Here is a 72089-nt window from a genome sequence, read left to right as displayed (position 1 = left end):
GTGCTATTCTACATTGGAAAGACATACATTTTGACCAAAATACATCGGGGCGCATGTACAGTCAAAATGCTCCTAAGACACTTCTCTCTCTCTGAGAAAATTATTTTCCAGGCATGGAAACACAGAATGTGAAAATGTGAATAAAAGCATTTCTAACACAAGAATACATGTTCTAATGATGGGTCCTATAATGGTGCGTGCTCTTCTACATGATAGGGTCATTAATCCTGTTCCAAAACGCTCAGGACGCATGTACAGTCAGAATGTTCCTAAGACACTTCTCTCTCTCTGAGAAAAGCGTTCTCCAGGCATGGAACGACAAGTTGTGAAAAGGTGAATGAAAGCATCTCTACCACGAGAATACATGTTCTAATGAGGACTTCTATAATAGCGCGTGCTATTCTACATTGGAAAGACATACATTTTGACCAAAATACATCGGGGCGCATGTACAGTCAAAATGCTCCTAAGACACTTCTCTCTCTCTGAGAAAATTATTTTCCAGGCATGGAAACACAGAATGTGAAAATGTGAATAAAAGCATTTCTAACACAAGAATACATGTTCTAATGATGGGTCCTATAATGGTGCGTGCTCTTCTACATGATAGGGTCATTAATCCTGTTCCAAAACGCTCAGGACGCATGTACAGTCAGAATGTTCCTAAGACACTTCTCTCTCTCTGAGAAAAGCGTTCTCCAGGCATGGAACGACAAGTTGTGAAAAGGTGAATGAAAGCATCTCTACCACGAGAATACATGTTCTAATGAGGACTTCTATAATAGCGCGTGCTATTCTACATTGGAAAGACATACATTTTGACCAAAATACATCGGGGCGCATGTACAGTCAAAATGCTCCTAAGACACTTCTCTCTCTCTGAGAAAATTATTTTCCAGGCATGGAAACACAGAATGTGAAAATGTGAATAAAAGCATTTCTAACACAAGAATACATGTTCTAATGATGGGTCCTATAATGGTGCGTGCTCTTCTACATGATAGGGTCATTAATCCTGTTCCAAAACGCTCAGGACGCATGTACAGTCAGAATGTTCCTAAGACACTTCTCTCTCTCTGAGAAAAGCGTTCTCCAGGCATGGAACGACAAGTTGTGAAAAGGTGAATGAAAGCATCTCTACCACGAGAATACATGTTCTAATGAGGACTTCTATAATAGCGCGTGCTATTCTACATTGGAAAGACATACATTTTGACCAAAATACATCGGGGCGCATGTACAGTCAAAATGCTCCTAAGACACTTCTCTCTCTCTGAGAAAATTATTTTCCAGGCATGGAAACACAGAATGTGAAAATGTGAATAAAAGCATTTCTAACACAAGAATACATGTTCTAATGATGGGTCCTAAAATGGTGCGTGCTCTTCTACATGATAGGGTCATTAATCCTGTTCCAAAACGCTCAGGACGCATGTACAGTCAGAATGTTCCTAAGACACTTCTCTCTCTCTGAGAAAAGCGTTCTCCAGGCATGGAACGACAAGTTGTGAAAAGGTGAATGAAAGCATCTCTACCACGAGAATACATGTTCTAATGAGGACTTCTATAATAGCGCGTGCTATTCTACATTGGAAAGACATACATTTTGACCAAAATACATCGGGGCGCATGTACAGTCAAAATGCTCCTAAGACACTTCTCTCTCTCTGAGAAAATTATTTTCCAGGCATGGAAACACAGAATGTGAAAATGTGAATAAAAGCATTTCTAACACAAGAATACATGTTCTAATAATGGGTCCTATAATGGTGCGTGCTCTTCTACATGATAGGGTCATTAATCCTGTTCCAAAACGCTCAGGACGCATGTACAGTCAGAATGTTCCTAAGACACTTCTCTCTCTCTGAGAAAAGCGTTCTCCAGGCATGGAACGACAAGTTGTGAAAAGGTGAATGAAAGCATCTCTACCACGAGAATACATGTTCTAATGAGGACTTCTATAATAGCGCGTGCTATTCTACATTGGAAAGACATACATTTTGACCAAAATACATCGGGGCGCATGTACAGTCAAAATGCTCCTAAGACACTTCTCTCTCTCTGAGAAAATTATTTTCCAGGCATGGAAACACAGAATGTGAAAAATGTGAATAAAAGCATTTCTAACACAAGAATACATGTTCTAATGATGGGTCCTATAATGGTGCGTGCTCTTCTACATGATAGGGTCATTAATCCTGTTCCAAAACGCTCAGGACGCATGTACAGTCAGAATGTTCCTAAGACACTTCTCTCTCTCTGAGAAAAGCGTTCTCCAGGCATGGAACGACAAGTTGTGAAAAGGTGAATGAAAGCATCTCTACCACGAGAATACATGTTCTAATGAGGACTTCTATAATAGCGCGTGCTATTCTACATTGGAAAGACATACATTTTGACCAAAATACATCGGGGCGCATGTACAGTCAAAATGCTCCTAAGACACTTCTCTCTCTCTGAGAAAATTATTTTCCAGGCATGGAAACACAGAATGTGAAAAATGTGAATAAAAGCATTTCTAACACAAGAATACATGTTCTAATGATGGGTCCTATAATGGTGCGTGCTCTTCTACATGATAGGGTCATTAATCCTGTTCCAAAACGCTCAGGACGCATGTACAGTCAGAATGTTCCTAAGACACTTCTCTCTCTCTGAGAAAAGCGTTCTCCAGGCATGGAACGACAAGTTGTGAAAAGGTGAATGAAAGCATCTCTACCACGAGAATACATGTTCTAATGAGGACTTCTATAATAGCGCGTGCTATTCTACATTGGAAAGACATACATTTTGACCAAAATACATCGGGGCGCATGTACAGTCAAAATGCTCCTAAGACACTTCTCTCTCTCTGAGAAAATTATTTTCCAGGCATGGAAACACAGAATGTGAAAAATGTGAATAAAAGCATTTCTAACACAAGAATACATGTTCTAATGATGGGTCCTATAATGGTGCGTGCTCTTCTACATGATAGGGTCATTAATCCTGTTCCAAAACGCTCAGGACGCATGTACAGTCAGAATGTTCCTAAGACACTTCTCTCTCTCTGAGAAAAGCGTTCTCCAGGCATGGAACGACAAGTTGTGAAAAGGTGAATGAAAGCATCTCTACCACGAGAATACATGTTCTAATGAGGACTTCTATAATAGCGCGTGCTATTCTACATTGGAAAGACATACATTTTGACCAAAATACATCGGGGCGCATGTACAGTCAAAATGCTCCTAAGACACTTCTCTCTCTCTGAGAAAATTATTTTCCAGGCATGGAAACACAGAATGTGAAAATGTGAATAAAAGCATTTCTAACACAAGAATACATGTTCTAATGATGGGTCCTATAATGGTGCGTGCTCTTCTACATGATAGGGTCATTAATCCTGTTCCAAAACGCTCAGGACGCATGTACAGTCAGAATGTTCCTAAGACACTTCTCTCTCTCTGAGAAAAGCGTTCTCCAGGCATGGAACGACAAGTTGTGAAAAGGTGAATGAAAGCATCTCTACCACGAGAATACATGTTCTAATGAGGACTTCTATAATAGCGCGTGCTATTCTACATTGGAAAGACATACATTTTGACCAAAATACATCGGGGCGCATGTACAGTCAAAATGCTCCTAAGACACTTCTCTCTCTCTGAGAAAATTATTTTCCAGGCATGGAAACACAGAATGTGAAAATGTGAATAAAAGCATTTCTAACACAAGAATACATGTTCTAATGATGGGTCCTATAATGGTGCGTGCTCTTCTACATGATAGGGTCATTAATCCTGTTCCAAAACGCTCAGGACGCATGTACAGTCAGAATGTTCCTAAGACACTTCTCTCTCTCTGAGAAAAGCGTTCTCCAGGCATGGAACGACAAGTTGTGAAAAGGTGAATGAAAGCATCTCTACCACGAGAATACATGTTCTAATGAGGACTTCTATAATAGCGCGTGCTATTCTACATTGGAAAGACATACATTTTGACCAAAATACATCGGGGCGCATGTACAGTCAAAATGCTCCTAAGACACTTCTCTCTCTCTGAGAAAATTATTTTCCAGGCATGGAAACACAGAATGTGAAAATGTGAATAAAAGCATTTCTAACACAAGAATACATGTTCTAATGATGGGTCCTAAAATGGTGCGTGCTCTTCTACATGATAGGGTCATTAATCCTGTTCCAAAACGCTCAGGACGCATGTACAGTCAGAATGTTCCTAAGACACTTCTCTCTCTCTGAGAAAAGCGTTCTCCAGGCATGGAACGACAAGTTGTGAAAAGGTGAATGAAAGCATCTCTACCACGAGAATACATGTTCTAATGAGGACTTCTATAATAGCGCGTGCTATTCTACATTGGAAAGACATACATTTTGACCAAAATACATCGGGGCGCATGTACAGTCAAAATGCTCCTAAGACACTTCTCTCTCTCTGAGAAAATTATTTTCCAGGCATGGAAACACAGAATGTGAAAATGTGAATAAAAGCATTTCTAACACAAGAATACATGTTCTAATAATGGGTCCTATAATGGTGCGTGCTCTTCTACATGATAGGGTCATTAATCCTGTTCCAAAACGCTCAGGACGCATGTACAGTCAGAATGTTCCTAAGACACTTCTCTCTCTCTGAGAAAAGCGTTCTCCAGGCATGGAACGACAAGTTGTGAAAAGGTGAATGAAAGCATCTCTACCACGAGAATACATGTTCTAATGAGGACTTCTATAATAGCGCGTGCTATTCTACATTGGAAAGACATACATTTTGACCAAAATACATCGGGGCGCATGTACAGTCAAAATGCTCCTAAGACACTTCTCTCTCTCTGAGAAAATTATTTTCCAGGCATGGAAACACAGAATGTGAAAAATGTGAATAAAAGCATTTCTAACACAAGAATACATGTTCTAATGATGGGTCCTATAATGGTGCGTGCTCTTCTACATGATAGGGTCATTAATCCTGTTCCAAAACGCTCAGGACGCATGTACAGTCAGAATGTTCCTAAGACACTTCTCTCTCTCTGAGAAAAGCGTTCTCCAGGCATGGAACGACAAGTTGTGAAAAGGTGAATGAAAGCATCTCTACCACGAGAATACATGTTCTAATGAGGACTTCTATAATAGCGCGTGCTATTCTACATTGGAAAGACATACATTTTGACCAAAATACATCGGGGCGCATGTACAGTCAAAATGCTCCTAAGACACTTCTCTCTCTCTGAGAAAATTATTTTCCAGGCATGGAAACACAGAATGTGAAAAATGTGAATAAAAGCATTTCTAACACAAGAATACATGTTCTAATGATGGGTCCTATAATGGTGCGTGCTCTTCTACATGATAGGGTCATTAATCCTGTTCCAAAACGCTCAGGACGCATGTACAGTCAGAATGTTCCTAAGACACTTCTCTCTCTCTGAGAAAAGCGTTCTCCAGGCATGGAACGACAAGTTGTGAAAAGGTGAATGAAAGCATCTCTACCACGAGAATACATGTTCTAATGAGGACTTCTATAATAGCGCGTGCTATTCTACATTGGAAAGACATACATTTTGACCAAAATACATCGGGGCGCATGTACAGTCAAAATGCTCCTAAGACACTTCTCTCTCTCTGAGAAAATTATTTTCCAGGCATGGAAACACAGAATGTGAAAATGTGAATAAAAGCATTTCTAACACAAGAATACATGTTCTAATGATGGGTCCTATAATGGTGCGTGCTCTTCTACATGATAGGGTCATTAATCCTGTTCCAAAACGCTCAGGACGCATGTACAGTCAGAATGTTCCTAAGACACTTCTCTCTCTCTGAGAAAAGCGTTCTCCAGGCATGGAACGACAAGTTGTGAAAAGGTGAATGAAAGCATCTCTACCACGAGAATACATGTTCTAATGAGGACTTCTATAATAGCGCGTGCTATTCTACATTGGAAAGACATACATTTTGACCAAAATACATCGGGGCGCATGTACAGTCAAAATGCTCCTAAGACACTTCTCTCTCTCTGAGAAAATTATTTTCCAGGCATGGAAACACAGAATGTGAAAATGTGAATAAAAGCATTTCTAACACAAGAATACATGTTCTAATGATGGGTCCTATAATGGTGCGTGCTCTTCTACATGATAGGGTCATTAATCCTGTTCCAAAACGCTCAGGACGCATGTACAGTCAGAATGTTCCTAAGACACTTCTCTCTCTCTGAGAAAAGCGTTCTCCAGGCATGGAACGACAAGTTGTGAAAAGGTGAATGAAAGCATCTCTACCACGAGAATACATGTTCTAATGAGGACTTCTATAATAGCGCGTGCTATTCTACATTGGAAAGACATACATTTTGACCAAAATACATCGGGGCGCATGTACAGTCAAAATGCTCCTAAGACACTTCTCTCTCTCTGAGAAAATTATTTTCCAGGCATGGAAACACAGAATGTGAAAATGTGAATAAAAGCATTTCTAACACAAGAATACATGTTCTAATGATGGGTCCTATAATGGTGCGTGCTCTTCTACATGATAGGGTCATTAATCCTGTTCCAAAACGCTCAGGACGCATGTACAGTCAGAATGTTCCTAAGACACTTCTCTCTCTCTGAGAAAAGCGTTCTCCAGGCATGGAACGACAAGTTGTGAAAAGGTGAATGAAAGCATCTCTACCACGAGAATACATGTTCTAATGAGGACTTCTATAATAGCGCGTGCTATTCTACATTGGAAAGACATACATTTTGACCAAAATACATCGGGGCGCATGTACAGTCAAAATGCTCCTAAGACACTTCTCTCTCTCTGAGAAAATTATTTTCCAGGCATGGAAACACAGAATGTGAAAATGTGAATAAAAGCATTTCTAACACAAGAATACATGTTCTAATGATGGGTCCTATAATGGTGCGTGCTCTTCTACATGATAGGGTCATTAATCCTGTTCCAAAACGCTCAGGACGCATGTACAGTCAGAATGTTCCTAAGACACTTCTCTCTCTCTGAGAAAAGCGTTCTCCAGGCATGGAACGACAAGTTGTGAAAAGGTGAATGAAAGCATCTCTACCACGAGAATACATGTTCTAATGAGGACTTCTATAATAGCGCGTGCTATTCTACATTGGAAAGACATACATTTTGACCAAAATACATCGGGGCGCATGTACAGTCAAAATGCTCCTAAGACACTTCTCTCTCTCTGAGAAAATTATTTTCCAGGCATGGAAACACAGAATGTGAAAATGTGAATAAAAGCATTTCTAACACAAGAATACATGTTCTAATGATGGGTCCTATAATGGTGCGTGCTCTTCTACATGATAGGGTCATTAATCCTGTTCCAAAACGCTCAGGACGCATGTACAGTCAGAATGTTCCTAAGACACTTCTCTCTCTCTGAGAAAAGCGTTCTCCAGGCATGGAACGACAAGTTGTGAAAAGGTGAATGAAAGCATCTCTACCACGAGAATACATGTTCTAATGAGGACTTCTATAATAGCGCGTGCTATTCTACATTGGAAAGACATACATTTTGACCAAAATACATCGGGGCGCATGTACAGTCAAAATGCTCCTAAGACACTTCTCTCTCTCTGAGAAAATTATTTTCCAGGCATGGAAACACAGAATGTGAAAATGTGAATAAAAGCATTTCTAACACAAGAATACATGTTCTAATGATGGGTCCTATAATGGTGCGTGCTCTTCTACATGATAGGGTCATTAATCCTGTTCCAAAACGCTCAGGACGCATGTACAGTCAGAATGTTCCTAAGACACTTCTCTCTCTCTGAGAAAAGCGTTCTCCAGGCATGGAACGACAAGTTGTGAAAAGGTGAATGAAAGCATCTCTACCACGAGAATACATGTTCTAATGAGGACTTCTATAATAGCGCGTGCTATTCTACATTGGAAAGACATACATTTTGACCAAAATACATCGGGGCGCATGTACAGTCAAAATGCTCCTAAGACACTTCTCTCTCTCTGAGAAAATTATTTTCCAGGCATGGAAACACAGAATGTGAAAATGTGAATAAAAGCATTTCTAACACAAGAATACATGTTCTAATGATGGGTCCTATAATGGTGCGTGCTCTTCTACATGATAGGGTCATTAATCCTGTTCCAAAACGCTCAGGACGCATGTACAGTCAGAATGTTCCTAAGACACTTCTCTCTCTCTGAGAAAAGCGTTCTCCAGGCATGGAACGACAAGTTGTGAAAAGGTGAATGAAAGCATCTCTACCACGAGAATACATGTTCTAATGAGGACTTCTATAATAGCGCGTGCTATTCTACATTGGAAAGACATACATTTTGACCAAAATACATCGGGGCGCATGTACAGTCAAAATGCTCCTAAGACACTTCTCTCTCTCTGAGAAAATTATTTTCCAGGCATGGAAACACAGAATGTGAAAATGTGAATAAAAGCATTTCTAACACAAGAATACATGTTCTAATGATGGGTCCTATAATGGTGCGTGCTCTTCTACATGATAGGGTCATTAATCCTGTTCCAAAACGCTCAGGACGCATGTACAGTCAGAATGTTCCTAAGACACTTCTCTCTCTCTGAGAAAAGCGTTCTCCAGGCATGGAACGACAAGTTGTGAAAAGGTGAATGAAAGCATCTCTACCACGAGAATACATGTTCTAATGAGGACTTCTATAATAGCGCGTGCTATTCTACATTGGAAAGACATACATTTTGACCAAAATACATCGGGGCGCATGTACAGTCAAAATGCTCCTAAGACACTTCTCTCTCTCTGAGAAAATTATTTTCCAGGCATGGAAACACAGAATGTGAAAATGTGAATAAAAGCATTTCTAACACAAGAATACATGTTCTAATGATGGGTCCTATAATGGTGCGTGCTCTTCTACATGATAGGGTCATTAATCCTGTTCCAAAACGCTCAGGACGCATGTACAGTCAGAATGTTCCTAAGACACTTCTCTCTCTCTGAGAAAAGCGTTCTCCAGGCATGGAACGACAAGTTGTGAAAAGGTGAATGAAAGCATCTCTACCACGAGAATACATGTTCTAATGAGGACTTCTATAATAGCGCGTGCTATTCTACATTGGAAAGACATACATTTTGACCAAAATACATCGGGGCGCATGTACAGTCAAAATGCTCCTAAGACACTTCTCTCTCTCTGAGAAAATTATTTTCCAGGCATGGAAACACAGAATGTGAAAAATGTGAATAAAAGCATTTCTAACACAAGAATACATGTTCTAATGATGGGTCCTATAATGGTGCGTGCTCTTCTACATGATAGGGTCATTAATCCTGTTCCAAAACGCTCAGGACGCATGTACAGTCAGAATGTTCCTAAGACACTTCTCTCTCTCTGAGAAAAGCGTTCTCCAGGCATGGAACGACAAGTTGTGAAAAGGTGAATGAAAGCATCTCTACCACGAGAATACATGTTCTAATGAGGACTTCTATAATAGCGCGTGCTATTCTACATTGGAAAGACATACATTTTGACCAAAATACATCGGGGCGCATGTACAGTCAAAATGCTCCTAAGACACTTCTCTCTCTCTGAGAAAATTATTTTCCAGGCATGGAAACACAGAATGTGAAAATGTGAATAAAAGCATTTCTAACACAAGAATACATGTTCTAATGATGGGTCCTATAATGGTGCGTGCTCTTCTACATGATAGGGTCATTAATCCTGTTCCAAAACGCTCAGGACGCATGTACAGTCAGAATGTTCCTAAGACACTTCTCTCTCTCTGAGAAAAGCGTTCTCCAGGCATGGAACGACAAGTTGTGAAAAGGTGAATGAAAGCATCTCTACCACGAGAATACATGTTCTAATGAGGACTTCTATAATAGCGCGTGCTATTCTACATTGGAAAGACATACATTTTGACCAAAATACATCGGGGCGCATGTACAGTCAAAATGCTCCTAAGACACTTCTCTCTCTCTGAGAAAATTATTTTCCAGGCATGGAAACACAGAATGTGAAAATGTGAATAAAAGCATTTCTAACACAAGAATACATGTTCTAATGATGGGTCCTATAATGGTGCGTGCTCTTCTACATGATAGGGTCATTAATCCTGTTCCAAAACGCTCAGGACGCATGTACAGTCAGAATGTTCCTAAGACACTTCTCTCTCTCTGAGAAAAGCGTTCTCCAGGCATGGAACGACAAGTTGTGAAAAGGTGAATGAAAGCATCTCTACCACGAGAATACATGTTCTAATGAGGACTTCTATAATAGCGCGTGCTATTCTACATTGGAAAGACATACATTTTGACCAAAATACATCGGGGCGCATGTACAGTCAAAATGCTCCTAAGACACTTCTCTCTCTCTGAGAAAATTATTTTCCAGGCATGGAAACACAGAATGTGAAAAATGTGAATAAAAGCATTTCTAACACAAGAATACATGTTCTAATGATGGGTCCTATAATGGTGCGTGCTCTTCTACATGATAGGGTCATTAATCCTGTTCCAAAACGCTCAGGACGCATGTACAGTCAGAATGTTCCTAAGACACTACTCTCTCTCTGAGAAAAGCGTTCTCCAGGCATGGAACGACAAGTTGTGAAAAGGTGAATGAAAGCATCTCTACCACGAGAATACATGTTCTAATGAGGACTTCTATAATAGCGCGTGCTATTCTACATTGGAAAGACATACATTTTGACCAAAATACATCGGGGCGCATGTACAGTCAAAATGCTCCTAAGACACTTCTCTCTCTCTGAGAAAATTATTTTCCAGGCATGGAAACACAGAATGTGAAAATGTGAATAAAAGCATTTCTAACACAAGAATACATGTTCTAATGATGGGTCCTATAATGGTGCGTGCTCTTCTACATGATAGGGTCATTAATCCTGTTCCAAAACGCTCAGGACGCATGTACAGTCAGAATGTTCCTAAGACACTTCTCTCTCTCTGAGAAAAGCGTTCTCCAGGCATGGAACGACAAGTTGTGAAAAGGTGAATGAAAGCATCTCTACCACGAGAATACATGTTCTAATGAGGACTTCTATAATAGCGCGTGCTATTCTACATTGGAAAGACATACATTTTGACCAAAATACATCGGGGCGCATGTACAGTCAAAATGCTCCTAAGACACTTCTCTCTCTCTGAGAAAATTATTTTCCAGGCATGGAAACACAGAATGTGAAAATGTGAATAAAAGCATTTCTAACACAAGAATACATGTTCTAATGATGGGTCCTATAATGGTGCGTGCTCTTCTACATGATAGGGTCATTAATCCTGTTCCAAAACGCTCAGGACGCATGTACAGTCAGAATGTTCCTAAGACACTTCTCTCTCTCTGAGAAAAGCGTTCTCCAGGCATGGAACGACAAGTTGTGAAAAGGTGAATGAAAGCATCTCTACCACGAGAATACATGTTCTAATGAGGACTTCTATAATAGCGCGTGCTATTCTACATTGGAAAGACATACATTTTGACCAAAATACATCGGGGCGCATGTACAGTCAAAATGCTCCTAAGACACTTCTCTCTCTCTGAGAAAATTATTTTCCAGGCATGGAAACACAGAATGTGAAAATGTGAATAAAAGCATTTCTAACACAAGAATACATGTTCTAATGATGGGTCCTATAATGGTGCGTGCTCTTCTACATGATAGGGTCATTAATCCTGTTCCAAAACGCTCAGGACGCATGTACAGTCAGAATGTTCCTAAGACACTTCTCTCTCTCTGAGAAAAGCGTTCTCCAGGCATGGAACGACAAGTTGTGAAAAGGTGAATGAAAGCATCTCTACCACGAGAATACATGTTCTAATGAGGACTTCTATAATAGCGCGTGCTATTCTACATTGGAAAGACATACATTTTGACCAAAATACATCGGGGCGCATGTACAGTCAAAATGCTCCTAAGACACTTCTCTCTCTCTGAGAAAATTATTTTCCAGGCATGGAAACACAGAATGTGAAAATGTGAATAAAAGCATTTCTAACACAAGAATACATGTTCTAATGATGGGTCCTATAATGGTGCGTGCTCTTCTACATGATAGGGTCATTAATCCTGTTCCAAAACGCTCAGGACGCATGTACAGTCAGAATGTTCCTAAGACACTTCTCTCTCTCTGAGAAAAGCGTTCTCCAGGCATGGAACGACAAGTTGTGAAAAGGTGAATGAAAGCATCTCTACCACGAGAATACATGTTCTAATGAGGACTTCTATAATAGCGCGTGCTATTCTACATTGGAAAGACATACATTTTGACCAAAATACATCGGGGCGCATGTACAGTCAAAATGCTCCTAAGACACTTCTCTCTCTCTGAGAAAATTATTTTCCAGGCATGGAAACACAGAATGTGAAAATGTGAATAAAAGCATTTCTAACACAAGAATACATGTTCTAATGATGGGTCCTATAATGGTGCGTGCTCTTCTACATGATAGGGTCATTAATCCTGTTCCAAAACGCTCAGGACGCATGTACAGTCAGAATGTTCCTAAGACACTTCTCTCTCTCTGAGAAAAGCGTTCTCCAGGCATGGAACGACAAGTTGTGAAAAGGTGAATGAAAGCATCTCTACCACGAGAATACATGTTCTAATGAGGACTTCTATAATAGCGCGTGCTATTCTACATTGGAAAGACATACATTTTGACCAAAATACATCGGGGCGCATGTACAGTCAAAATGCTCCTAAGACACTTCTCTCTCTCTGAGAAAATTATTTTCCAGGCATGGAAACACAGAATGTGAAAATGTGAATAAAAGCATTTCTAACACAAGAATACATGTTCTAATGATGGGTCCTATAATGGTGCGTGCTCTTCTACATGATAGGGTCATTAATCCTGTTCCAAAACGCTCAGGACGCATGTACAGTCAGAATGTTCCTAAGACACTTCTCTCTCTCTGAGAAAAGCGTTCTCCAGGCATGGAACGACAAGTTGTGAAAAGGTGAATGAAAGCATCTCTACCACGAGAATACATGTTCTAATGAGGACTTCTATAATAGCGCGTGCTATTCTACATTGGAAAGACATACATTTTGACCAAAATACATCGGGGCGCATGTACAGTCAAAATGCTCCTAAGACACTTCTCTCTCTCTGAGAAAATTATTTTCCAGGCATGGAAACACAGAATGTGAAAAATGTGAATAAAAGCATTTCTAACACAAGAATACATGTTCTAATGATGGGTCCTATAATGGTGCGTGCTCTTCTACATGATAGGGTCATTAATCCTGTTCCAAAACGCTCAGGACGCATGTACAGTCAGAATGTTCCTAAGACACTTCTCTCTCTCTGAGAAAAGCGTTCTCCAGGCATGGAACGACAAGTTGTGAAAAGGTGAATGAAAGCATCTCTACCACGAGAATACATGTTCTAATGAGGACTTCTATAATAGCGCGTGCTATTCTACATTGGAAAGACATACATTTTGACCAAAATACATCGGGGCGCATGTACAGTCAAAATGCTCCTAAGACACTTCTCTCTCTCTGAGAAAATTATTTTCCAGGCATGGAAACACAGAATGTGAAAATGTGAATAAAAGCATTTCTAACACAAGAATACATGTTCTAATGATGGGTCCTATAATGGTGCGTGCTCTTCTACATGATAGGGTCATTAATCCTGTTCCAAAACGCTCAGGACGCATGTACAGTCAGAATGTTCCTAAGACACTTCTCTCTCTCTGAGAAAAGCGTTCTCCAGGCATGGAACGACAAGTTGTGAAAAGGTGAATGAAAGCATCTCTACCACGAGAATACATGTTCTAATGAGGACTTCTATAATAGCGCGTGCTATTCTACATTGGAAAGACATACATTTTGACCAAAATACATCGGGGCGCATGTACAGTCAAAATGCTCCTAAGACACTTCTCTCTCTCTGAGAAAATTATTTTCCAGGCATGGAAACACAGAATGTGAAAATGTGAATAAAAGCATTTCTAACACAAGAATACATGTTCTAATGATGGGTCCTATAATGGTGCGTGCTCTTCTACATGATAGGGTCATTAATCCTGTTCCAAAACGCTCAGGACGCATGTACAGTCAGAATGTTCCTAAGACACTTCTCTCTCTCTGAGAAAAGCGTTCTCCAGGCATGGAACGACAAGTTGTGAAAAGGTGAATGAAAGCATCTCTACCACGAGAATACATGTTCTAATGAGGACTTCTATAATAGCGCGTGCTATTCTACATTGGAAAGACATACATTTTGACCAAAATACATCGGGGCGCATGTACAGTCAAAATGCTCCTAAGACACTTCTCTCTCTCTGAGAAAATTATTTTCCAGGCATGGAAACACAGAATGTGAAAATGTGAATAAAAGCATTTCTAACACAAGAATACATGTTCTAATGATGGGTCCTATAATGGTGCGTGCTCTTCTACATGATAGGGTCATTAATCCTGTTCCAAAACGCTCAGGACGCATGTACAGTCAGAATGTTCCTAAGACACTTCTCTCTCTCTGAGAAAAGCGTTCTCCAGGCATGGAACGACAAGTTGTGAAAAGGTGAATGAAAGCATCTCTACCACGAGAATACATGTTCTAATGAGGACTTCTATAATAGCGCGTGCTATTCTACATTGGAAAGACATACATTTTGACCAAAATACATCGGGGCGCATGTACAGTCAAAATGCTCCTAAGACACTTCTCTCTCTCTGAGAAAATTATTTTCCAGGCATGGAAACACAGAATGTGAAAATGTGAATAAAAGCATTTCTAACACAAGAATACATGTTCTAATGATGGGTCCTATAATGGTGCGTGCTCTTCTACATGATAGGGTCATTAATCCTGTTCCAAAACGCTCAGGACGCATGTACAGTCAGAATGTTCCTAAGACACTTCTCTCTCTCTGAGAAAAGCGTTCTCCAGGCATGGAACGACAAGTTGTGAAAAGGTGAATGAAAGCATCTCTACCACGAGAATACATGTTCTAATGAGGACTTCTATAATAGCGCGTGCTATTCTACATTGGAAAGACATACATTTTGACCAAAATACATCGGGGCGCATGTACAGTCAAAATGCTCCTAAGACACTTCTCTCTCTCTGAGAAAATTATTTTCCAGGCATGGAAACACAGAATGTGAAAATGTGAATAAAAGCATTTCTAACACAAGAATACATGTTCTAATGATGGGTCCTATAATGGTGCGTGCTCTTCTACATGATAGGGTCATTAATCCTGTTCCAAAACGCTCAGGACGCATGTACAGTCAGAATGTTCCTAAGACACTTCTCTCTCTCTGAGAGTAGGGCCCTGGCGTACACCCGGCAAAGCTTTGCATTGGGGACGAGGGATGTGCTGGGTGTACGGTGTACGTTCCTCCGCCAATTTCCGCAGGAGGGTTCTAAAAATAAGCGGGTGGGCTCAAAACGTCCGGCCCGGCCTCCTGGACACGAGGGCGTCTTCCGCCCGCCGGTCAGGCCAAGGGGCGGGGCATGAAAATTCTGAACGCGCTCTCTCGCTTAACATGGGAGTTAGAATACTAGGGTTTCTTGAAACTAGGGTTTCGTGCAGTACCTTTTTCTTCCACGGGATGGCACAATGAATGGACGCCATTTGCGGATGTACACAAAGTACACCCGACTGTGAGGCGTACAAGTGTACATCCAACACACTCCACCCAACGCAAACTCAAACATGCCTGGGCATGCCTTTCAATGGGAATCGTTCTCGGCTGTACACCATGTACACCATGCATACTTTTCATTGGGAAAACAGCATTTTTGACCATGTGTCCTCCCAGAACGCCGCTTTGGGGTGTGGCCTCGTCGGCTGTACGCCGTATACAGCGCACATTCTTTTCAATGGGAAAATTGCGTTTTTGACCATGTGACCTTCCAGAACGCCGTTTTGTGGCGTGGCCTTGCCGGGTGTACACCATGTACAGCACACATACTTTTCAATGGGAAAACAGCGTTTTTGACCATGTGACCTTTCAGAACGCCGTTTTGGGGCGTGGCCTTTCCGGCTGTACACCATGTACATCACACATACTTTTCAATGTAATAACAGCGTTTTTGACCATGTGACCTTCCAGAACATCATTTTTGGGCATGGCCTCGCTGGCTGTACACTGTGTACAGCGCGCATACTTTTCAATGGGAAAATGGCGTTTTTGACCACGTGACCTTTCTGAGCGCCGTTTTGGGGCATGGCCTCGCCAGCTGTACACGGAATACAGCGCGCATACTTTTCAATGGGAAAAGAGCGTTTTTGACCACATGACCTTTTAGAACGCCGTTTTGGGGCGTGGCCTCGCCAGCTGTACACAGTGTACAGCGCGCATAATTTTTAATGGGAAAAATGCGTTTTTGATGACCATGTGACCCTTGAGAACGCCGTTTTTGGGCGTGGGCTCTCATAATCCGCAAATGGCGCCCCCCGCAGGTGCCTGATGCCTCCCGCTGGTCATCCAGAGCACCAAGTGCATTAAAAATTGTACGTCTCCGATCGGGCTCATATCGGGACACGGTGGTGGTTTGCCTGTGGCTGAATGGCGTGCGGGGGTTTCGGACCAATCAGAACGCTTCATTTTCAATATGCTCCGATCGGCTCGAAACTCAGTGGGGATGTAGAGGGGACTACCTCGAACACAGCCATGTGGTCGGTGAAGGCTGTCCTCGTGGTATTTACATGGTACCAGAAGGTTCTCTTAGTCCCCCAAAGAGCAACCTTCTATCTCTTTCCACTTTGGAGAAACAGCAGTGTACACCCGGCATATGTTGGTGTACACCGCGCATGTTAAACTATGCGCGCTGTACACCAACATATGTGGGGTGTACACTGCTTTTTCTCCTCAAGGATTTGAGATAGGAGGGTGTCATTTTAGTACTTACAGGGTACTATAGTCTTCTCTTAGTCCCCCAAAGGGCAACCTTCTATCTCTTTCCACTTTGGAGACACAGCCGTGTACACCCGGCATATGTTGGTGTACACTGCACATATTAAACTATGCGCGCTGTACACCAAAATATGCGGGGTGTACATCACTGTTTCTCCTCAAGTATTTGAGATAGAAGGCTGTCCTTTTGGTATTTACATGGTACCAGAAGGTTCTCTTAGTCCCCCAAAGGGCAACCTTCTATCTCTTTCCACTTTGGAGAAACAGCAGTGTACACCCGGCATATGTTGGTGTACACCGCACATGTTAAACTATGCGCGCTGTACACCAATATGTGCGGGGTGTACACCACTGTTTCTCCTCAAGGATTTGAGATAGAAGGCTGTCCTTGTGGTATTTACATGGTACCAGAAGTTTCTCTTAGTCCCCCAAAGGGCAACCTTCTATCTCTTTCCACTTTGGAGAAACAGCAGTGTACACCCGGCATATGTTGGTGTACACCGCGCATGTTAAACTATGCGCGCTGTACACCAATATGTGTGGGGTGTACACTGCTTTTTCTCCTCAAGGATTTGAGATAGGAGGGTGTCATTTTAGTACTTACAGGGTACTATAGTCTTCTCTTAGTCCCCCAATGGGCAACCTTCTATCTCTTTCCACTTTGGAGAAACAGCAGTGTACACCCGGCATATGTTGGTGTACACCGCGCATGTTAAACTATGCGCGCTGTACACCAATATGTGCGGGGTGTACACCACTGTTTCTCCTCAAGGATTTGAGATAGAAGGCTGTCCTTGTGGTATTTACATGGTACCAGAAGGTTCTCTTAGTCCCCCAAAGGGCAACCTTTTATCTCTTTCCACTTTGGAGAAACAGCAGTGTACACCCGGCATATGTTGGTGTACACCGCACATGTTAAACTATGCACGGTGTACACCAACATATGCCGGGTGTACACTGCTGTTTCTCCTCAATGATTTGAGACAGGAGGCTGTTTTTGGTGTATTTACATGGTATCATAGGATACTCTTAGTCCACCAAAGGGCAACCTTCTGTCTCCTTCCACTTTGGAGAAACAGCAGTGTCCAATCGTGTACACCTCGCATGTGTGAGTGTAAAAGTGTAAAAGAAAAAAAAAGGAGTTCCGACCTGCCTGAAAATTAACACGCTAAGAGTAGCCCTGGTGAGATGTGCATACTGGTATATCAGCCTTTTTGCCCCTGCTAATCCAGATAAATGACCGTGTGAATGGGAGCAAGGTCCCTATTCAAACATATGCGGGGTGTACACTTGACATTTTTAAACAAAGGTCACGGGGCTTCGCGGACCTTTGAAAGTGCAGTACAGAAACAATAGTTTGGTAAGTTACACGTACTGCTCCCCCATTACAGAATGTGCAGAGTTTTCGTCTCTGCCACTTTCAGTGGGTCAATGGTCAGGGAGTTAGGGAAAAAACGTACAACCGGACACACCTGTACATGGCCGGTGTACACATGTATTTGGGCTTGGTTGAGGGTGTTCCGAAAGGTCAAGTGGCCTGAAAATCGGGTGCCTAACTTGTCAGTCAGTGCCGTTCGAGGCTGTAAAGAGCTATTTCACCAAACCCACCTGCAAACCCCCCATGCACCAACAGGCCTCACTTGGAGCCTAGCTTAATTAAGGTGGTGTACAGTGCTCTTTCTCCTAATCGCTTTGGGCTAGGATGCCATACTTTAAGTATGTTCAATTCAACATAGGAGAGTCTCAAACTTTTTCATATGAGCCTTCTAGGTCCCTCCACTGTGGCCAAAATGACCTGTTAATGTCCCTATGTTAACCTATGCTGGGTATACACAGAACCTATGCGGGGTGTGCACAGCAGTGTGTCCTCAACAATATAAGCTAGGAGGCTGTCCTTTCAGTATGTTTATGTCAACGTAGGATACTGTTCGTGTCTCGAACGCCAGCATTCTAGCTGCCTCCACTTTGGAACAGTCAACCTCCCATGTTAACGTATGCCGCGTGTACATGAACATATGTGAGGTGTACACACATATTTGTAACGTTTTAAGGGTGTTCCCAAAGTACTAGACGCGTCAAAATCGGATCACTCACTCATGAGTCGATGCCATTCCAGGCTGTGAAAAAAAAGTCAGTTATCTCCCCTAGGAAAAAAAACATCCTCACATCCTTCTGTCAAACAGGACATTGTTAGACTCATAGACTACGAGAGCATCCTGTCCAATGAGTTGATTGTTTTGATCAAAAATAAATAAATACTGTATATTGGAAGCTGAGGCTGAAATATGTTGTTCCTTGGCCCACCAAGAGCAATCTAAGCTTTGATTCATATCTGTGTGATGTTTGTAGGCTGTACAGTAGGCCCTACAGTAAAGGTGTACAGCGTGCATATGTTTATATCACAGCACTATACTCCCTTCTATTGAAATTATTTGAAGAGCTACGAGCCTGATATATTAGTATATTGAAGTCACCTTATGTCCCTCTAAAACCACCGAGTTTCAGCCTTCTAGCTTCCACCGCTTTAGACTGACCAGCCGTGTACACCTCACATTCCAGTGTACATCCCACAAAAGGTTAACCTGCGGGTGTACACTGCTGTTTCTCGCCAACGATTTGGGATAGGAGGCTGTCCTTTTAATATTTACACGGTACTATACTGTACTATTTGTCCCCAAAAGAGCAACCTTCTATCTCTTTCCACTTGGGAGAGACCGCAGTGTACACCCGGCATATGTTGGTGTACACCGCGCATATTAAACTATAAAGAGCAGAGACAAAAACTCTGCACATTCTGCAATGGGGTTACAGCATGAGTATCCAGACAGATAATTGTGTTTGTGCTCTGCTTTCATAGGTCCCCGAGGGCCTGTGACCTGTGTTACAACTCTAGAAAGGCTTAATTTGAGGCCTACTCCCACATATACCAAGGGATACACTGCTGTTTCTCCAAAGTGGAAAGAGATAGAAGGTTGGCCTTTGGGGGACTAAGAGAACCTTCTGGTACCATGTAAATACCACAAGGACAGCCTTCTCTCTCAAATCCTTGAGGAGAAACAGTGGTGTACACCCCGCACATATTGGTGTACAGCGCGCATAGTTTAACATGTGCGGTGTACACCAACATATGCCGGGTGTACACTGCTGTTTCTCCAAAGTGGAAAGAGATAGAAGGTTGCCCTTTGGGGGACTAAGAGAACCTTCTGGTACCATGTAAATACCACAAGGACAGCCTTCTATCTCAAATCCTTGAGGAGAAACAGTGGTGTACACCCCGCACATATTGGTGTACAGCGCGCATAGTTTAACATGTGCGGTGTACACCAACATATGCCGGGTGTACACTGCTGTTTCTCCAAAGTGGAAAGAGATAGAAGGTTGCCCTTTGGGGGACTAAGAGAACCTTCTGGTACCATGTAAATACCAAAAGGACAGCCTTCTATCTCAAATCCTTGAGGAGAAAAAGCAGTGTACACCCCACATATGTTGGTGTACAGCGCGCATAGTTTAACATGCGCGGTGTACACCAACATATGCCGGGTGTACACTGCTGTTTCTCCAAAGTGGTGGGGGCTAGGAGGCTGTAAAGCGGGGGTCCTCAAGTACCAAAGGGTTGGATGAACATACTCTGAGATCAGCCTCCTACCCCTAGCCACTTTGGAGATATTGACCTGAGACTGGCGTGTACAGCCGCAATAGGTTGGTGTACAGCCGCAATAGGTTTGCATGGTGAGTGTCCAGGCCAATATCTCCAAAGTCGCTGGGGGTAGGAGGCTCATAATGTAACCTCAGCATCCTCTTACCATAAGGGACAAGCCCTCCGAATACCGTAAGGATTGGAGAAAGTTGAATTTTACCCTCTTGGCTGCTGGAAGTCAATTTTGAGATTTTGAGATTTTGGTCAAAAATTCAAATTGCTCGGATTGCCTCGAAACACAGCACACTTAAAGAGTACCATGGAGGTATGAACATACTGCCATATCAGCCTCCTAGCCCCTGTCACTTTGGAGATATTGACCCGTACACTCACCATGCAAACCTATTGCGGCTGTACACCGCCCTATGGCAGCTGTACACGCCTGTCTCAGGTCAATATCTCCAAAGTGGCTGGGGGTAGGAGGCTGATCTCAGAGTATGTTCATGCCACTCCTTGGTACTTGAAGACCCCCGCTGTACAGCCTCCTAGCCCCCACCGTTTTGGAGAAATGTGGCGTGTACAGCCGCCATTGCTTTTGTACACAAACCTATGGCGGCGGTACACGCCACATTTCTCCAAAGTGGTGGGGGCTAGGAGGCTATGAAGCGGGGGTCCTCAAGTACCAAAAGGTGGGATGAACATACTCTGAGATCAGCCTCCTACCTTTAGCCACTTTGGAGATATTGACCTGAGACAAGCGTGTACAGCCGCAATAGGTCGGTGTACAGCCGCAATAGGTTTGCATGGTGAGTGTCCAGGCCAATATCTCCAAAGTGGCTGGGGGTAGGAGGCTCATAATGTAACCTCAGCATCCTCTTACCATAAGGGACAAGGCCTCCGAATACCGTAAGGATTGGAGAAAGTTGAATTTTACCCTCTTGGCTGCTGGAAGTCAATTTTGAGATTTTGAGATTTTGGTCAAAAATTCAAATTGCTCGGATTGCCTCGAAACACAGCACACTTAAAGAGTACCATGGAGGTATGAACATACTGCCATATCAGCCTCCTAGGCCCTGTCACTTTGGAGATATTGACCCGTACACTCACCATGCAAACCTATTGCGGCTGTACACCGCCCTATGGCGGCTGTACACGCCTGTCTCAGGTCAATATCTCCAAAGTGGCTAAAGGGAGGAGGCTGATCTCAGAGTATGTTCATGCCACTCTTTGGTACTTGAGGACCCCCGCTTTATAGCCTCCTAGCCCCCACCGTTTTGGAGAAATGTGGCGTGTACAGCCGCCATTGCTTTTGTACACAAACCTATGGCGGCGGTACACGCCACATTTCTCAAAAGTGGTGGGGGCTAGGAGGCTATAAAGCGGGGGTCCACAAGTACCAAAGAGTGCGATGAACATACTCTGAGATCAGCCTCCTACCTTTAGCCACTTTGGAGATATTGACCTGAGACAGGCGTGTACAGCCGCAATAGGTCGGTGTACAGCCGCAATAGGTTTGCATGGTGAGTGTCCAGGCCAATATCTCCAAAGTGGCTGGGGGTAGGAGGCTCATAATGTAACCTCAGCATCCTCTTACCATAAGGGACAAGGCCTCCGAATACCGTAAGGATTGGAGAAAGTTGAATTTTACCCTCTTGGCTGCTGGAAGTCAATTTTGAGATTTTGAGATTTTGGTCAAAAATTCAAATTGCTCGGATTGCCTCGAAACACAGCACACTTAAAGAGTACCATGGAGGTATGAACATACTGCCATATCAGCCTCCTAGGCCCTGTCACTTTGGAGATATTGACCCGTACACTCACCATGCAAACCTATTGCGGCTGTACACCGCCCTATGGCGGCTGTACACGCCTGTCTCAGGTCAATATCTCCAAAGTGGCTAAAGGGAGGAGGCTGATCTCAGAGTATGTTCATGCCACTCTTTGGTAATTGAGGACCCCCGCTTTATAGCCTCCTAGCCCCCACCGTTTTGGAGAAATGTGGCGTGTACAGCCGCCATTGCTTTTGTACACAAACCTATGGCGGCGGTACACGCCACATTTCTCAAAAGTGGTGGGGGCTAGGAGGCTATAAAGCGGGGGTCCACAAGTACCAAAGAGTGCGATGAACATACTCTGAGATCAGCCTCCTACTCCCAACCGATCGTGAGAAACGGCCGCGTACAGCCCCCACATGTCAGTGTACACGGGTCAATATCTCCAAAGATTCTTGGTCTAGGAGGCTGATATGGCAGTATGTTCATGTCTCCATGGTGTACTGTTACTGTGCATAGGTTTCGAGCCAATCCGAGCAATTTTAATTTTAACATGTAAACCTATGGCGGTTGTACACCGACCTATGGCGGCTGTACACGCCTGTTTCTCCAAACTGGTGCATGATAGGAGGCTATCGCTCGGTGGTGTTAAAGTACCAAGTGTTGACACTAACATACTGGAATATCAGCCTCCTAGCTCTCCGTTAAGTGTGGAAATAAAGGAATGTACAGCCGCCATATAAACCTATTGGCACTGTACGCCTTTCCCGTACGGCCTACAAACATCCCACAGATATGAATCAAAACTTAGATTGCTCTAGAGTGTCCAAGGATCAACATATTTCAGCGTCAGCCCCCAAGATTAAGCGGTTTTCTTAATTGATCAAAATTATCAATTCTTGCACAGAAGGGTGTTGTACTCTAAGAGCCTGACAGTGTCCTGGTTCAAATTTGGAGATATGTGAGGATTTTTTTTTTCTAGAGGGGTTAGCTGAAATTTCTCTGCACAGTCTCGATGGACACTCACTCATGACCCACTGACCCGATTTTGAGGCCTCTAGTGCTTTCGGAACCCCCTCTGTACAGAAAAACAATGTGCGTGTACAGGCGCCATAGGAATTCGGCGGCTGTACACATTCTCCCTAAGTCGCTTCCCGTAACCCGACCGAAGGTAGCAGAGACGAAAGCTCTGCACATTCTGCAATGGCAGGGCATGCTGAGTAACTGACCCGAGTACTGTGTCTGTACTGTGCATGTAAAGGTCCTCCAGGGGCTGTGACCTTTGTTTCAAAAGGTCATGTGTACAACGGCAACAGTTTCAATGGTGAGGACATTCCTATGGCGGTTGTACACATCATCTTTTTAATTTTTAAAGGTGTTGTCAAAGCAGTAGGAGGCTGATCTCAGAGTATGTTCATCCCACCCTTTGGTACTTGAGGACCCCCGCTTTATAGCCTCCTAGCCCCCACCGCTTTGGAGAAATTTGGCGTGTACAGCCGCCATACATTCCTATGGCGGCTGTACACATCATCTCCAAATTGACAGGGGCTAGGAGGCTGATATGGCAGTATGTTTATGTCTCCATGGTGTACTGTTACTGTGCATAGGTTTCGAGCAAATCGGAGCCTGTGTACTGTAGCGTATTAAAAGAAATCGAGCGGTCCGATCGGTCCGAAACCCGTACGGCCCTTTGTCCTCGAGGTGCCGATCACGCACGCCGGATTTCGTTCCGAACGGACCGCTCTGAATACCCCGTTCTCCGATTGGCCCATATGGGACGCTCCGATTGGTCCGCCGTACAGAGGGCCCATAGGCCCCGAGGGCCTGATCACGCTCACCGAAGGGCGTGCCGATCGGAAAACTTTGAAAATGGAGCTCTCTGATTGGTCCGAAACTCCGCACGCCGTTAGGCCACGGTCGGGCCTCCACCCTGACCGGACGTCAGCCCGATCGGTGGGGGTCAAACTCAAAACCGGCCCGAGACACTTTTGGCCACCAGGGGGCTCATCGGCGCCCTCCGGAGGGCGCACGGTTCGGATTTGGCGAGGCCACGCCCAAAAACGGCGCTCAGAAAGGTCACGTGGTCAAAAACGCCATTTTCCCATTGAAAAGTATGCGCGCTGTACACAGTGTACAGCCAGCGAGGCCATGCCCAAAAATGGTGTTCTGGAAGGTCACATGGTCAAAAACGCTGTTATTACATTGAAAAGTATGTGTGCTGTACATGGTGTACAGCCGGAAAGGCCACGCCCCAAAACGGCGTTCTGAAAGGTCACATGGTCAAAAACACTGTTTTCCCATTGAAAAGTATGTGTGCTGTACATGGTGTACAGCCGGAAAGGCCACGCCCCAAAACGGCGTTCTGAAAGGTCACATGGTCAAAAACGCTGTTATTACATTGAAAAGTATGTGTGCTGTACATGGTGTACAGCCGGAAAGGCCACGCCCCAAAACGGCGTTCTGAAAGGTCACATGGTCAAAAACGCTGTTTTCCCATTGAAAAGTATGTGTGCTGTACACGGCGTACACCCGCCATATTTTGCATATATTGCCTCAGAGGTATGGAGGTGGCGCCCCCTATGGTCGAAATGGCCACTGTGCACTTTGTGTACAGCCGGGGTCCAGGTGTACATTTGGAGCGTACACCCCACATTATAAAAACATTGGGGGTGTACACAGATTTTGGAGCGCATGTACAACGGCTCAACTTTAAGTACAGCCGGCATAGGTTCCATTCAAAAAAATGTACACCCGCCATACTTTTTTCGAGAGTTGTCTAACTGAGAAAAGCGTTCTCCAGGCATGGAACGACAAGTTGTGAAAAGGTGAATGAAAGCATCTCTACCACGAGAATACATGTTCTAATGAGGACTTCTATAATAGCGCGTGCTATTCTACATTGGAAAGACATACATTTTGACCAAAATACATCGGGGCGCATGTACAGTCAAAATGCTCCTAAGACACTTCTCTCTCTCTGAGAAAATTATTTTCCAGGCATGGAAACACAGAATGTGAAAAATGTGAATAAAAGCATTTCTAACACAAGAATACATGTTCTAATGATGGGTCCTATAATGGTGCGTGCTCTTCTACATGATAGGGTCATTAATCCTGTTCCAAAACGCTCAGGACGCATGTACAGTCAGAATGTTCCTAAGACACTTCTCTCTCTCTGAGAAAAGCGTTCTCCAGGCATGGAACGACAAGTTGTGAAAAGGTGAATGAAAGCATCTCTACCACGAGAATACATGTTCTAATGAGGACTTCTATAATAGCGCGTGCTATTCTACATTGGAAAGACATACATTTTGACCAAAATACATCGGGGCGCATGTACAGTCAAAATGCTCCTAAGACACTTCTCTCTCTCTGAGAAAATTATTTTCCAGGCATGGAAACACAGAATGTGAAAATGTGAATAAAAGCATTTCTAACACAAGAATACATGTTCTAATGATGGGTCCTATAATGGTGCGTGCTCTTCTACATGATAGGGTCATTAATCCTGTTCCAAAACGCTCAGGACGCATGTACAGTCAGAATGTTCCTAAGACACTTCTCTCTCTCTGAGAAAAGCGTTCTCCAGGCATGGAACGACAAGTTGTGAAAAGGTGAATGAAAGCATCTCTACCACGAGAATACATGTTCTAATGAGGACTTCTATAATAGCGCGTGCTATTCTACATTGGAAAGACATACATTTTGACCAAAATACATCGGGGCGCATGTACAGTCAAAATGCTCCTAAGACACTTCTCTCTCTCTGAGAAAATTATTTTCCAGGCATGGAAACACAGAATGTGAAAATGTGAATAAAAGCATTTCTAACACAAGAATACATGTTCTAATGATGGGTCCTATAATGGTGCGTGCTCTTCTACATGATAGGGTCATTAATCCTGTTCCAAAACGCTCAGGACGCATGTACAGTCAGAATGTTCCTAAGACACTTCTCTCTCTCTGAGAAAAGCGTTCTCCAGGCATGGAACGACAAGTTGTGAAAAGGTGAATGAAAGCATCTCTACCACGAGAATACATGTTCTAATGAGGACTTCTATAATAGCGCGTGCTATTCTACATTGGAAAGACATACATTTTGACCAAAATACATCGGGGCGCATGGAAAGTCAAAATGCTCCTAAGACACTTCTCTCTCTCTGAGAAAATTATTTTCCAGGCATGGAAACACAGAATGTGAAAATGTGAATAAAAGCATTTCTAACACAAGAATACATGTTCTAATGATGGGTCCTATAATGGTGCGTGCTCTTCTACATGATAGGGTCATTAATCCTGTTCCAAAACGCTCAGGACGCATGTACAGTCAGAATGTTCCTAAGACACTTCTCTCTCTCTGAGAAAAGCGTTCTCCAGGCATGGAACGACAAGTTGTGAAAAGGTGAATGAAAGCATCTCTACCACGAGAATACATGTTCTAATGAGGACTTCTATAATAGCGCGTGCTATTCTACATTGGAAAGACATACATTTTGACCAAAATACATCGGGGCGCATGTACAGTCAAAATGCTCCTAAGACACTTCTCTCTCTCTGAGAAAATTATTTTCCAGGCATGGAAACACAGAATGTGAAAATGTGAATAAAAGCATTTCTAACACAAGAATACATGTTCTAATGATGGGTCCTATAATGGTGCGTGCTCTTCTACATGATAGGGTCATTAATCCTGTTCCAAAACGCTCAGGACGCATGTACAGTCAGAATGTTCCTAAGACACTTCTCTCTCTCTGAGAAAAGCGTTCTCCAGGCATGGAACGACAAGTTGTGAAAAGGTGAATGAAAGCATCTCTACCACGAGAATACATGTTCTAATGAGGACTTCTATAATAGCGCGTGCTATTCTACATTGGAAAGACATACATTTTGACCAAAATACATCGGGGCGCATGTACAGTCAAAATGCTCCTAAGACACTTCTCTCTCTCTGAGAAAATTATTTTCCAGGCATGGAAACACAGAATGTGAAAATGTGAATAAAAGCATTTCTAACACAAGAATACATGTTCTAATGATGGGTCCTATAATGGTGCGTGCTCTTCTACATGATAGGGTCATTAATCCTGTTCCAAAACGCTCAGGACGCATGTACAGTCAGAATGTTCCTAAGACACTTCTCTCTCTCTGAGAAAAGCGTTCTCCAGGCATGGAACGACAAGTTGTGAAAAGGTGAATGAAAGCATCTCTACCACGAGAATACATGTTCTAATGAGGACTTCTATAATAGCGCGTGCTATTCTACATTGGAAAGACATACATTTTGACCAAAATACATCGGGGCGCATGTACAGTCAAAATGCTCCTAAGACACTTCTCTCTCTCTGAGAAAATTATTTTCCAGGCATGGAAACACAGAATGTGAAAAATGTGAATAAAAGCATTTCTAACACAAGAATACATGTTCTAATGATGGGTCCTATAATGGTGCGTGCTCTTCTACATGATAGGGTCATTAATCCTGTTCCAAAACGCTCAGGACGCATGTACAGTCAGAATGTTCCTAAGACACTTCTCTCTCTCTGAGAAAAGCGTTCTCCAGGCATGGAACGACAAGTTGTGAAAAGGTGAATGAAAGCATCTCTACCACGAGAATACATGTTCTAATGAGGACTTCTATAATAGCGCGTGCTATTCTACATTGGAAAGACATACATTTTGACCAAAATACATCGGGGCGCATGTACAGTCAAAATGCTCCTAAGACACTTCTCTCTCTCTGAGAAAATTATTTTCCAGGCATGGAAACACAGAATGTGAAAATGTGAATAAAAGCATTTCTAACACAAGAATACATGTTCTAATGATGGGTCCTATAATGGTGCGTGCTCTTCTACATGATAGGGTCATTAATCCTGTTCCAAAACGCTCAGGACGCATGTACAGTCAGAATGTTCCTAAGACACTTCTCTCTCTCTGAGAAAAGCGTTCTCCAGGCATGGAACGACAAGTTGTGAAAAGGTGAATGAAAGCATCTCTACCACGAGAATACATGTTCTAATGAGGACTTCTATAATAGCGCGTGCTATTCTACATTGGAAAGACATACATTTTGACCAAAATACATCGGGGCGCATGTACAGTCAAAATGCTCCTAAGACACTTCTCTCTCTCTGAGAAAATTATTTTCCAGGCATGGAAACACAGAATGTGAAAATGTGAATAAAAGCATTTCTAACACAAGAATACATGTTCTAATGATGGGTCCTATAATGGTGCGTGCTCTTCTACATGATAGGGTCATTAATCCTGTTCCAAAATGCTCAGGACGCATGTACAGTCAGAATGTTCCTAAGACACTTCTCTCTCTCTGAGAAAAGCGTTCTCCAGGCATGGAACGACAAGTTGTGAAAAGGTGAATGAAAGCATCTCTACCACGAGAATACATGTTCTAATGAGGACTTCTATAATAGCGCGTGCTATTCTACATTGGAAAGACATACATTTTGACCAAAATACATCGGGGCGCATGTACAGTCAAAATGCTCCTAAGACACTTCTCTCTCTCTGAGAAAATTATTTTCCAGGCATGGAAACACAGAATGTGAAAATGTGAATAAAAGCATTTCTAACACAAGAATACATGTTCTAATGATGGGTCCTATAATGGTGCGTGCTCTTCTACATGATAGGGTCATTAATCCTGTTCCAAAACGCTCAGGACGCATGTACAGTCAGAATGTTCCTAAGACACTTCTCTCTCTCTGAGAAAAGCGTTCTCCAGGCATGGAACGACAAGTTGTGAAAAGGTGAATGAAAGCATCTCTACCACGAGAATACATGTTCTAATGAGGACTTCTATAATAGCGCGTGCTATTCTACATTGGAAAGACATACATTTTGACCAAAATACATCGGGGCGCATGTACAGTCAAAATGCTCCTAAGACACTTCTCTCTCTCTGAGAAAATTATTTTCCAGGCATGGAAACACAGAATGTGAAAATGTGAATAAAAGCATTTCTAACACAAGAATACATGTTCTAATGATGGGTCCTATAATGGTGCGTGCTCTTCTACATGATAGGGTCATTAATCCTGTTCCAAAACGCTCAGGACGCATGTACAGTCAGAATGTTCCTAAGACACTTCTCTCTCTCTGAGAAAAGCGTTCTCCAGGCATGGAACGACAAGTTGTGAAAAGGTGAATGAAAGCATCTCTACCACGAGAATACATGTTCTAATGAGGACTTCTATAATAGCGCGTGCTATTCTACATTGGAAAGACATACATTTTGACCAAAATACATCGGGGCGCATGTACAGTCAAAATGCTCCTAAGACACTTCTCTCTCTCTGAGAAAATTATTTTCCAGGCATGGAAACACAGAATGTGAAAATGTGAATAAAAACATTTCTAACACAAGAATACATGTTCTAATGATGGGTCCTATAATGGTGCGTGCTCTTCTACATGATAGGGTCATTAATCCTGTTCCAAAACGCTCAGGACGCATGTACAGTCAGAATGTTCCTAAGACACTTCTCTCTCTCTGAGAAAAGCGTTCTCCAGGCATGGAACGACAAGTTGTGAAAAGGTGAATGAAAGCATCTCTACCACGAGAATACATGTTCTAATGAGGACTTCTATAATAGCGCGTGCTATTCTACATTGGAAAGACATACATTTTGACCAAAATACATCGGGGCGCATGTACAGTCAAAATGCTCCTAAGACACTTCTCTCTCTCTGAGAAAATTATTTTCCAGGCATGGAAACACAGAATGTGAAAATGTGAATAAAAGCATTTCTAACACAAGAATACATGTTCTAATGATGGGTCCTATAATGGTGCGTGCTCTTCTACATGATAGGGTCATTAATCCTGTTCCAAAACGCTCAGGACGCATGTACAGTCAGAATGTTCCTAAGACACTTCTCTCTCTCTGAGAAAAGCGTTCTCCAGGCATGGAACGACAAGTTGTGAAAAGGTGAATGAAAGCATCTCTACCACGAGAATACATGTTCTAATGAGGACTTCTATAATAGCGCGTGCTATTCTACATTGGAAAGACATACATTTTGACCAAAATACATCGGGGCGCATGTACAGTCAAAATGCTCCTAAGACACTTCTCTCTCTCTGAGAAAATTATTTTCCAGACATGGAAACACAGAATGTGAAAATGTGAATAAAAGCATTTCTAACACAAGAATACATGTTCTAATGATGGGTCCTATAATGGTGCGTGCTCTTCTACATGATAGGGTCATTAATCCTGTTCCAAAACGCTCAGGACGCATGTACAGTCAGAATGTTCCTAAGACACTTCTCTCTCTCTGAGAAAAGCGTTCTCCAGGCATGGAACGACAAGTTGTGAAAAGGTGAATGAAAGCATCTCTACCACGAGAATACATGTTCTAATGAGGACTTCTATAATAGCGCGTGCTATTCTACATTGGAAAGACATACATTTTGACCAAAATACATCGGGGCGCATGGAAAGTCAAAATGCTCCTAAGACACTTCTCTCTCTCTGAGAAAATTATTTTCCAGGCATGGAAACACAGAATGTGAAAATGTGAATAAAAGCATTTCTAACACAAGAATACATGTTCTAATGATGGGTCCTATAATGGTGCGTGCTCTTCTACATGATAGGGTCATTAATCCTGTTCCAAAACGCTCAGGACGCATGTACAGTCAGAATGTTCCTAAGACACTTCTCTCTTTCTGAGAAAAGCGTTCTCCAGGCATGGAACGACAAGTTGTGAAAAGGTGAATGAAAGCATCTCTACCACGAGAATACATGTTCTAATGAGGACTTCTATAATAGCGCGTGCTATTCTACATTGGAAAGACATACATTTTGACCAAAATACATCCGGGCGCATGTACAGTCAAAATGCTCCTAAGACACTTCTCTCTCTCTGAGAAAATTATTTTCCAGGCATGGAAACACAGAATGTGAAAATGTGAATAAAAGCATTTCTAACACAAGAATACATGTTCTAATGATGGGTCCTATAATGGTGCGTGCTCTTCTACATGATAGGGTCATTAATCCTGTTCCAAAACGCTCAGGACGCATGTACAGTCAGAATGTTCCTAAGACACTTCTCTCTCTCTGAGAAAAGCGTTCTCCAGGCATGGAACGACAAGTTGTGAAAAGGTGAATGAAAGCATCTCTACCACGAGAATACATGTTCTAATGAGGACTTCTATAATAGCGCGTGCTATTCTACATTGGAAAGACATACATTTTGACCAAAATACATCGGGGCGCATGTACAGTCAAAATGCTCCTAAGACACTTCTCTCTCTCTGAGAAAATTATTTTCCAGGCATGGAAACACAGAATGTGAAAATGTGAATAAAAGCATTTCTAACACAAGAATACATGTTCTAATGATGGGTCCTATAATGGTGCGTGCTCTTCTACATGATAGGGTCATTAATCCTGTTCCAAAACGCTCAGGACGCATGTACAGTCAGAATGTTCCTAAGACACTTCTCTCTCTCTGAGAAAAGCGTTCTCCAGGCATGGAACGACAAGTTGTGAAAAGGTGAATGAAAGGATCTCTACCACGAGAATACATGTTCTAATGAGGACTTCTATAATAGCGCGTGCTATTCTACATTGGAAAGACATACATTTTGACCAAAATACATCGGGGCGCATGTACAGTCAAAATGCTCCTAAGACACTTCTCTCTCTCTGAGAAAATTATTTTCCAGGCATGGAAACACAGAATGTGAAAATGTGAATAAAAGCATTTCTAACACAAGAATACATGTTCTAATGATGGGTCCTATAATGGTGCGTGCTCTTCTACATGATAGGGTCATTAATCCTGTTCCAAAACGCTCAGGACGCATGTACAGTCAGAATGTTCCTAAGACACTTCTCTCTCTCTGAGAAAAGCGTTCTCCAGGCATGGAACGACAAGTTGTGAAAAGGTGAATGAAAGGATCTCTACCACGAGAATACATGTTCTAATGAGGACTTCTATAATAGCGCGTGCTATTCTACATTGGAAAGACATACATTTTGACCAAAATACATCGGGGCGCATGTACAGTCAAAATGCTCCTAAGAATAAAATAATTTTCTCTCTGAGAAAATTATTTTCCAGGCATGGAAACACAGAATGTGAAAATGTGAATAAAAGCATTTCTAACACAAGAATACATGTTCTAATGATGGGTCCTATAATGGTGCGTGCTCTTCTACATGATAGGGTCATTAATCCTGTTCCAAAACGCTCAGGACGCATGTACAGTCAGAATGTTCCTAAGACACTTCTCTCTCTCTGAGAAAAGCGTTCTCCAGGCATGGAACGACAAGTTGTGAAAAGGTGAATGAAAGCATCTCTACCACGAGAATACATGTTCTAATGAGGACTTCTATAATAGCGCGTGCTATTCTACATTGGAAAGACATACATTTTGACCAAAATACATCGGGGCGCATGTACAGTCAAAATGCTCCTAAGACACTTCTCTCTCTCTGAGAAAATTATTTTCCAGGCATGGAAACACAGAATGTGAAAATGTGAATAAAAGCATTTCTAACACAAGAATACATGTTCTAATGATGGGTCCTATAATGGTGCGTGCTCTTCTACATGATAGGGTCATTAATCCTGTTCCAAAACGCTCAGGACGCATGTACAGTCAGAATGTTCCTAAGACACTTCTCTCTCTCTGAGAAAAGCGTTCTCCAGGCATGGAACGACAAGTTGTGAAAAGGTGAATGAAAGCATCTCTACCACGAGAATACATGTTCTAATGAGGACTTCTATAATAGCGCGTGCTATTCTACATTGGAAAGACATACATTTTGACCAAAATACATCGGGGCGCATGTACAGTCAAAATGCTCCTAAGACACTTCTCTCTCTCTGAGAAAATTATTTTCCAGGCATGGAAACACAGAATGTGAAAATGTGAATAAAAGCATTTCTAACACAAGAATACATGTTCTAATGATGGGTCCTATAATGGTGCGTGCTCTTCTACATGATAGGGTCATTAATCCTGTTCCAAAACGCTCAGGACGCATGTACAGTCAGAATGTTCCTAAGACACTTCTCTCTCTCTGAGAAAAGCGTTCTCCAGGCATGGAACGACAAGTTGTGAAAAGGTGAATGAAAGCATCTCTACCACGAGAATACATGTTCTAATGAGGACTTCTATAATAGCGCGTGCTATTCTACATTGGAAAGACATACATTTTGACCAAAATACATCGGGGCGCATGTACAGTCAAAATGCTCCTAAGACACTTCTCTCTCTCTGAGAAAATTATTTTCCAGGCATGGAAACACAGAATGTGAAAATGTGAATAAAAGCATTTCTAACACAAGAATACATGTTCTAATGATGGGTCCTATAATGGTGCGTGCTCTTCTACATGATAGGGTCATTAATCCTGTTCCAAAACGCTCAGGACGCATGTACAGTCAGAATGTTCCTAAGACACTTCTCTCTTTCTGAGAAAAGCGTTCTCCAGGCATGGAACGACAAGTTGTGAAAAGGTGAATGAAAGCATCTCTACCACGAGAATACATGTTCTAATGAGGACTTCTATAATAGCGCGTGCTATTCTACATTGGAAAGACATACATTTTGACCAAAATACATCCGGGCGCATGTACAGTCAAAATGCTCCTAAGACACTTCTCTCTCTCTGAGAAAATTATTTTCCAGGCATGGAAACACAGAATGTGAAAATGTGAATAAAAGCATTTCTAACACAAGAATACATGTTCTAATGATGGGTCCTATAATGGTGCGTGCTCTTCTACATGATAGGGTCATTAATCCTGTTCCAAAACGCTCAGGACGCATGTACAGTCAGAATGTTCCTAAGACACTTCTCTCTCTCTGAGAAAAGCGTTCTCCAGGCATGGAACGACAAGTTGTGAAAAGGTGAATGAAAGCATCTCTACCACGAGAATACATGTTCTAATGAGGACTTCTATAATAGCGCGTGCTATTCTACATTGGAAAGACATACATTTTGACCAAAATACATCGGGGCGCATGTACAGTCAAAATGCTCCTAAGACACTTCTCTCTCTCTGAGAAAATTATTTTCCAGGCATGGAAACACAGAATGTGAAAATGTGAATAAAAGCATTTCTAACACAAGAATACATGTTCTAATGATGGGTCCTATAATGGTGCGTGCTCTTCTACATGATAGGGTCATTAATCCTGTTCCAAAACGCTCAGGACGCATGTACAGTCAGAATGTTCCTAAGACACTTCTCTCTCTCTGAGAAAAGCGTTCTCCAGGCATGGAACGACAAGTTGTGAAAAGGTGAATGAAAGGATCTCTACCACGAGAATACATGTTCTAATGAGGACTTCTATAATAGCGCGTGCTATTCTACATTGGAAAGACATACATTTTGACCAAAATACATCGGGGCGCATGTACAGTCAAAATGCTCCTAAGAATAAAATAATTTTCTCTCTGAGAAAATTATTTTCCAGGCATGGAAACACAGAATGTGAAAATGTGAATAAAAGCATTTCTAACACAAGAATACATGTTCTAATGATGGGTCCTATAATGGTGCGTGCTCTTCTACATGATAGGGTCATTAATCCTGTTCCAAAACGCTCAGGACGCATGTACAGTCAGAATGTTCCTAAGACACTAATCTCTCTCTGAGAAAAGCGTTCTCCAGGCATGGAACGACAAGTTGTGAAAAGGTGAATGAAAGCATCTCTACCACGAGAATACATGTTCTAATGAGGACTTCTATAATAGCGCGTGCTATTCTACATTGGAAAGACATACATTTTGACCAAAATACATCGGGGCGCATGTACAGTCAAAATGCTCCTAAGACACTTCTCTCTCTCTGAGAAAATTATTTTCCAGGCATGGAAACACAGAATGTGAAAATGTGAATAAAAGCATTTCTAACACAAGAATACATGTTCTAATGATGGGTCCTATAATGGTGCGTGCTCTTCTACATGATAGGGTCATTAATCCTGTTCCAAAACGCTCAGGACGCATGTACAGTCAGAATGTTCCTAAGACACTTCTCTCTCTCTGAGAAAAGCGTTCTCCAGGCATGGAACGACAAGTTGTGAAAAGGTGAATGAAAGCATCTCTACCACGAGAATACATGTTCTAATGAGGACTTCTATAATAGCGCGTGCTATTCTACATTGGAAAGACATACATTTTGACCAAAATACATCGGGGCGCATGTACAGTCAAAATGCTCCTAAGACACTTCTCTCTCTCTGAGAAAATTATTTTCCAGGCATGGAAACACAGAATGTGAAAATGTGAATAAAAGCATTTCTAACACAAGAATACATGTTCTAATGATGGGTCCTATAATGGTGCGTGCTCTTCTACATGATAGGGTCATTAATCCTGTTCCAAAACGCTCAGGACGCATGTACAGTCAGAATGTTCCTAAGACACTTCTCTCTCTCTGAGAAAAGCGTTCTCCAGGCATGGAACGACAAGTTGTGAAAAGGTGAATGAAAGCATCTCTACCACGAGAATACATGTTCTAATGAGGACTTCTATAATAGCGCGTGCTATTCTACATTGGAAAGACATACATTTTGACCAAAATACATCGGGGCGCATGTACAGTCAAAATGCTCCTAAGACACTTCTCTCTCTCTGAGAAAATTATTTTCCAGGCATGGAAACACAGAATGTGAAAATGTGAATAAAAGCATTTCTAACACAAGAATACATGTTCTAATGATGGGTCCTATAATGGTGCGTGCTCTTCTACATGATAGGGTCATTAATCCTGTTCCAAAACGCTCAGGACGCATGTACAGTCAGAATGTTCCTAAGACACTTCTCTCTCTCTGAGAAAAGCGTTCTCCAGGCATGGAACGACAAGTTGTGAAAAGGTGAATGAAAGCATCTCTACCACGAGAATACATGTTCTAATGAGGACTTCTATAATAGCGCGTGCTATTCTACATTGGAAAGACATACATTTTGACCAAAATACATCGGGGCGCATGTACAGTCAAAATGCTCCTAAGACACTTCTCTCTCTCTGAGAAAATTATTTTCCAGGCATGGAAACACAGAATGTGAAAATGTGAATAAAAGCATTTCTAACACAAGAATACATGTTCTAATGATGGGTCCTATAATGGTGCGTGCTCTTCTACATGATAGGGTCATTAATCCTGTTCCAAAACGCTCAGGACGCATGTACAGTCAGAATGTTCCTAAGACACTTCTCTCTCTCTGAGAAAAGCGTTCTCCAGGCATGGAACGACAAGTTGTGAAAAGGTGAATGAAAGCATCTCTACCACGAGAATACATGTTCTAATGAGGACTTCTATAATAGCGCGTGCTATTCTACATTGGAAAGACATACATTTTGACCAAAATACATCGGGGCGCATGTACAGTCAAAATGCTCCTAAGACACTTCTCTCTCTCTGAGAAAATTATTTTCCAGGCATGGAAACACAGAATGTGAAAATGTGAATAAAAGCATTTCTAACACAAGAATACATGTTCTAATGATGGGTCCTATAATGGTGCGTGCTCTTCTACATGATAGGGTCATTAATCCTGTTCCAAAACGCTCAGGACGCATGTACAGTCAGAATGTTCCTAAGACACTTCTCTCTCTCTGAGAAAAGCGTTCTCCAGGCATGGAACGACAAGTTGTGAAAAGGTGAATGAAAGCATCTCTACCACGAGAATACATGTTCTAATGAGGACTTCTATAATAGCGCGTGCTATTCTACATTGGAAAGACATACATTTTGACCAAAATACATCGGGGCGCATGTACAGTCAAAATGCTCCTAAGACACTTCTCTCTCTCTGAGAAAATTATTTTCCAGGCATGGAAACACAGAATGTGAAAATGTGAATAAAAGCATTTCTAACACAAGAATACATGTTCTAATGATGGGTCCTATAATGGTGCGTGCTCTTCTACATGATAGGGTCATTAATCCTGTTCCAAAACGCTCAGGACGCATGTACAGTCAGAATGTTCCTAAGACACTTCTCTCTCTCTGAGAAAAGCGTTCTCCAGGCATGGAACGACAAGTTGTGAAAAGGTGAATGAAAGCATCTCTACCACGAGAATACATGTTCTAATGAGGACTTCTATAATAGCGCGTGCTATTCTACATTGGAAAGACATACATTTTGACCAAAATACATCGGGGCGCATGTACAGTCAAAATGCTCCTAAGACACTTCTCTCTCTCTGAGAAAATTATTTTCCAGGCATGGAAACACAGAATGTGAAAATGTGAATAAAAGCATTTCTAACACAAGAATACATGTTCTAATGATGGGTCCTATAATGGTGCGTGCTCTTCTACATGATAGGGTCATTAATCCTGTTCCAAAACGCTCAGGACGCATGTACAGTCAGAATGTTCCTAAGACACTTCTCTCTCTCTGAGAAAAGCGTTCTCCAGGCATGGAACGACAAGTTGTGAAAAGGTGAATGAAAGGATCTCTACCACGAGAATACATGTTCTAATGAGGACTTCTATAATAGCGCGTGCTATTCTACATTGGAAAGACATACATTTTGACCAAAATACATCGGGGCGCATGTACAGTCAAAATGCTCCTAAGACACTTCTCTCTCTCTGAGAAAATTATTTTCCAGGCATGGAAACACAGAATGTGAAAATGTGAATAAAAGCATTTCTAACACAAGAATACATGTTCTAATGATGGGTCCTATAATGGTGCGTGCTCTTCTACATGATAGGGTCATTAATCCTGTTCCAAAACGCTCAGGACGCATGTACAGTCAGAATGTTCCTAAGACACTTCTCTCTCTCTGAGAAAAGCGTTCTCCAGGCATGGAACGACAAGTTGTGAAAAGGTGAATGAAAGCATCTCTACCACGAGAATACATGTTCTAATGAGGACTTCTATAATAGCGCGTGCTATTCTACATTGGAAAGACATACATTTTGACCAAAATACATCGGGGCGCATGTACAGTCAAAATGCTCCTAAGACACTTCTCTCTCTCTGAGAAAATTATTTTCCAGGCATGGAAACACAGAATGTGAAAATGTGAATAAAAGCATTTCTAACACAAGAATACATGTTCTAATGATGGGTCCTATAATGGTGCGTGCTCTTCTACATGATAGGGTCATTAATCCTGTTCCAAAACGCTCAGGACGCATGTACAGTCAGAATGTTCCTAAGACACTTCTCTCTCTCTGAGAAAAGCGTTCTCCAGGCATGGAACGACAAGTTGTGAAAAGGTGAATGAAAGCATCTCTACCACGAGAATACATGTTCTAATGAGGACTTCTATAATAGCGCGTGCTATTCTACATTGGAAAGACATACATTTTGACCAAAATACATCGGGGCGCATGGAAAGTCAAAATGCTCCTAAGACACTTCTCTCTCTCTGAGAAAATTATTTTCCAGGCATGGAAACACAGAATGTGAAAATGTGAATAAAAGCATTTCTAACACAAGAATACATGTTCTAATGATGGGTCCTATAATGGTGCGTGCTCTTCTACATGATAGGGTCATTAATCCTGTTCCAAAACGCTCAGGACGCATGTACAGTCAGAATGTTCCTAAGACACTTCTCTCTCTCTGAGAAAAGCGTTCTCCAGGCATGGAACGACAAGTTGTGAAAAGGTGAATGAAAGCATCTCTACCACGAGAATACATGTTCTAATGAGGACTTCTATAATAGCGCGTGCTATTCTACATTGGAAAGACATACATTTTGACCAAAATACATCGGGGCGCATGTACAGTCAAAATGCTCCTAAGACACTTCTCTCTCTCTGAGAAAATTATTTTCCAGGCATGGAAACACAGAATGTGAAAATGTGAATAAAAGCATTTCTAACACAAGAATACATGTTCTAATGATGGGTCCTATAATGGTGCGTGCTCTTCTACATGATAGGGTCATTAATCCTGTTCCAAAACGCTCAGGACGCATGTACAGTCAGAATGTTCCTAAGACACTTCTCTCTCTCTGAGAAAAGCGTTCTCCAGGCATGGAACGACAAGTTGTGAAAAGGTGAATGAAAGCATCTCTACCACGAGAATACATGTTCTAATGAGGACTTCTATAATAGCGCGTGCTATTCTACATTGGAAAGACATACATTTTGACCAAAATACATCGGGGCGCATGTACAGTCAAAATGCTCCTAAGACACTTCTCTCTCTCTGAGAAAATTATTTTCCAGGCATGGAAACACAGAATGTGAAAATGTGAATAAAAGCATTTCTAACACAAGAATACATGTTCTAATGATGGGTCCTATAATGGTGCGTGCTCTTCTACATGATAGGGTCATTAATCCTGTTCCAAAACGCTCAGGACGCATGTACAGTCAGAATGTTCCTAAGACACTTCTCTCTCTCTGAGAAAAGCGTTCTCCAGGCATGGAACGACAAGTTGTGAAAAGGTGAATGAAAGCATCTCTACCACGAGAATACATGTTCTAATGAGGACTTCTATAATAGCGCGTGCTATTCTACATTGGAAAGACATACATTTTGACCAAAATACATCGGGGCGCATGTACAGTCAAAATGCTCCTAAGACACTTCTCTCTCTCTGAGAAAATTATTTTCCAGGCATGGAAACACAGAATGTGAAAAATGTGAATAAAAGCATTTCTAACACAAGAATACATGTTCTAATGATGGGTCCTATAATGGTGCGTGCTCTTCTACATGATAGGGTCATTAATCCTGTTCCAAAACGCTCAGGACGCATGTACAGTCAGAATGTTCCTAAGACACTTCTCTCTCTCTGAGAAAAGCGTTCTCCAGGCATGGAACGACAAGTTGTGAAAAGGTGAATGAAAGCATCTCTACCACGAGAATACATGTTCTAATGAGGACTTCTATAATAGCGCGTGCTATTCTACATTGGAAAGACATACATTTTGACCAAAATACATCGGGGCGCATGTACAGTCAAAATGCTCCTAAGACACTTCTCTCTCTCTGAGAAAATTATTTTCCAGGCATGGAAACACAGAATGTGAAAATGTGAATAAAAGCATTTCTAACACAAGAATACATGTTCTAATGATGGGTCCTATAATGGTGCGTGCTCTTCTACATGATAGGGTCATTAATCCTGTTCCAAAACGCTCAGGACGCATGTACAGTCAGAATGTTCCTAAGACACTTCTCTCTCTCTGAGAAAAGCGTTCTCCAGGCATGGAACGACAAGTTGTGAAAAGGTGAATGAAAGCATCTCTACCACGAGAATACATGTTCTAATGAGGACTTCTATAATAGCGCGTGCTATTCTACATTGGAAAGACATACATTTTGACCAAAATACATCGGGGCGCATGTACAGTCAAAATGCTCCTAAGACACTTCTCTCTCTCTGAGAAAATTATTTTCCAGGCATGGAAACACAGAATGTGAAAATGTGAATAAAAGCATTTCTAACACAAGAATACATGTTCTAATGATGGGTCCTATAATGGTGCGTGCTCTTCTACATGATAGGGTCATTAATCCTGTTCCAAAACGCTCAGGACGCATGTACAGTCAGAATGTTCCTAAGACACTTCTCTCTCTCTGAGAAAAGCGTTCTCCAGGCATGGAACGACAAGTTGTGAAAAGGTGAATGAAAGCATCTCTACCACGAGAATACATGTTCTAATGAGGACTTCTATAATAGCGCGTGCTATTCTACATTGGAAAGACATACATTTTGACCAAAATACATCGGGGCGCATGTACAGTCAAAATGCTCCTAAGACACTTCTCTCTCTCTGAGAAAATTATTTTCCAGGCATGGAAACACAGAATGTGAAAATGTGAATAAAAACATTTCTAACACAAGAATACATGTTCTAATGATGGGTCCTATAATGGTGCGTGCTCTTCTACATGATAGGGTCATTAATCCTGTTCCAAAACGCTCAGGACGCATGTACAGTCAGAATGTTCCTAAGACACTTCTCTCTCTCTGAGAAAAGCGTTCTCCAGGCATGGAACGACAAGTTGTGAAAAGGTGAATGAAAGCATCTCTACCACGAGAATACATGTTCTAATGAGGACTTCTATAATAGCGCGTGCTATTCTACATTGGAAAGACATACATTTTGACCAAAATACATCGGGGCGCATGTACAGTCAAAATGCTCCTAAGACACTTCTCTCTCTCTGAGAAAATTATTTTCCAGGCATGGAAACACAGAATGTGAAAATGTGAATAAAAGCATTTCTAACACAAGAATACATGTTCTAATGATGGGTCCTATAATGGTGCGTGCTCTTCTACATGATAGGGTCATTAATCCTGTTCCAAAACGCTCAGGACGCATGTACAGTCAGAATGTTCCTAAGACACTTCTCTCTCTCTGAGAAAAGCGTTCTCCAGGCATGGAACGACAAGTTGTGAAAAGGTGAATGAAAGCATCTCTACCACGAGAATACATGTTCTAATGAGGACTTCTATAATAGCGCGTGCTATTCTACATTGGAAAGACATACATTTTGACCAAAATACATCGGGGCGCATGTACAGTCAAAATGCTCCTAAGACACTTCTCTCTCTCTGAGAAAATTATTTTCCAGACATGGAAACACAGAATGTGAAAATGTGAATAAAAGCATTTCTAACACAAGAATACATGTTCTAATGATGGGTCCTATAATGGTGCGTGCTCTTCTACATGATAGGGTCATTAATCCTGTTCCAAAACGCTCAGGACGCATGTACAGTCAGAATGTTCCTAAGACACTTCTCTCTCTCTGAGAAAAGCGTTCTCCAGGCATGGAACGACAAGTTGTGAAAAGGTGAATGAAAGCATCTCTACCACGAGAATACATGTTCTAATGAGGACTTCTATAATAGCGCGTGCTATTCTACATTGGAAAGACATACATTTTGACCAAAATACATCGGGGCGCATGGAAAGTCAAAATGCTCCTAAGACACTTCTCTCTCTCTGAGAAAATTATTTTCCAGGCATGGAAACACAGAATGTGAAAATGTGAATAAAAGCATTTCTAACACAAGAATACATGTTCTAATGATGGGTCCTATAATGGTGCGTGCTCTTCTACATGATAGGGTCATTAATCCTGTTCCAAAACGCTCAGGACGCATGTACAGTCAGAATGTTCCTAAGACACTTCTCTCTTTCTGAGAAAAGCGTTCTCCAGGCATGGAAAGACAAGTTGTGAAAAGGTGAATGAAAGCATCTCTACCACGAGAATACATGTTCTAATGAGGACTTCTATAATAGCGCGTGCTATTCTACATTGGAAAGACATACATTTTGACCAAAATACATCCGGGCGCATGTACAGTCAAAATGCTCCTAAGACACTTCTCTCTCTCTGAGAAAATTATTTTCCAGGCATGGAAACACAGAATGTGAAAATGTGAATAAAAGCATTTCTAACACAAGAATACATGTTCTAATGATGGGTCCTATAATGGTGCGTGCTCTTCTACATGATAGGGTCATTAATCCTGTTCCAAAACGCTCAGGACGCATGTACAGTCAGAATGTTCCTAAGACACTTCTCTCTCTCTGAGAAAAGCGTTCTCCAGGCATGGAACGACAAGTTGTGAAAAGGTGAATGAAAGCATCTCTACCACGAGAATACATGTTCTAATGAGGACTTCTATAATAGCGCGTGCTATTCTACATTGGAAAGACATACATTTTGACCAAAATACATCGGGGCGCATGTACAGTCAAAATGCTCCTAAGACACTTCTCTCTCTCTGAGAAAATTATTTTCCAGGCATGGAAACACAGAATGTGAAAATGTGAATAAAAGCATTTCTAACACAAGAATACATGTTCTAATGATGGGTCCTATAATGGTGCGTGCTCTTCTACATGATAGGGTCATTAATCCTGTTCCAAAACGCTCAGGACGCATGTACAGTCAGAATGTTCCTAAGACACTTCTCTCTCTCTGAGAAAAGCGTTCTCCAGGCATGGAACGACAAGTTGTGAAAAGGTGAATGAAAGGATCTCTACCACGAGAATACATGTTCTAATGAGGACTTCTATAATAGCGCGTGCTATTCTACATTGGAAAGACATACATTTTGACCAAAATACATCGGGGCGCATGTACAGTCAAAATGCTCCTAAGAATAAAATAATTTTCTCTCTGAGAAAATTATTTTCCAGGCATGGAAACACAGAATGTGAAAATGTGAATAAAAGCATTTCTAACACAAGAATACATGTTCTAATGATGGGTCCTATAATGGTGCGTGCTCTTCTACATGATAGGGTCATTAATCCTGTTCCAAAACGCTCAGGACGCATGTACAGTCAGAATGTTCCTAAGACACTTCTCTCTCTCTGAGAAAAGCGTTCTCCAGGCATGGAACGACAAGTTGTGAAAAGGTGAATGAAAGCATCTCTACCACGAGAATACATGTTCTAATGAGGACTTCTATAATAGCGCGTGCTATTCTACATTGGAAAGACATACATTTTGACCAAAATACATCGGGGCGCATGTACAGTCAAAATGCTCCTAAGACACTTCTCTCTCTCTGAGAAAATTATTTTCCAGGCATGGAAACACAGAATGTGAAAATGTGAATAAAAGCATTTCTAACACAAGAATACATGTTCTAATGATGGGTCCTATAATGGTGCGTGCTCTTCTACATGATAGGGTCATTAATCCTGTTCCAAAACGCTCAGGACGCATGTACAGTCAGAATGTTCCTAAGACACTTCTCTCTCTCTGAGAAAAGCGTTCTCCAGGCATGGAACGACAAGTTGTGAAAAGGTGAATGAAAGCATCTCTACCACGAGAATACATGTTCTAATGAGGACTTCTATAATAGCGCGTGCTATTCTACATTGGAAAGACATACATTTTGACCAAAATACATCGGGGCGCATGTACAGTCAAAATGCTCCTAAGACACCTCTCTCTCTGAGAAAATTATTTTCCAGGCATGGAAACACAGAATGTGAAAATGTGAATAAAAGCATTTCTAACACAAGAATACATGTTCTAATGATGGGTCCTATAATGGTGCGTGCTCTTCTACATGATAGGGTCATTAATCCTGTTCCAAAACGCTCAGGACGCATGTACAGTCAGAATGTTCCTAAGACACTTCTCTCTCTCTGAGAAAAGCGTTCTCCAGGCATGGAACGACAAGTTGTGAAAAGGTGAATGAAAGCATCTCTACCACGAGAATACATGTTCTAATGAGGACTTCTATAATAGCGCGTGCTATTCTACATTGGAAAGACATACATTTTGACCAAAATACATCGGGGCGCATGTACAGTCAAAATGCTCCTAAGACACTTCTCTCTCTCTGAGAAAATTATTTTCCAGGCATGGAAACACAGAATGTGAAAATGTGAATAAAAGCATTTCTAACACAAGAATACATGTTCTAATGATGGGTCCTATAATGGTGCGTGCTCTTCTACATGATAGGGTCATTAATCCTGTTCCAAAACGCTCAGGACGCATGTACAGTCAGAATGTTCCTAAGACACTTCTCTCTCTCTGAGAAAAGCGTTCTCCAGGCATGGAACGACAAGTTGTGAAAAGGTGAATGAAAGCATCTCTACCACGAGAATACATGTTCTAATGAGGACTTCTATAATAGCGCGTGCTATTCTACATTGGAAAGACATACATTTTGACCAAAATACATCGGGGCGCATGTACAGTCAAAATGCTCCTAAGACACTTCTCTCTCTCTGAGAAAATTATTTTCCAGGCATGGAAACACAGAATGTGAAAATGTGAATAAAAGCATTTCTAACACAAGAATACATGTTCTAATGATGGGTCCTATAATGGTGCGTGCTCTTCTACATGATAGGGTCATTAATCCTGTTCCAAAACGCTCAGGACGCATGTACAGTCAGAATGTTCCTAAGACACTTCTCTCTCTCTGAGAAAAGCGTTCTCCAGGCATGGAACGACAAGTTGTGAAAAGGTGAATGAAAGCATCTCTACCACGAGAATACATGTTCTAATGAGGACTTCTATAATAGCGCGTGCTATTCTACATTGGAAAGACATACATTTTGACCAAAATACATCGGGGCGCATGTACAGTCAAAATGCTCCTAAGACACTTCTCTCTCTCTGAGAAAATTATTTTCCAGGCATGGAAACACAGAATGTGAAAATGTGAATAAAAGCATTTCTAACACAAGAATACATGTTCTAATGATGGGTCCTATAATGGTGCGTGCTCTTCTACATGATAGGGTCATTAATCCTGTTCCAAAACGCTCAGGACGCATGTACAGTCAGAATGTTCCTAAGACACTTCTCTCTCTCTGAGAAAAGCGTTCTCCAGGCATGGAACGACAAGTTGTGAAAAGGTGAATGAAAGCATCTCTACCACGAGAATACATGTTCTAATGAGGACTTCTATAATAGCGCGTGCTATTCTACATTGGAAAGACATACATTTTGACCAAAATACATCGGGGCGCATGTACAGTCAAAATGCTCCTAAGACACTTCTCTCTCTCTGAGAAAATTATTTTCCAGGCATGGAAACACAGAATGTGAAAATGTGAATAAAAGCATTTCTAACACAAGAATACATGTTCTAATGATGGGTCCTATAATGGTGCGTGCTCTTCTACATGATAGGGTCATTAATCCTGTTCCAAAACGCTCAGGACGCATGTACAGTCAGAATGTTCCTAAGACACTTCTCTCTCTCTGAGAAAAGCGTTCTCCAGGCATGGAACGACAAGTTGTGAAAAGGTGAATGAAAGCATCTCTACCACGAGAATACATGTTCTAATGAGGACTTCTATAATAGCGCGTGCTATTCTACATTGGAAAGACATACATTTTGACCAAAATACATCGGGGCGCATGTACAGTCAAAATGCTCCTAAGACACTTCTCTCTCTCTGAGAAAATTATTTTCCAGGCATGGAAACACAGAATGTGAAAATGTGAATAAAAGCATTTCTAACACAAGAATACATGTTCTAATGATGGGTCCTATAATGGTGCGTGCTCTTCTACATGATAGGGTCATTAATCCTGTTCCAAAACGCTCAGGACGCATGTACAGTCAGAATGTTCCTAAGACACTTCTCTCTCTCTGAGAAAAGCGTTCTCCAGGCATGGAACGACAAGTTGTGAAAAGGTGAATGAAAGCATCTCTACCACGAGAATACATGTTCTAATGAGGACTTCTATAATAGCGCGTGCTATTCTACATTGGAAAGACATACATTTTGACCAAAATACATCGGGGCGCATGTACAGTCAAAATGCTCCTAAGACACTTCTCTCTCTCTGAGAAAATTATTTTCCAGGCATGGAAACACAGAATGTGAAAATGTGAATAAAAGCATTTCTAACACAAGAATACATGTTCTAATGATGGGTCCTATAATGGTGCGTGCTCTTCTACATGATAGGGTCATTAATCCTGTTCCAAAACGCTCAGGACGCATGTACAGTCAGAATGTTCCTAAGACACTTCTCTCTCTCTGAGAAAAGCGTTCTCCAGGCATGGAACGACAAGTTGTGAAAAGGTGAATGAAAGCATCTCTACCACGAGAATACATGTTCTAATGAGGACTTCTATAATAGCGCGTGCTATTCTACATTGGAAAGACATACATTTTGACCAAAATACATCGGGGCGCATGTACAGTCAAAATGCTCCTAAGACACTTCTCTCTCTCTGAGAAAATTATTTTCCAGGCATGGAAACACAGAATGTGAAAATGTGAATAAAAGCATTTCTAACACAAGAATACATGTTCTAATGATGGGTCCTATAATGGTGCGTGCTCTTCTACATGATAGGGTCATTAATCCTGTTCCAAAACGCTCAGGACGCATGTACAGTCAGAATGTTCCTAAGACACTTCTCTCTCTCTGAGAAAAGCGTTCTCCAGGCATGGAACGACAAGTTGTGAAAAGGTGAATGAAAGCATCTCTACCACGAGAATACATGTTCTAATGAGGACTTCTATAATAGCGCGTGCTATTCTACATTGGAAAGACATACATTTTGACCAAAATACATCGGGGCGCATGTACAGTCAAAATGCTCCTAAGACACTTCTCTCTCTCTGAGAAAATTATTTTCCAGGCATGGAAACACAGAATGTGAAAATGTGAATAAAAGCATTTCTAACACAAGAATACATGTTCTAATGATGGGTCCTATAATGGTGCGTGCTCTTCTACATGATAGGGTCATTAATCCTGTTCCAAAACGCTCAGGACGCATGTACAGTCAGAATGTTCCTAAGACACTTCTCTCTCTCTGAGAAAAGCGTTCTCCAGGCATGGAACGACAAGTTGTGAAAAGGTGAATGAAAGCATCTCTACCACGAGAATACATGTTCTAATGAGGACTTCTATAATAGCGCGTGCTATTCTACATTGGAAAGACATACATTTTGACCAAAATACATCGGGGCGCATGTACAGTCAAAATGCTCCTAAGACACTTCTCTCTCTCTGAGAAAATTATTTTCCAGGCATGGAAACACAGAATGTGAAAATGTGAATAAAAGCATTTCTAACACAAGAATACATGTTCTAATGATGGGTCCTATAATGGTGCGTGCTCTTCTACATGATAGGGTCATTAATCCTGTTCCAAAACGCTCAGGACGCATGTACAGTCAGAATGTTCCTAAGACACTTCTCTCTCTCTGAGAAAAGCGTTCTCCAGGCATGGAACGACAAGTTGTGAAAAGGTGAATGAAAGCATCTCTACCACGAGAATACATGTTCTAATGAGGACTTCTATAATAGCGCGTGCTATTCTACATTGGAAAGACATACATTTTGACCAAAATACATCGGGGCGCATGTACAGTCAAAATGCTCCTAAGACACTTCTCTCTCTCTGAGAAAATTATTTTCCAGGCATGGAAACACAGAATGTGAAAATGTGAATAAAAGCATTTCTAACACAAGAATACATGTTCTAATGATGGGTCCTATAATGGTGCGTGCTCTTCTACATGATAGGGTCATTAATCCTGTTCCAAAACGCTCAGGACGCATGTACAGTCAGAATGTTCCTAAGACACTTCTCTCTCTCTGAGAAAAGCGTTCTCCAGGCATGGAACGACAAGTTGTGAAAAGGTGAATGAAAGCATCTCTACCACGAGAATACATGTTCTAATGAGGACTTCTATAATAGCGCGTGCTATTCTACATTGGAAAGACATACATTTTGACCAAAATACATCGGGGCGCATGTACAGTCAAAATGCTCCTAAGACACTTCTCTCTCTCTGAGAAAATTATTTTCCAGGCATGGAAACACAGAATGTGAAAATGTGAATAAAAGCATTTCTAACACAAGAATACATGTTCTAATGATGGGTCCTATAATGGTGCGTGCTCTTCTACATGATAGGGTCATTAATCCTGTTCCAAAACGCTCAGGACGCATGTACAGTCAGAATGTTCCTAAGACACTTCTCTCTCTCTGAGAAAAGCGTTCTCCAGGCATGGAACGACAAGTTGTGAAAAGGTGAATGAAAGCATCTCTACCACGAGAATACATGTTCTAATGAGGACTTCTATAATAGCGCGTGCTATTCTACATTGGAAAGACATACATTTTGACCAAAATACATCGGGGCGCATGTACAGTCAAAATGCTCCTAAGACACTTCTCTCTCTCTGAGAAAATTATTTTCCAGGCATGGAAACACAGAATGTGAAAATGTGAATAAAAGCATTTCTAACACAAGAATACATGTTCTAATGATGGGTCCTATAATGGTGCGTGCTCTTCTACATGATAGGGTCATTAATCCTGTTCCAAAACGCTCAGGACGCATGTACAGTCAGAATGTTCCTAAGACACTTCTCTCTCTCTGAGAAAAGCGTTCTCCAGGCATGGAACGACAAGTTGTGAAAAGGTGAATGAAAGCATCTCTACCACGAGAATACATGTTCTAATGAGGACTTCTATAATAGCGCGTGCTATTCTACATTGGAAAGACATACATTTTGACCAAAATACATCGGGGCGCATGTACAGTCAAAATGCTCCTAAGACACTTCTCTCTCTCTGAGAAAATTATTTTCCAGGCATGGAAACACAGAATGTGAAAATGTGAATAAAAGCATTTCTAACACAAGAATACATGTTCTAATGATGGGTCCTATAATGGTGCGTGCTCTTCTACATGATAGGGTCATTAATCCTGTTCCAAAACGCTCAGGACGCATGTACAGTCAGAATGTTCCTAAGACACTTCTCTCTCTCTGAGAAAAGCGTTCTCCAGGCATGGAACGACAAGTTGTGAAAAGGTGAATGAAAGCATCTCTACCACGAGAATACATGTTCTAATGAGGACTTCTATAATAGCGCGTGCTATTCTACATTGGAAAGACATACATTTTGACCAAAATACATCGGGGCGCATGTACAGTCAAAATGCTCCTAAGACACTTCTCTCTCTCTGAGAAAATTATTTTCCAGGCATGGAAACACAGAATGTGAAAATGTGAATAAAAGCATTTCTAACACAAGAATACATGTTCTAATGATGGGTCCTATAATGGTGCGTGCTCTTCTACATGATAGGGTCATTAATCCTGTTCCAAAACGCTCAGGACGCATGTACAGTCAGAATGTTCCTAAGACACTTCTCTCTCTCTGAGAAAAGCGTTCTCCAGGCATGGAACGACAAGTTGTGAAAAGGTGAATGAAAGCATCTCTACCACGAGAATACAAGTTCTAATGAGGACTTCTATAATAGCGCGTGCTATTCTACATTGGAAAGACATACATTTTGACCAAAATACATCGGGGCGCATGTACAGTCAAAATGCTCCTAAGACACTTCTCTCTCTCTGAGAAAATTATTTTCCAGGCATGGAAACACAGAATGTGAAAATGTGAATAAAAGCATTTCTAACACAAGAATACATGTTCTAATGATGGGTCCTATAATGGTGCGTGCTCTTCTACATGATAGGGTCATTAATCCTGTTCCAAAACGCTCAGGACGCATGTACAGTCAGAATGTTCCTAAGACACTTCTCTCTCTCTGAGAAAAGCGTTCTCCAGGCATGGAACGACAAGTTGTGAAAAGGTGAATGAAAGCATCTCTACCACGAGAATACATGTTCTAATGAGGACTTCTATAATAGCGCGTGCTATTCTACATTGGAAAGACATACATTTTGACCAAAATACATCGGGGCGCATGTACAGTCAAAATGCTCCTAAGACACTTCTCTCTCTCTGAGAAAATTATTTTCCAGGCATGGAAACACAGAATGTGAAAATGTGAATAAAAGCATTTCTAACACAAGAATACATGTTCTAATGATGGGTCCTATAATGGTGCGTGCTCTTCTACATGATAGGGTCATTAATCCTGTTCCAAAACGCTCAGGACGCATGTACAGTCAGAATGTTCCTAAGACACTTCTCTCTCTCTGAGAAAAGCGTTCTCCAGGCATGGAACGACAAGTTGTGAAAAGGTGAATGAAAGCATCTCTACCACGAGAATACATGTTCTAATGAGGACTTCTATAATAGCGCGTGCTATTCTACATTGGAAAGACATACATTTTGACCAAAATACATCGGGGCGCATGTACAGTCAAAATGCTCCTAAGACACTTCTCTCTCTCTGAGAAAATTATTTTCCAGGCATGGAAACACAAAATGTGAAAATGTGAATAAAAGCATTTCTAACACAAGAATACATGTTCTAATGATGGGTCCTATAATGGTGCGTGCTCTTCTACATGATAGGGTCATTAATCCTGTTCCAAAACGCTCAGGACGCATGTACAGTCAGAATGTTCCTAAGACACTTCTCTCTCTCTGAGAAAAGCGTTCTCCAGGCATGGAACGACAAGTTGTGAAAAGGTGAATGAAAGCATCTCTACCACGAGAATACATGTTCTAATGAGGACTTCTATAATAGCGCGTGCTATTCTACATTGGAAAGACATACATTTTGACCAAAATACATCGGGGCGCATGTACAGTCAAAATGCTCCTAAGACACCTCTCTCTCTGAGAAAATTATTTTCCAGGCATGGAAACACAGAATGTGAAAATGTGAATAAAAGCATTTCTAACACAAGAATACATGTTCTAATGATGGGTCCTATAATGGTGCGTGCTCTTCTACATGATAGGGTCATTAATCCTGTTCCAAAACGCTCAGGACGCATGTACAGTCAGAATGTTCCTAAGACACTTCTCTCTCTCTGAGAAAAGCGTTCTCCAGGCATGGAACGACAAGTTGTGAAAAGGTGAATGAAAGCATCTCTACCACGAGAATACATGTTCTAATGAGGACTTCTATAATAGCGCGTGCTATTCTACATTGGAAAGACATACATTTTGACCAAAATACATCGGGGCGCATGTACAGTCAAAATGCTCCTAAGACACTTCTCTCTCTCTGAGAAAATTATTTTCCAGGCATGGAAACACAGAATGTGAAAATGTGAATAAAAGCATTTCTAACACAAGAATACATGTTCTAATGATGGGTCCTATAATGGTGCGTGCTCTTCTACATGATAGGGTCATTAATCCTGTTCCAAAACGCTCAGGACGCATGTACAGTCAGAATGTTCCTAAGACACTTCTCTCTCTCTGAGAAAAGCGTTCTCCAGGCATGGAACGACAAGTTGTGAAAAGGTGAATGAAAGCATCTCTACCACGAGAATACATGTTCTAATGAGGACTTCTATAATAGCGCGTGCTATTCTACATTGGAAAGACATACATTTTGACCAAAATACATCGGGGCGCATGTACAGTCAAAATGCTCCTAAGACACTTCTCTCTCTCTGAGAAAATTATTTTCCAGGCATGGAAACACAGAATGTGAAAATGTGAATAAAAGCATTTCTAACACAAGAATACATGTTCTAATGATGGGTCCTATAATGGTGCGTGCTCTTCTACATGATAGGGTCATTAATCCTGTTCCAAAACGCTCAGGACGCATGTACAGTCAGAATGTTCCTAAGACACTTCTCTCTCTCTGAGAAAAGCGTTCTCCAGGCATGGAACGACAAGTTGTGAAAAGGTGAATGAAAGCATCTCTACCACGAGAATACATGTTCTAATGAGGACTTCTATAATAGCGCGTGCTATTCTACATTGGAAAGACATACATTTTGACCAAAATACATCGGGGCGCATGTACAGTCAAAATGCTCCTAAGACACTTCTCTCTCTCTGAGAAAATTATTTTCCAGGCATGGAAACACAGAATGTGAAAATGTGAATAAAAGCATTTCTAACACAAGAATACATGTTCTAATGATGGGTCCTATAATGGTGCGTGCTCTTCTACATGATAGGGTCATTAATCCTGTTCCAAAACGCTCAGGACGCATGTACAGTCAGAATGTTCCTAAGACACTTCTCTCTCTCTGAGAAAAGCGTTCTCCAGGCATGGAACGACAAGTTGTGAAAAGGTGAATGAAAGCATCTCTACCACGAGAATACATGTTCTAATGAGGACTTCTATAATAGCGCGTGCTATTCTACATTGGAAAGACATACATTTTGACCAAAATACATCGGGGCGCATGTACAGTCAAAATGCTCCTAAGACACTTCTCTCTCTCTGAGAAAATTATTTTCCAGGCATGGAAACACAGAATGTGAAAATGTGAATAAAAGCATTTCTAACACAAGAATACATGTTCTAATGATGGGTCCTATAATGGTGCGTGCTCTTCTACATGATAGGGTCATTAATCCTGTTCCAAAACGCTCAGGACGCATGTACAGTCAGAATGTTCCTAAGACACTTCTCTCTCTCTGAGAAAAGCGTTCTCCAGGCATGGAACGACAAGTTGTGAAAAGGTGAATGAAAGCATCTCTACCACGAGAATACATGTTCTAATGAGGACTTCTATAATAGCGCGTGCTATTCTACATTGGAAAGACATACATTTTGACCAAAATACATCGGGGCGCATGTACAGTCAAAATGCTCCTAAGACACTTCTCTCTCTCTGAGAAAATTATTTTCCAGGCATGGAAACACAGAATGTGAAAATGTGAATAAAAGCATTTCTAACACAAGAATACATGTTCTAATGATGGGTCCTATAATGGTGCGTGCTCTTCTACATGATAGGGTCATTAATCCTGTTCCAAAACGCTCAGGACGCATGTACAGTCAGAATGTTCCTAAGACACTTCTCTCTCTCTGAGAAAAGCGTTCTCCAGGCATGGAACGACAAGTTGTGAAAAGGTGAATGAAAGCATCTCTACCACGAGAATACATGTTCTAATGAGGACTTCTATAATAGCGCGTGCTATTCTACATTGGAAAGACATACATTTTGACCAAAATACATCGGGGCGCATGTACAGTCAAAATGCTCCTAAGACACTTCTCTCTCTCTGAGAAAATTATTTTCCAGGCATGGAAACACAGAATGTGAAAATGTGAATAAAAGCATTTCTAACACAAGAATACATGTTCTAATGATGGGTCCTATAATGGTGCGTGCTCTTCTACATGATAGGGTCATTAATCCTGTTCCAAAACGCTCAGGACGCATGTACAGTCAGAATGTTCCTAAGACACTTCTCTCTCTCTGAGAAAAGCGTTCTCCAGGCATGGAACGACAAGTTGTGAAAAGGTGAATGAAAGCATCTCTACCACGAGAATACATGTTCTAATGAGGACTTCTATAATAGCGCGTGCTATTCTACATTGGAAAGACATACATTTTGACCAAAATACATCGGGGCGCATGTACAGTCAAAATGCTCCTAAGACACTTCTCTCTCTCTGAGAAAATTATTTTCCAGGCATGGAAACACAGAATGTGAAAATGTGAATAAAAGCATTTCTAACACAAGAATACATGTTCTAATGATGGGTCCTATAATGGTGCGTGCTCTTCTACATGATAGGGTCATTAATCCTGTTCCAAAACGCTCAGGACGCATGTACAGTCAGAATGTTCCTAAGACACTTCTCTCTCTCTGAGAAAAGCGTTCTCCAGGCATGGAACGACAAGTTGTGAAAAGGTGAATGAAAGCATCTCTACCACGAGAATACATGTTCTAATGAGGACTTCTATAATAGCGCGTGCTATTCTACATTGGAAAGACATACATTTTGACCAAAATACATCGGGGCGCATGTACAGTCAAAATGCTCCTAAGACACTTCTCTCTCTCTGAGAAAATTATTTTCCAGGCATGGAAACACAGAATGTGAAAATGTGAATAAAAGCATTTCTAACACAAGAATACATGTTCTAATGATGGGTCCTATAATGGTGCGTGCTCTTCTACATGATAGGGTCATTAATCCTGTTCCAAAACGCTCAGGACGCATGTACAGTCAGAATCTTCCTAAGACACTTCTCTCTCTCTGAGAAAAGCGTTCTCCAGGCATGGAACGACAAGTTGTGAAAAGGTGAATGAAAGCATCTCTACCACGAGAATACATGTTCTAATGAGGACTTCTATAATAGCGCGTGCTATTCTACATTGGAAAGACATACATTTTGACCAAAATACATCGGGGCGCATGTACAGTCAAAATGCTCCTAAGACACTTCTCTCTCTCTGAGAAAATTATTTTCCAGGCATGGAAACACAGAATGTGAAAATGTGAATAAAAGCATTTCTAACACAAGAATACATGTTCTAATGATGGGTCCTATAATGGTGCGTGCTCTTCTACATGATAGGGTCATTAATCCTGTTCCAAAACGCTCAGGACGCATGTACAGTCAGAATGTTCCTAAGACACTTCTCTCTCTCTGAGAAAAGCGTTCTCCAGGCATGGAACGACAAGTTGTGAAAAGGTGAATGAAAGCATCTCTACCACGAGAATACATGTTCTAATGAGGACTTCTATAATAGCGCGTGCTATTCTACATTGGAAAGACATACATTTTGACCAAAATACATCGGGGCGCATGTACAGTCAAAATGCTCCTAAGACACTTCTCTCTCTCTGAGAAAATTATTTTCCAGGCATGGAAACACAGAATGTGAAAATGTGAATAAAAGCATTTCTAACACAAGAATACATGTTCTAATGATGGGTCCTATAATGGTGCGTGCTCTTCTACATGATAGGGTCATTAATCCTGTTCCAAAACGCTCAGGACGCATGTACAGTCAGAATCTTCCTAAGACACTTCTCTCTCTCTGAGAAAAGCGTTCTCCAGGCATGGAACGACAAGTTGTGAAAAGGTGAATGAAAGCATCTCTACCACGAGAATACATGTTCTAATGAGGACTTCTATAATAGCGCGTGCTATTCTACATTGGAAAGACATACATTTTGACCAAAATACATCGGGGCGCATGTACAGTCAAAATGCTCCTAAGACACTTCTCTCTCTCTGAGAAAATTATTTTCCTGGCATGGAAACACAGAATGTGAAAATGTGAATAAAAGCATTTCTAACACAAGAATACATGTTCTAATGATGGGTCCTATAATGGTGCGTGCTCTTCTACATGATAGGGTCATTAATCCTGTTCCAAAACGCTCAGGACGCATGTACAGTCAGAATGTTCCTAAGACACTTCTCTCTTTCTGAGAAAAGCGTTCTCCAGGCATGGAACGACAAGTTGTGAAAAGGTGAATGAAAGCATCTCTACCACGAGAATACATGTTCTAATGAGGACTTCTATAATAGCGCGTGCTATTCTACATTGGAAAGACATACATTTTGACCAAAATACATCGGGGCGCATGTACAGTCAAAATGCTCCTAAGACACTTCTCTCTCTCTGAGAAAATTATTTTCCAGGCATGGAAACACAGAATGTGAAAATGTGAATAAAAGCATTTCTAACACAAGAATACATGTTCTAATGATGGGTCCTATAATGGTGCGTGCTCTTCTACATGATAGGGTCATTAATCCTGTTCCAAAACGCTCAGGACGCATGTACAGTCAGAATGTTCCTAAGACACTTCTCTCTCTCTGAGAAAAGCGTTCTCCAGGCATGGAACGACAAGTTGTGAAAAGGTGAATGAAAGCATCTCTACCACGAGAATACATGTTCTAATGAGGACTTCTATAATAGCGCGTGCTATTCTACATTGGAAAGACATACATTTTGACCAAAATACATCGGGGCGCATGTACAGTCAAAATGCTCCTAAGACACTTCTCTCTCTCTGAGAAAATTATTTTCCAGGCATGGAAACACAGAATGTGAAAATGTGAATAAAAGCATTTCTAACACAAGAATACATGTTCTAATGATAGGTCCTATAATGGTGCGTGCTCTTCTACATGATAGGGTCATTAATCCTGTTCCAAAACGCTCAGGACGCATGTACAGTCAGAATGTTCCTAAGACACTTCTCTCTTTCTGAGAAAAGCGTTCTCCAGGCATGGAACGACAAGTTGTGAAAAGGTGAATGAAAGCATCTCTACCACGAGAATACATGTTCTAATGAGGACTTCTATAATAGCGCGTGCTATTCTACATTGGAAAGACATACATTTTGACCAAAATACATCGGGGCGCATGTACAGTCAAAATGCTCCTAAGACACTTCTCTCTCTCTGAGAAAATTATTTTCCAGGCATGGAAACACAGAATGTGAAAATGTGAATAAAAGCATTTCTAACACAAGAATACATGTTCTAATGATGGGTCCTATAATGGTGCGTGCTCTTCTACATGATAGGGTCATTAATCCTGTTCCAAAACGCTCAGGACGCATGTACAGTCAGAATGTTCCTAAGACACTTCTCTCTCTCTGAGAAAAGCGTTCTCCAGGCATGGAACGACAAGTTGTGAAAAGGTGAATGAAAGCATCTCTACCACGAGAATACATGTTCTAATGAGGACTTCTATAATAGCGCGTGCTATTCTACATTGGAAAGACATACATTTTGACCAAAATACATCGGGGCGCATGTACAGTCAAAATGCTCCTAAGACACTTCTCTCTCTCTGAGAAAATTATTTTCCAGGCATGGAAACACAGAATGTGAAAATGTGAATAAAAGCATTTCTAACACAAGAATACATGTTCTAATGATGGGTCCTATAATGGTGCGTGCTCTTCTACATGATAGGGTCATTAATCCTGTTCCAAAACGCTCAGGACGCATGTACAGTCAGAATGTTCCTAAGACACTTCTCTCTCTCTGAGAAAAGCGTTCTCCAGGCATGGAACGACAAGTTGTGAAAAGGTGAATGAAAGCATCTCTACCACGAGAATACATGTTCTAATGAGGACTTCTATAATAGCGCGTGCTATTCTACATTGGAAAGACATACATTTTGACCAAAATACATCGGGGCGCATGTACAGTCAAAATGCTCCTAAGACACTTCTCTCTCTCTGAGAGTAGGGCCCTGGCGTACACCCGGCAAAGCTTTGCATTGGGGACGAGGGATGTGCTGGGTGTACGATGTACGTTCCTCCGCTAATTTCCGCAGGAGGGTTCTAAAAATAAGCGGGTGGGCTCAAAACGTCCGGCCCGGCCTCCTGGACGCGAGGGCGTCTTCCGCCCGCCGGTCAGGCCAAGGGGCGGGGCATGAAAATTCTGAACGCGCTCTCTCGCTTAACATGGGAGTTAGAATACTAGGGTTTCTTGAAACTAGGGTTTCGTGCAGTACCTTTTTCTTCCACGGGATGGCACAATGAATGGACGCCATTTGCGGATGTACACAAAGTACACCCGACTGTGAGGCGTACAAGTGTACATCCAACACACTCCACCCAACGCAAACTCAAACATGCCTGGGCATGCCTTTCAATGGGAATCGTTCTCGGCTGTACACCATGTACACCATGCATACTTTTCATTGGGAAAACAGCATTTTTGACCATGTGTCCTCCCAGAACGCCGCTTTGGGGTGTGGCCTCGTCGGCTGTACGCCGTATACAGCGCACATTCTTTTCAATGGGAAAATTGTGTTTTTGACCATGTGACCTTCCAGAACGCCGTTTTGTGGCGTGGCCTTGCCGGGTGTACACCATGTACAGCACACATACTTTTCAATGGGAAAACAGCGTTTTTGACCATGTGACCTTTCAGAACGCCGTTTTGGGGCGTGGCCTTTCCGGCTGTACACCATGTACAGCACACATACTTTTCAATGTAATAACAGCGTTTTTGACCATGTGACCTTCCAGAACACCATTTTTGGGCATGGCCTCGCTGGCTGTACACTGTGTACAGCGCGCATACTTTTCAATGGGAAAATGGCGTTTTTGACCACGTGACCTTTCTGAGCGCCGTTTTGGGGCGTGGCCTCGCCAGCTGTACACAGTGTACAGCGCGCATAATTTTTAATGGGAAAAATGCGTTTTTGATGACCATGTGACCCTTGAGAACGCCGTTTTTGGGCGTGGGCTCTCATAATCCGCAAATGGCGCCCCCCGCAGGTGCCCGATGCCTCCCGCTGGTCATCCAGAGCACCAAGTGCATTAAAAATTGTACGTCTCCGATCGGGCTCATATCGGGACACGGTGGTGGTTTGCCTGTGGCTGAATGGCGTGCGGGGGTTTCGGACCAATCAGAACGCTTCATTTTCAATATGCTCCGATCGGCTCGAAACTCAGTGGGGATGTAGAGGGGACTACCTCGAACACAGCCATGTGGTCGGTGAAGGCTGTCCTCGTGGTATTTACATGGTACCAGAAGGTTCTCTTAGTCCCCCAAAGAGCAACCTTCTATCTCTTTCCACTTTGGAGAAACAGCAGTGTACACCCGGCATATGTTGGTGTACACCGCGCATGTTTAAACTATGCGCGCTGTACACCAATATGTGCGGGGTGTACACCACTGTTTCTCCTCAAGGATTTGAGATAGAAGGCTGTCCTTTTGGTATTAACATGGTACCAGAAGGTTCTCTTAGTCCCCCAAAGGGCAACCTTCTATCTCTTTCCACTTTGGAGAAACAGCAGTGTACACCCGGCATATGTTGGTGTACACCGCACATGTTAAACTATGCGCGCTGTACACCAATATGTGCGGGGTGTACACCACTGTTTCTCCTCAAGGATTTGAGATAGAAGGCTGTCCTTGTGGTATTTACATGGTACCAGAAGGTTCTCTTAGTCCCCCAAAGGGCAACCTTCTATCTCTTTCCACTTTGGAGAAACAGCAGTGTACACCCGGCATATGTTGGTGTACACCGCGCATGTTAAACAATGCGCGCTGTACACCAACATTTGTGGGGTGTACACTGCTTTTTCTCCTCAAGGATTTGAGATAGGAGGGTGTCATTTTAGTACTTACAGGGTACTATAGTCTTCTCTTAGTCCCCCAAAGGGCAACATTCTATCTCTTTCCACTTTGGAGACACAGCCGTGTACACCCGGCATATGTTGGTGTACACTGCACATGTTAAACTATGCGCGCTGTACACCAAAATATGCGGGGTGTACATCACTGTTTCTCCTCAAGTATTTGAGATAGAAGGCTGTCCTTTTGGTATTTACATGGTACCAGAAGGTTCTCTTAGTCCCCCAAAGGGCAACCTTCTATCTCTTTCCACTTTGGAGAAACAGCAGTGTACACCCGGCATATGTTGGTGTACACCGCACGTTAAACTATGCGCGCTGTACACCAATATGTGCGGGGTGTACACCACTGTTTCTCCTCAAGGATTTGAGATAGAAGGCTGTCCTTGTGGTATTTACATGGTACCAGAAGTTTCTCTTAGTCCCCCAAAGGGCAACCTTCTATCTCTTTCCACTTTGGAGAAACAGCAGTGTACACCCGGCATATGTTGGTGTACACCACGCATGTTAAACAATGCGCGCTGTACACCAATATGTGTGGGGTGTACACTGCTTTTTCTCCTCAAGGATTTGAGATAGGAGGGTGTCATTTTAGTACTTACAGGGTACTATAGTCTTCTCTTAGTCCCCCAAAGGGCAACATTCTATCTCTTTCCACTTTGGAGAAACAGCAGTGTACACCCGGCATATGTTGGTGTACACCGCGCATGTTAAACTATGCGCGCTGTACACCAATATGTGCGGGGTGTACACCACTGTTTCTCCTCAAGGATTTGAGATAGAAGGCTGTCCTTTTGGTATTTACATGGTACCAGAAGGTTCTCTTAGTCCCCCAAAGGGCAACCTTTTATCTCTTTCCACTTTGGAGACACAGCAGTGTACACCCGGCATATGTTGGTGTACACCGCGCATGTTAAACTATGCGCGCTGTACACCAATATGTGCGGGGTGTACACCACTGTTTCTCCTCAAGGATTTGAGATAGAAGGCTGTCCTTGTGGTATTTACATGGTACCAGAAGGTTCTCTTAGTCCCCCAAAGGGCAACCTTCTATCTCTTTCCACTTTGGAGAAACAGCAGTGTACACCCGGCATATGTTGGTGTACACCGCGCATGTTAAACTATGCGCGCTGTACACCAACATTTGTGGGGTGTACACTGCTTTTTCTCCTCAAGGATTTGAGATAGGAGGGTGTCATTTTAGTACTTACAGGGTACTATAGTCTTCTCTTAGTCCCCCAAAGGGCAACATTCTATCTCTTTCCACTTTGGAGACACAGCCGTGTACACCCGGCATATATAGATGTACACCGCACATGTTAAACTATGCACGGTGTACACCAACATATGCCGGGTGTACACTGCTGTTTCTCCTCAATGATTTGAGACAGGAGGCTGTTTTTGGTGTATTTACATGGTATCATAGGGTACTCTTAGTCCACCAAAGGGCAACCTTCTGTCTCCTTCCACTTTGGAGAAACAGCAGTGTCCAATCGTGTACACCTCGCATGTGTGAGTGTAAAAGTGTAAAAGAAAAAAAAAGGAGTTCCGACCTGCCTGAAAATTAACACGCTAAGAGTAGCCCTGGTGAGATGTGCATACTGGTATATCAGCCTTTTTGCCCCTGCTAATCCAGATAAATGACCGTGTGAATGGGAGCAAGGTCCCTATTCAAACATATGCGGGGTGTACACTTGACATTTTTAAACAAAGGTCACGGGGCTTCGCGGACCTTTGAAAGTGCAGTACAGAAACAATAGTTTGGTAAGTTACACGTACTGCTCCCCCATTACAGAATGTGCAGAGTTTTCGTCTCTGCCACTTTCAGTGGGTCAATGGTCAGGGAGTTAGGGAAAAAACGTACAACCGGACACACCTGTACATGGCCGGTGTACACATGTATTTGGGCTTGGTTGAGGGTGTTCCGAAAGGTCAAGTGGCCTGAAAATCGGGTGCCTAACTTGTCAGTCAGTGCCGTTCGAGGCTGTAAAGAGCTATTTCACCAAACCCACCTGCAAACCCCCCATGCACCAACAGGCCTCACTTGGAGCCTAGCTAGAGTAATTAAGGTGGTGTACAGTGCTCTTTCTCCTAATCGCTTTGGGCTAGGATGCCATACTTTAAGTATGTTCAATTCAACATAGGAGAGTCTCAAACTTTTTCATATGAGCCTTCTAGGTCCCTCCACTGTGGCCAAAATGACCTGTTAATGTCCCTATGTTAACCTATGCTGGGTATACACAGAACCTATGCGGGGTGTGCACAGCAGTGTGTCCTCAACAATATAAGCTAGGAGGCTGTCCTTTCAGTATGTTTATGTCAACGTAGGATACTGTTCGTGTCTCGAACGCCAGCATTCTAGCTGCCTCCATTTTGGAACAGTCAACCTCCCATGTTAACGTATGCCGCGTGTACATGAACATATGTGAGGTGTACACACATATTTGTAACGTTTTAAGGGTGTTCCCAAAGTACTAGACGCGTCAAAATCGGATCACTCACTCATGAGTCGATGCCATTCCAGGCTGTGAAAAAAAAGTCAGTTATCTCCCCTAGGAAAAAAAACATCCTCACATCCTTCTGTCAAACAGGACATTGTTAGACTCATAGACTACGAGACCATCCTGTCCAATGAGTTGATTGTTTTGATCAAAAATAAATAAATACTGTATATTGGAAGCTGAGGCTGAAATATGTTGTTCCTTGGCCCACCAAGAGCAATCTAAGCTTTGATTCATATCTGTGTGATGTTTGTAGGCTGTACAGTAGGCCCTACAGTAAAGGTGTACAGCGTGCATATGTTTATATCACAGCACTATACTCCCTTCTATTGAAATTATTTGAAGAGCTACGAGCCTGATATATTAGTATATTGAAGTCACCTTATGTCCCTCTAAAACCACCGAGTTTCAGCCTTCTAGCTTCCACCGCTTTAGACTGACCAGCCGTGTACACCTCACATTCCAGTGTACATCCCACAAAAGGTTAACCTGCGGGTGTACACTGCTGTTTCTCGCCAACGATTTGGGATAGGAGGCTGTCCTTTTAATATTTACACGGAACTATACTGTACTATTTTTCCCCAAAAGAGCAACCTTCTATCTCTTTCCACTTGGGAGAGACCGCAGTGTACACCCGGCATATGTTGGTGTACACCGCGCATATTAAACTATAAAGAGCAGAGACAAAAACTCTGCACATTCTGCAATGGGGTTACAGCATGAGTATCCAGACAGATAATTGTGTTTGTGCTCTGCTTTCATAGGTCCCCGAGGGCCTGTGACCTGTGTTACAACTCTAGAAAGGCTTAATTTGAGGCCTACTCCCACATATACCAAGGGATACACTGCTGTTTCTCCAAAGTGGAAAGAGATAGAAGGTTGGCCTTTGGGGGACTAAGAGAACCTTCTGGTACCATGTAAATACCAAAAGGACAGCCTTCTATCTCAAATACTTGAGGAGAAACAGTGATGTACACCCCGCATATTTTGGTGTACAGCGCGCATAGTTTAACATGTGCAGTGTACACCAACATATGCCGGGTGTACACGGCTGTGTCTCCAAAGTGGAAAGATATAGAAGGTTGCCCTTTGGGGGACTAAGAGAAGACTATAGTAGCCTGTAAGTACTAAAATGACACCCTCCTATCTCAAATCCTTGAGGAGAAAAAGCAGTGTACACCCCACACATATTGGTGTACAGCGCGCATAGTTTAACATGCGCGGTGTACACCAACATATGCCGGGTGTACACTGCTGTTTCTCCAAAGTGGAAAGAGATAGAAGGTTGCCCTTTGGGGGACTAAGAGAAACTTCTGGTACCATGTAAATACCACAAGGACAGCCTTCTATCTCAAATCCTTGAGGAGAAAAAGCAGTGTACACCCCACATATGTTGGTGTACAGCGCGCATAGTTTAACATGCGCGGTGTACACCAACATATGCCGGGTGTACACTGCTGTTTCTCCAAAGTGGTGGGGGCTAGGAGGCTGTAAAGCGGGGGTCCTCAAGTACCAAAGGGTGGGATGAACATACTCTGAGATCAGCCTCCTACCCCTAGCCACTTTGGAGATATTGACCTGAGACTGGCGTGTACAGCCGCAATAGGTTGGTGTACAGCCGCAATAGGTTTGCATGGTGAGTGTCCAGGCCAATATCTCCAAAGTGGCTGGGGGTAGGAGGCTCATAATGTAACCTCAGCATCCTCTTACCATAAGGGACAAGCCCTCCGAATACCATAAGGATTGGAGAAAGTTGAATTTTACCCTCTTGGCTGCTGGAAGTCAATTTTGAGATTTTGAGATTTTGGTCAAAAATTCAAATTGCTCGGATTGCCTCGAAACACAGCACACTTAAAGAGTACCATGGAGGTATGAACATACTGCCATATCAGCCTCCTAGCCCCTGTCACTTTGGAGATATTGACCCGTACACTCACCATGCAAACCTATTGCGGCTGTACACCGCCCTATGGCAGCTGTACACGCCTGTCTCAGGTCAATATCTCCAAAGTGGCTGGGGGTAGGAGGCTGATCTCAGAGTATGTTCATGCCACTCCTTGGTACTTGAAGACCCCCGCTGTACAGCCTCCTAGCCCCCACCGTTTTGGAGAAATGTGGCGTGTACAGCCGCCATTGCTTTTGTACACAAACCTATGGCGGCGGTACACGCCACATTTCTCCAAAGTGGTGGGGGCTAGGAGGCTATGAAGCGGGGGTCCTCAAGTACCAAAAGGTGGGATGAACATACTCTGAGATCAGCCTCCTACCTTTAGCCACTTTGGAGATATTGACCTGAGACAGGCGTGTACAGCCGCAATAGGTCGGTGTACAGCCGCAATAGGTTTGCATGGGGAGTGTCCAGGCCAATATCTCCAAAGTGGCTGGGGGTAGGAGGCTCATAATGTAACCTCAGCATCCTCTTACCATAAGGGACAAGGCCTCCGAATACCGTAAGGATTGGAGAAAGTTGAATTTTACCCTCTTGGCTGCTGGAAGTCAATTTTGAGATTTTGAGATTTTGGTCAAAAATTCAAATTGCTCGGATTGCCTCGAAACACAGCACACTTAAAGAGTACCATGGAGGTATGAACATACTGCCATATCAGCCTCCTAGGCCCTGTCACTTTGGAGATATTGACCCGTACACTCACCATGCAAACCTATTGCAGCTGTACACCGCCCTATGGCGGCTGTACACGCCTGTCTCAGGTCAATATCTCAAAGTGGCTAAAGGGAGGAGGCTGATCTCAGAGTATGTTCATGCCACTCTTTGGTACTTGAGGACCCCTGCTTTATAGCCTCCTAGCCCCCACCGTTTTGGAGAAATGTGGCGTGTACAGCCGCCATTGCTTTTGTACACAAACCTATGGCGGCGGTACACGCCACATTTCTCAAAAGTGGTGGGGGCTAGGAGGCTATAAAGCGGGGGTCCACAAGTACCAAAGAGTGCGATGAACATACTCTGAGATCAGCCTCCTAGCCCTAGCCACTTTGGAGATATTGACCTGAGACAGGCGTGTACAGCCGCAATAGGTCGGTGTACAGCCGCAATAGGTTTGCATGGTGAGTGTCCAGGCCAATATCTCCAAAGTGGCTGGGGGTAGGAGGCTCATAATGTAACCTCAGCATCCTCTTACCATAAGGGACAAGGCCTCCGAATACCGTAAGGATTGGAGAAAGTTGAATTTTACCCTCTTGGCTGCTGGAAGTCAATTTTGAGATTTTGAGATTTTGGTCAAAAATTCAAATTGCTCGGATTGCCTCGAAACACAGCACACTTAAAGAGTACCATGGAGGTATGAACATACTGCCATATCAGCCTCCTAGGCCCTGTCACTTTGGAGATATTGACCCGTACACTCACCATGCAAACCTATTGCGGCTGTACACCGCCCTATGGCGGCTGTACACGCCTGTCTCAGGTCAATATCTCCAAAGTGGCTAAAGGGAGGAGGCTGATCTCAGAGTATGTTCATGCCACTCTTTGGTACTTGAGGACCCCTGCTTTATAGCCTCCTAGCCCCCACCGTTTTGGAGAAATGTGGCGTGTACAGCCGCCATTGCTTTTGTACACAAACCTATGGCGGCGGTACACGCCACATTTCTCAAAAGTGGTGGGGGCTAGGAGGCTATAAAGCGGGGGTCCACAAGTACCAAAGAGTGCGATGAACATACTCTGAGATCAGCCTCCTAGCCCTAGCCACTTTGGAGATATTGACCTGAGACAGGCGTGTACAGCCGCAATAGGTCGGTGTACAGCCGCAATAGGTTTGCATGGTGAGTGTCCAGGCCAATATCTCCAAAGTGGCTGGGGGTAGGAGGCTCATAATGTAACCTCAGCATCCTCTTACCATAAGGGACAAGGCCTCCGAATACCGTAAGGATTGGAGAAAGTTGAATTTTACCCTCTTGGCTGCTGGAAGTCAATTTTGAGATTTTGAGATTTTGGTCAAAAATTCAAATTGCTCGGATTGCCTCGAAACACAGCACACTTAAAGAGTACCATGGAGGTATGAACATACTGCCATATCAGCCTCCTAGGCCCTGTCACTTTGGAGATATTGACCCGTACACTCACCATGCAAACCTATTGCGGCTGTACACCGCCCTATGGCGGCTGTACACGCCTGTCTCAGGTCAATATCTCCAAAGTGGCTAAAGGGAGGAGGCTGATCTCAGAGTATGTTCATGCCACTCTTTGGTACTTGAGGACCCCCGCTTTATAGCCTCCTAGCCCCCACCGTTTTGGAGAAATGTGGCGTGTACAGCCGCCATTGCTTTTGTACACAAACCTATGGCGGCGGTACACGCCACATTTCTCCAAAGTGGTGGGGGCTAGGAGGCTATAAAGCGGGGGTCCACAAGTACCAAAGAGTGCGATGAACATACTCTGAGATCAGCCTCCTACTCCCAACCGATCGTGAGAAACGGCCGCGTACAGCCCCCACATGTCAGTGTACACGGGTCAATATCTCCAAAGATTCTTGGTCTAGGAGGCTGATATGGCAGTATGTTCATGTCTCCATGGTGTACTGTTACTGTGCATAGGTTTCGAGCCAATCCGAGCAATTTTAATTTTAACATGTAAACCTATGGCGGTTGTACACCGACCTATGGCGGCTGTACACGCCTGTTTCTCCAAACTGGTGCATGATAGGAGGCTATCGCTCGGTGGTGTTAAAGTACCAAGTGTTGACACTAACATACTGGAATATCAGCCTCCTAGCTCTCCGTTAAGTGTGGAAATAAAGGAATGTACAGCCGCCATATAAACCTATTGGCACTGTACGCCTTTCCCGTACGGCCTACAAACATCCCACAGATATGAATCAAAACTTAGATTGCTCTAGAGTGTCCAAGGATCAACATATTTCAGCGTCAGCCCCCAAGATTAAGCGGTTTTCTTAATTGATCAAAATGATCAATTCTTGCACAGAAGGGTGTTGTACTCTAAGAGCCTGACAGTGTCCTGGTTCAAATTTGGAGATATGTGAGGATTTTTTTTTTCTAGAGGGGTTAGCTGAAATTTCTCTGCACAGTCTCGATGGCCACTCACTCATGACCCACTGACCCGATTTTGAGGCCTCTAGTGCTTTCGGAACCCCCTCTGTACAGAAAAACAATGTGCGTGTACAGGCGCCATAGGAATTCGGCGGCTGTACACATTCTCCCTAAGTCGCTTCCCGTAACCCGACCGAAGGTAGCAGAGACGAAAGCTCTGCACATTCTGCAATGGCAGGGCATGCTGAGTAACTGACCCGAGTACTGTGTCTGTACTGTGCATGTAAAGGTCCTCCAGGGGCTGTGACCTTTGTTTCAAAAGGTCATGTGTACAACGGCAACAGTTTCAATGGTGAGGACATTCCTATGGCGGTTGTACACATCATCTTTTTAATTTTTAAAGGTGTTGTCAAAGCAGTAGGAGGCTGATCTCAGAGTATGTTCATCCCACCCTTTGGTACTTGAGGACCCCCGCTTTATAGCCTCCTAGCCCCCACCGCTTTGGAGAAATTTGGCGTGTACAGCCGCCATACATTCCTATGGCGGCTGTACACATCATCTCCAAATTGACAGGGGCTAGGAGGCTGATATGGCAGTATGTTTATGTCTCCATGGTGTACTGTTACTGTGCATAGGTTTCGAGCAAATCGGAGCAATTTTAATTTTAACATGTAAACCTATTGCTGTTGTACACGAACTCTGTGGCGCCTGTACACGCCTGTGTACTGTAGCGTATTAAAAGAAATCGAGCGGTCCGATCGGTCCGAAACCCGTACGGCCCTTTGTCCTCGAGGTGCCGATCACGCACGCCGGATTTCGTGCCGAACGGACCGCTCTGAATACCCCGTTCTCCGATTGGCCCATATGGGACGCTCCGATTGGTCCGCCGTACAGAGGGCCCATAGGCCCCGAGGGCCTGATCACGCTCACCGAAGGGCGTGCCGATCGGAAAACTTTGAAAATGGAGCTCTCTGATTGGTCCGAAAGTCCGCACGCCGTTAGGCCACGGTCGGGCCTCCACCCTGACCGGACGTCAGCCCGATCGGTGGGGGTCAAACTCAAAACCGGCCCGAGACACTTTTGGCCACCAGGGGGCTCATCGGCGCCCTCCGGAGGGCGCACGGTTCGGATTTGGCGAGGCCATGCCCAAAAATGGTGTTCTGGAAGGTCACATGGTCAAAAACGCTGTTATTACATTGAAAAGTATGTGTGCTGTACATGGTGTACAGCCGGAAAGGCCACGCCCCAAAACGGCGTTCTGAAAGGTCACATGGTCAAAAACGCTGTTTTCCCATTGAAAAGTATGTGTGCTGTACATGGTGTACAGCCGGAAAGGCCACGCCCCAAAACGGCGTTCTGAAAGGTCACATGGTCAAAAACGCTGTTATTACATTGAAAAGTATGTGTGCTGTACATGGTGTACAGCCGGAAAAGCCACGCCCCAAAACGGCGTTCTGAAAGGTCACATGGTCAAAAACGCTGTTTTCCCATTGAAAAGTATGTGTGCTGTACACGGCGTACACCCGCCATATTTTGCATATATTGCCTCAGAGGTATGGAGGTGGCGCCCCCTATGGTCGAAATGGCCACTGTGCACTTTGTGTACAGCCGGGGTCCAGGTGTACATTTGGAGCGTACACCCCACATTATAAAGACATTGGGGGTGTACACAGATTTTGGAGCGCATGTACAACGGCTCAACTTTAAGTACAGCCGGCATAGGTTCCATTCAAAAAAATGTACACCCGCCATACATTTTTCGAGAGTTGTCTAACTGAGAAAATTATTTTCCAGGCATGGAAACACAGAATGTGAAAATGTGAATAAAAGCATTTCTAACACAAGAATACATGTTCTAATGATGGGTCCTATAATGGTGCGTGCTCTTCTACATGATAGGGTCATTAATCCTGTTCCAAAACGCTCAGGACGCATGTACAGTCAGAATGTTCCTAAGACACTTCTCTCTCTCTGAGAAAAGCGTTCTCCAGGCATGGAACGACAAGTTGTGAAAAGGTGAATGAAAGCATCTCTACCACGAGAATACATGTTCTAATGAGGACTTCTATAATAGCGCGTGCTATTCTACATTGGAAAGACATACATTTTGACCAAAATACATCGGGGCGCATGTACAGTCAAAATGCTCCTAAGACACTTCTCTCTCTCTGAGAAAATTATTTTCCAGGCATGGAAACACAGAATGTGAAAATGTGAATAAAAGCATTTCTAACACAAGAATACATGTTCTAATGATGGGTCCTATAATGGTGCGTGCTCTTCTACATGATAGGGTCATTAATCCTGTTCCAAAACGCTCAGGACGCATGTACAGTCAGAATGTTCCTAAGACACTTCTCTCTCTCTGAGAAAAGCGTTCTCCAGGCATGGAACGACAAGTTGTGAAAAGGTGAATGAAAGCATCTCTACCACGAGAATACATGTTCTAATGAGGACTTCTATAATAGCGCGTGCTATTCTACATTGGAAAGACATACATTTTGACCAAAATACATCGGGGCGCATGTACAGTCAAAATGCTCCTAAGACACTTCTCTCTCTCTGAGAAAATTATTTTCCAGGCATGGAAACACAGAATGTGAAAATGTGAATAAAAGCATTTCTAACACAAGAATACATGTTCTAATGATGGGTCCTATAATGGTGCGTGCTCTTCTACATGATAGGGTCATTAATCCTGTTCCAAAACGCTCAGGACGCATGTACAGTCAGAATGTTCCTAAGACACTTCTCTCTCTCTGAGAAAAGCGTTCTCCAGGCATGGAACGACAAGTTGTGAAAAGGTGAATGAAAGCATCTCTACCACGAGAATACATGTTCTAATGAGGACTTCTATAATAGCGCGTGCTATTCTACATTGGAAAGACATACATTTTGACCAAAATACATCGGGGCGCATGTACAGTCAAAATGCTCCTAAGACACTTCTCTCTCTCTGAGAAAATTATTTTCCAGGCATGGAAACACAGAATGTGAAAATGTGAATAAAAGCATTTCTAACACAAGAATACATGTTCTAATGATGGGTCCTATAATGGTGCGTGCTCTTCTACATGATAGGGTCATTAATCCTGTTCCAAAACGCTCAGGACGCATGTACAGTCAGAATCTTCCTAAGACACTTCTCTCTCTCTGAGAAAAGCGTTCTCCAGGCATGGAACGACAAGTTGTGAAAAGGTGAATGAAAGCATCTCTACCACGAGAATACATGTTCTAATGAGGACTTCTATAATAGCGCGTGCTATTCTACATTGGAAAGACATACATTTTGACCAAAATACATCGGGGCGCATGTACAGTCAAAATGCTCCTAAGACACTTCTCTCTCTCTGAGAAAATTATTTTCCAGGCATGGAAACACAGAATGTGAAAATGTGAATAAAAGCATTTCTAACACAAGAATACATGTTCTAATGATGGGTCCTATAATGGTGCGTGCTCTTCTACATGATAGGGTCATTAATCCTGTTCCAAAACGCTCAGGACGCATGTACAGTCAGAATGTTCCTAAGACACTTCTCTCTCTCTGAGAAAAGCGTTCTCCAGGCATGGAACGACAAGTTGTGAAAAGGTGAATGAAAGCATCTCTACCACGAGAATACATGTTCTAATGAGGACTTCTATAATAGCGCGTGCTATTCTACATTGGAAAGACATACATTTTGACCAAAATACATCGGGGCGCATGTACAGTCAAAATGCTCCTAAGACACTTCTCTCTCTCTGAGAAAATTATTTTCCAGGCATGGAAACACAGAATGTGAAAATGTGAATAAAAGCATTTCTAACACAAGAATACATGTTCTAATGATGGGTCCTATAATGGTGCGTGCTCTTCTACATGATAGGGTCATTAATCCTGTTCCAAAACGCTCAGGACGCATGTACAGTCAGAATCTTCCTAAGACACTTCTCTCTCTCTGAGAAAAGCGTTCTCCAGGCATGGAACGACAAGTTGTGAAAAGGTGAATGAAAGCATCTCTACCACGAGAATACATGTTCTAATGAGGACTTCTATAATAGCGCGTGCTATTCTACATTGGAAAGACATACATTTTGACCAAAATACATCGGGGCGCATGTACAGTCAAAATGCTCCTAAGACACTTCTCTCTCTCTGAGAAAATTATTTTCCAGGCATGGAAACACAGAATGTGAAAATGTGAATAAAAGCATTTCTAACACAAGAATACATGTTCTAATGATGGGTCCTATAATGGTGCGTGCTCTTCTACATGATAGGGTCATTAATCCTGTTCCAAAACGCTCAGGACGCATGTACAGTCAGAATGTTCCTAAGACACTTCTCTCTCTCTGAGAAAAGCGTTCTCCAGGCATGGAACGACAAGTTGTGAAAAGGTGAATGAAAGCATCTCTACCACGAGAATACATGTTCTAATGAGGACTTCTATAATAGCGCGTGCTATTCTACATTGGAAAGACATACATTTTGACCAAAATACATCGGGGCGCATGTACAGTCAAAATGCTCCTAAGACACTTCTCTCTCTCTGAGAAAATTATTTTCCAGGCATGGAAACACAGAATGTGAAAATGTGAATAAAAGCATTTCTAACACAAGAATACATGTTCTAATGATGGGTCCTATAATGGTGCGTGCTCTTCTACATGATAGGGTCATTAATCCTGTTCCAAAACGCTCAGGACGCATGTACAGTCAGAATGTTCCTAAGACACTTCTCTCTCTCTGAGAAAAGCGTTCTCCAGGCATGGAACGACAAGTTGTGAAAAGGTGAATGAAAGCATCTCTACCACGAGAATACATGTTCTAATGAGGACTTCTATAATAGCGCGTGCTATTCTACATTGGAAAGACATACATTTTGACCAAAATACATCGGGGCGCATGTACAGTCAAAATGCTCCTAAGACACTTCTCTCTCTCTGAGAAAATTATTTTCCAGGCATGGAAACACAGAATGTGAAAATGTGAATAAAAGCATTTCTAACACAAGAATACATGTTCTAATGATGGGTCCTATAATGGTGCGTGCTCTTCTACATGATAGGGTCATTAATCCTGTTCCAAAACGCTCAGGACGCATGTACAGTCAGAATG

The sequence above is a fragment of the Borostomias antarcticus genome (assembly GCF_949987555.1).
Source record: "Borostomias antarcticus genome assembly, chromosome: 27".
NCBI classification, from domain to species: Eukaryota; Metazoa; Chordata; class Actinopteri; order Stomiiformes; family Stomiidae; genus Borostomias; species Borostomias antarcticus.
This window is presented reverse-complemented; position numbering follows the sequence as displayed.